General features: G+C 39.5%; 1 protein-coding gene across 2 annotated transcripts; it reads left to right on the forward strand.

Annotated features, from left to right (window-relative positions):
* Positions 1 to 37,834: 37,834 nt before the first annotated feature.
* Positions 37,835 to 59,961, forward strand: Calb1 (calbindin 1). Of its 2 annotated transcripts, XM_038348063.1 has the most exons (11): positions 37,835 to 37,913; positions 38,391 to 38,467; positions 41,933 to 42,007; positions 51,219 to 51,302; positions 51,409 to 51,465; positions 54,822 to 54,899; positions 56,898 to 56,953; positions 57,044 to 57,083; positions 57,207 to 57,260; positions 59,438 to 59,509; positions 59,848 to 59,961. In XM_038348063.1, the coding sequence occupies exons 1-11, from the start codon at positions 37,835 to 37,837 to the stop codon at positions 59,959 to 59,961; spliced, it is 786 nt and encodes a 261-aa protein (XP_038203991.1). The 2 variants fall into 2 exon arrangements, with proteins under 2 accessions (XP_038203991.1, XP_038203992.1); XM_038348064.1 differs by lacking the exon at positions 41,933 to 42,007.
* The last annotated feature ends 987 nt before the right edge of the window (positions 59,962 to 60,948 follow it).

A 60,948-nucleotide genomic window follows, 5' to 3' on the forward strand; every position in this document is an offset into this window, starting at 1 on the left:
ATTCAGAAAGCTCTATGCACGATCGTCCCGTCTCTCTGACGCTAAGTGTGAGTGGACATCCCCATTCCGGATGCTACCACTATAAAGCATGATGCCTCCATTCACCCAGTCAGGGATGATCACATGACAGAGCAGCCAGCGAGAAATAAACAGCGGTGTGTAAGATCACTAAGGTTTGTCAACAACACAACCCAGTCTAGCCTGGTTACTACATACTACTTAATTACTGGATTCTATTTCAGATATTCTTAAAATATTATCTCAAAAGACACTTAGTGAGTAGCTACGCTCTATTTGGTAAATCAATAAATCATTTAGAACAGGTGCCCATGATGGAGTTTATAACAAAATTAGGAAAGTCACAATTATTATCAATAATAATGGCAAGTGCAATAAACTTTGACATATATAGCAGACATGACAATATATACAATAGACAAGACAAATATATACCATGACAATCTGAAGAACATTGACAAGATTAGAGTATGTTCATCTTAACTAGGAACAAATCATTTATTTGTATTTACGTCTTCTTGCTTCCGGTTACCTAGAATGTGCAGCACTGTGGAAAAGAACACCCACAACTTAAGCAATTCTAAGGTAAAGTGAATGAAGAAGCAAGCAGTAACAGCCCAGCCACCAGCCACTGTCATGGCAAATACAGTAGTCAGGCCACACCCATCTGGAGAAGTCAGGTAGCATCTGCTTCTGGTCCTGATTTTAATGGCATTTGGAGGGCACAGCCAAATGCCTTCTTGTCATTTCCTCAAGCAAAACACTGAGATAAGAGTTTCCAACTCAATCCATCACTTAGGAAAGTAAATAAGAAAGTAAGAAAAGTGGACGAGGAAAGAAATCAACTGCTTGATGTACACACAATAGTAAAAATTAATCAATTAACTAATTAATTAATTAAAAATACTTCATCACTTTGTAAGAATTCAGGAGAACCTAGTGCATGACTTAGCAGCCTGCCTGTTTTACACCTGCAGAACAAGGTTCTTTCATGTCTGAAAACTTGTATTAAAGGATCTGACAACAAATTTTAGTTCCTGTTAGATATGGCTAAGATCATCATGCCAACAGGGGTTACAGAGAAGAGCATGACGAATTATACATTAGATAAACATGTTAAAAATCAGAAGTCATTCATTATCTCCCTTTTCATTTGCACCCAGATGGTCTTGTCTAACTATATATTTTATTTTGACCATGCAGTACAGAATGCAGTCTTATAGACTTTATTATAAAATTTTATTTAGTTTTTTTCATTCACAAGCATAAATATATTTTATATCCTGCAATCTCTGCATAATATTTATCCAATTAGGAAGACAATTGGATAGGATCCTAGCATTCCAGAAGGGATATTAAATTTTTAGCAATATATCCCTACAGTTCCAGCGATTCCACCAGAGCCCCCCTGCTCACGTGATTTTAATTAAGGAGACTAATTGTGTTAAAACAACGTCAAGTCATTTTTACTGAGCCTTAGAAACCACCAAGCACTCTCTAGAACTGTCACAACGTCAGTGTTCAGGGTGTAATCTACAGTTGTCACAACGTCAGTGTTCAGGGTGTAATCTACAGTTGTCATTTCTTCAGTGTCCAGGGTGTAATCTACAGTTGTCATTTCTTCAATGTCCAGGGTGTACGGTGTAATCTACAGTTGTCATTTCTTCAGTGTCCAGGGTGTAATCTACAGTTGTCATTTCTTCAGTGTCCAGGGTGTAATCTACAGTTGTCATTTCCTCAGTGTTCAGTTGTAATCTACAGTTGTCATTCCTAGAAGCCATTTCCAGCAGGGGAATGTAAGCTAAGACCTCTTTGTTGGGAGCATTTCTCAAAGATGTGATTCTTCTTGTAATGACATATTCAATTACTTGTAACCATTTGTGCAAGAAGGGTAGGTCAATTTTAACATCAACCAGAAAAGTCAAATTTATGATCTATTAATCTATAGAGAGCTGAAGCAAGAATTTTTCTCAAGGTGGCATGAGCTGTTCCTTTCAGCACGCGCACACACACACACACACACACACACACACACACACACACCACACCTTCACAACCCCAAAGGGTCATGAGCAAGCCCTCCATCGTCTGGGTCACACAAGCACAGTGCCTCAGGTAAAGCTCTGATGTGCAGGTCACAGGAGCACTTTCAGCTTGAAGTTTTACTCCAAGACAGAAATCATCTTTGTTAACCACTGGTACAAATTAGCAGCTGACTAATGTGTCCCCATCGGTTTCACCACCTGAGACGTCACAAGTAGTTTGATGTTATTGGCACTTCCATGCAGGCACTATATATAACCATACCCTAATATTTCCTGAAAGCCTTCCTTGAGTATCTCAAAGCTCCTGAAAATAGTTTGCTTCCTGGTGTTGTGCTTCCTACAGGCTCTATGCCCAGAACTTCCTCAATATCATTGACATTTTTATATTGCACATAGATGTAGTTACCCTGGTGGCATCGGTTATGTATGGGTTTTCATCAGCTACAACAGACCCTGACTGTTTTTAAACTCCTTTATCAACTTATGCATAAGGTTCTCAGATATTTCTTCAATATTCTAAGCTAGTATTCCTAGTTGAAATTAAATTTGCTGATTTATTATTTCCTGATAGGACATATAATTCTTTCTATCTTCAATATAAATATTCTTTTATAAGCACTTCGTTGACTTAATGTTTCTAGAGCAAAGTGTAGTAGTTCATGCATGTAATTCTAGTACTCTGGACGTCAAGGGAAGAGGCTTGCACGGTTCCTCCGTGGACCCACAGTGAGACAACCTAGGCCATTGTTGGGTATAGTCAAAGACCATGTCTCAAAACAATGAGCAAAAACATATTTCCAATGCTAAGAAAGTATTTGCAGCTACTACTTAGCCTAATCTCACAATGATATTACTCAGTTTTAATTCAAAAATAGGACTCAATTTTCCCTCCCTCTCCCTCTCTACTCTCTCTCCTCTCTCTCTCTCTCTCTCTCTCTCCTCTCTCTCTCTCTCTCTCTCTCTCATTTTCCAAGATGGGGCTTCTCTGTGTAGCTCTGACTATCTTGGAACTCACTTTGTCGGCCAGGCTGGCCAGGAACTCACAAAGATCCTCCTGCTTCTGCCTATACCACTGAGTGCTGAAATTAAAGACATGTTCCACCACCACCCAGCTGTTCTATTTTCTAAAAGTTAGGTCTTTTTCTCAAATCCTTAAGTTTCCTGTTGGAAAAGTTTTCTAATTATCAATCATATTTCTTAATATTATTGTTTGCATAGTAGTTTTTTTAGGTTGCTGCTTGAGGATGAAGATACATTTCACATATAGAATAACCTTCAATTTTAGAAAGAAATGCGCTCTCTTTCCCCATGCACTCCTCTCAGTCTATCCTTTGTTTTACTCTGTTTGATAAGATGTACCAGAAATCACTCATCTCTGTCTCCGTGAAAGAAAACAATGGGTATACAATTATTTGGGCAGCTGAAACTCAGACTATTGAGGCTATGGACACTAGAATTCTAACATTCCATATAGAAAGCAAGCTCTGGATTTTCTACAGAACTGTTCAATTTTTACATGTCTGAGAATTCAGGCTACATTAAAATGCTTTTCAGTCCAAACAAAACAAGTCAGGACCGCATTTGCAGCATGACTGGCTTGTGATGACGTGGGCTTTCCTATCAGAGTAATTCAGATCCTTGTCTAACTGCCCTAAATCTAACTAACCTCAGATTTGGCTAAGAGCCTGATCTGAGAAGTTCCCAAATAAATCAGTTTTGCATGGCCATTATCCAACAATAACAATGTTTGTCATTCAAAGAAATAGTGAACCAATGGGTTCGTACAGCGACGTCCACAGGGCATTAATCACCATCATCAGTAGCTAGTGAAATGTTTTAATGTGCTAAAGGAATTTTAATAAGGAATAGTATTTCAATTGTGTTCTCTATAACCTGCCTCACGACTGAATACAGTAATGATTAACATGGTCTTCTTCCACCGAAACCAATTATTTTTCATCGCAGATTGGCAACAACTTGAAGAACGCTTTATAAAAAGTCCTATCCAGTAGATTTTACAAACTCATTTCCATGGATAAAGAATATCAGATATCTCTGTTCCATAAAAATTAGTTTATAAAGACTTAGCCCCCTTGAAATTATTTTCTAGTGACTCAAACTGACACATAAAATATTGAGTCATAATGAGCTTTATGCAAGGTCCTCAAACTCATTTGTAATTTAACATAGAAATATAGAAAGTTACTATGACTCAGAGAGTAAAAATCAAAAGAAAGACCACATAATGAAGCTTAGAGAACAAAAGGTAAGTAAAGAAAACTATAGAGGGTAGAATATGGTAACTATTTCAGAAAGACAGATGAGATTAGATGGTACACGCATCCATAACACACACACACACACACACACACACACAGACACACAGACTCGTAGGTGTTAGGAAGTCCTATTTCCTCCTAGCTAACAATATCATGTCTTAAGTTCATAACACATCATATATCATTAAGCTCAAGTCTCAAGAGAAGCACAGTGATTTGGGGTAATGACTGATCAAATATCATCTCATATAATACTCTCCTGGGTTCTACTGAGAGGCATCAGAGAAATGCATGGAACCTCCTTAAACTGTATTAAAATTTTATGTGGTGTAATGTTTTCTAAGGTCAAAACATCATTTCCACAACACCCAATTAATTTAAAAGTATTTTAAGAAATGAGCTTGGGGCTGGAAAGGTATATCAGCTGATAAAGTCCTTGCCTTATGTGCATGAAGCCCTGGTTTCTGTACCTAGCACTATATTAAACAAGTGTGATGGTTCACATCTACAACTTCAGCATCTGGGGGGGGGTGCCTAAGGCAGGAGAATTATAATTTAAAGGTCATCTTTGGCTATGCAATGAAATATGACGTTAACTTCCAATAAAGGTGAGAGAGAAGGGAGCCAAGGAGGGAGTGGGGAGAGAGAGATGAAGGAAGAAACAAATGAACGTGATTAGTATTTCTGACTGGAAATCTAAAATAACAAGACATTATTAAAAAGTAATTATATTCGGGCAAGCTCTTTGTAATTGTTACGCCAGGTTCTCATTAAGTATGCAGTAAGGAGTTATAGTTATTCAATAAAGTCATTACAAAGTTTCTGTGATATGGTAGGAAAACTTATGGATTTAGGAAATAGACAGATCTATGTGTTTTAAGACCTGTGACTAGTTAACTGCCCTGAAAGAAGGAAGTAAACATTCTAAGACTTTTTTTCTCCTCAACTGCTAAAGATAATCAAGAGTTATGAACTCACAGTAACTGTCAATCAGGGTTTCAGAGATGGTCTGATGATCCAGTCATGCTTTGTACCTAGTACAAACTCAGTGAGTTGTCTTCCTTCTTCTCTATCAAATAAATGTTCTTCTAAGAGCCTAAGATATCCATACGATTCATTCCTAGAAACTGTGAAGGCCAAAGGCAAGATGTCTCAGCAATAATCATTAAAATAAGAAGACCCCAGAGTTCTTTCAGCTGTGCTAAATAAAACCAATAAAAGATGCCCTTTATGTGGTAAGTGTGAAATATGTTTTAAAAGAAAAATAAAAGTCTGACTGAAGCTAAGAAGTGAACTTTATCTCACAAACACAAGTCAGAGGGAAGGGGAGAGAACAACTTGGAGGGTAGTGTTGAATTAATGCCATTAATGGAATTATGAAGTCAAGAGAGGACTTGTCTATGACACACTAATATAGAGTCTTCGGGGTAAATATTGAGGAGTCGTATAGCTGACCATGTGGTAGGACTAGCTTTCCTATTTGGGAGCCTCGTTACTGATTTGCCCTGTGGCTGGACTAATCACACTTCCCCCAGCAATGAATAAGGGCTCCTTTTCGTCCACCTCTTCAGCAGCTTTTGTTTTCATTGGCTTATGTGTTTTCTTCATGGCTATCATTCCTGGAAAATGGTTAGTGACGCTGAAGATCTTTTCACGTATTGAATGGCCATTCTGGCTTCATCTTTTGGTAATCATTTCATTAGACCATGTGTTGACTGGGTTGATGTTTAGCTTTTTGAATTATGTGTACATTCTAGATGTTAGTCCTATGTCAAGTGTTTGGCTAGGAAAGATTTCCTTCCATTCTTTAGCAGTCTCTTCCCTTGGTTGTTTCCTGTGCTGTGTAGAAGCTTCTAGTTTCATGAAGTCCTACTTGTCCATGACAGAGCTGTCTCCTGAGTGCTGTAGCACTGTTCACATTGTCAAGCTATGGAGCCTACCTTGGTGTCCACTAACAGAGGCATGCATAAGAAAATGGGGATTGTGTTCGCAGTGAAACTTTCTTTGGCCATAAAGAAGAGTTAAGTTACATTGTTTGCAAAAACAACAAATAGACACAATCCCATTAACAAATTAAGTCAGTCTCAGAAAAGCAAATACCACAATTCTCCTCACTTGTGTGTGTCCTAGACTTTACAGAAGCCTAACACCACATCTTTACAAACAACGTGAGAAGCGGAAGGAGAAGTTCCAGGAAAGCAGCTGCCATCTTCAGACTAGAGCCTTCTGCGAAGCTAACTGATAAAAATGAGCATTTAAAAAGCTGCAGGTCCAGAACCTGCTACAATTTATCTCTGAAAGGCACTAGGGCCAGATAACAGATGTACTGGTAACACCAGTACCCCGGGCCATTTCATGTGTGACGCACACCAGTACCCCGGGCCATTTCATGGATGACGCACACCAGTACCCCGGGCCATTTCATGTGTGACGCAGGCAATGAAGCTGAGCATTGCCGCCTGGACCATCCACAAATAAACAGCTACACGAGGTGTTTCATCTCAAGTGTTTTTTAAAAACCAAAATGTAAGACGGTAAAAGATTTTTACTTTGTTGAACAGATCAAATCACTTCTCCGAAAAGGACTGGTACAATAAAAAGCTGTTGTTACAAAGTCGCTTCTCAAACCAAAGCCCAGAGTGTCTGTGGCCAGCAGGGAGGTCAGCCTGCAGTTAGTATTGGCATAAGGTGTCCGTGTCAAAAACATGGGTTTGAGAGCGAAAGGCAGAGGTTGTGCAAACTTCACTGGGTTTAGTACTTGCTTTTTGTTTTGTTCTATTCTATAAAAAATGATAAGCTTTAGAAAACAAAATCTCAATAGTGAGTAAAATAATTAAAAAGGATCGAAACCATGAACATAGGATTTTTCACGTATTTCCCCCCTGAATCTGATACAAAACGGAGAGACATCATGGACTCCAACACCCGAGCAGGACACAGCAAGCTTGATACCTCTCTGCAGAGGAGACTGGTACCACAGAGGTCTCTCCGTCATCCAAGCACACTCAAGACTTCAGGACAATTCACAGAAGGAAGCAAACGCTGAAGGGGAGCAGCCCAATTCACAGTGTTCTTAAAATAAGGCCGATGTTATTCCTAGAGATAAGCCAAAGACCCATATAGAATCTCTGCAAAGAAACTGGGAAAGATTGCTGAAGGCTCTCAAAGGGCTTCCTAACTGAAGTGTGTAGCATGCCTGATTGCTTTTCTCTTTTATCAGTCCTTCTCATTTCAAGTGTTTGGATAGGAATGTGCTATACATTTTCCCCCACTCCCCTTCCACCCTCCCCCTTGCCCTCCGTGCTCCCAATTTACTCAGGAGTTCTTATCTGTTTCGCCCCTTCCAAGGTGGATCCATGTATGTCTCTCAACAGAAAAATCTCAGATATCCAAAAGATACTTAAGGAAATGCTCAACATCCTTAATCATCAAAGAAATGCAAATCAAAACAACTCTGAGATACCATCTTACACCAGTCAGAATAGCCAAGATTAAAAACTCTGATTACAGCTCATGCTGGAGAGGATGTGGAACAAGAAAACACTCCCCCATTGCTGGTGGGAGTGCAAACTTGTACAGCTGCTATGAAAATCAGTATGATTGTTTCTCAGAAAATTGGGAATCCATCTACCTCAAGACCCAGCATTTCCACTGTTTGGCATATACCCAAAGGATGCACAATCATATTACAAGGACTTTTGCTCAACCATGTTCATAGCAACATTATTCGTAATAGCCAGACCTCCTCAACTGAAGAATGGATAAGGAAAATATGGTACATTTACACAATGGAGTACTACTCAGTGGGGAAAAAATGACATTTTGAATTTGCAGGCAAATGGGAGGGACTAGAAAAAGTCATCCTGAGTGAGGTAACCCAGACCCAGAAAGACAATATAATATGCACTGACTCATAAGTAGATAATAGACATAAAGCAAAGGACACCCAGTCTACAGGACACACCCCAGAGAACCTAGGTAACAAAGATTAAGATTGCATCGTCTTTCTATTTCTCCTCCCCCAGACCCTCCTGTCCCCCTCCCTGATATCCTTCAAGTTCGTTAAGTCAGGGTTCTTGAAAGTCATACTCAACATAGTGTAAGACGTCAGATTTACATGCCCACGCACACACACACACGCACACATGCATGCACAACCTCAAATACATGCTTAAAATATTGAAATCAAAGGATGACCAAGAAAAGAAACAGTAAGGGGAACTTTGTTCTAGTGGACACCAAGATTGATCTCAGGTTACAGTGATTCAAAATGCATGTCACTGGTATAGATAAAAATAAGATAAAAACCCATAAATATAAATATAAAAATTTTCCTGTTATAAACATGGCATCTCGAGGCGATGGGGAAAGAATAGCTTAAACATAACTATCTGGTCATTTAGAAGAAACAAGTTGTGTGTACTGTGCCCAAAAATCAGATATATTAATATTTACAGTTCCAACATAAAAATCACTTTTATAAGAAACACTACAATTTTATACTGCAAAAAGCCAAGCGACTATTTCTTAAATAAAAATAAATCAGCAAACTATAATCAGAAAATAGACAAAGGTAAAGAACAATTTATGAAATAAAAATATGTTCACTAATTATTATAAAGCTAAAGTAAGACAGTTATTCTATTATCTATCAATCGCCAAAGTTTTTAAAAGTTGTTTGGGGTGAACTGTTTTACTTTGGTTTGGTTTTTGAGAAAGGATCTTCTGTAGCCCAGGCTGTCCTTCTACTGATAGCGGCTAAAGATGACCTTGAACTTCCGCTCCTCCTTCCCCCTCTGAGATCAGGGATCGCTGGAGCGCATAAGCGTGCCTCGTTTGTATGATGCTGAGGCAAAGTCCAGGGCCCTGTGAATCCCAGGCAAGCAGTCTATCAACTGAGCTATATCCGCAGTCCAGTTCAGAAATTTTAAGAAGTAACCTGCTAATAAAGATACAAGAAAATAAACCCTGGTATGCTTTTATAAAAATAAAGTATGAAAATTCTCAGTAATGTCTTTCAGACTTACAGAGTGTCAAGGCCAGTGATTTTATTTTTTCTAATAACACACTTAATAAGATAATGGCACACACACGAAGACGTTTACTGAAGCATCCCAGCACGGAATGTTAATATGCAATGTCTTCGTGGAAAAGCATTACATTTGGTCTCTGAAAATCAAGTACTGGTGTTATACGCCCTAAATGCTCTTCAGTCATAATTACTAGCATGTTAATTGCACACAAGAAGGCGTTCCCCAGTGGCATTTCTGCAATATGCAAATCATGGTGTAACCACATTCACTTTGCCTCCTCTCCTCTCTCACCTTCCATTTTCTTCTCCCCTACCTGGTTCTTTCCTGCTTTCCTAGTAGTCGACTTCTATTCCTTTCTTTCTCTTCTTTGTTTTCATTTTCAGTTTAAGACAGAGTTTCTCTGTAGCTTTGGAGCCTGTCCTGTAGACCAGATTGTCCTGGAACTCACAGAGATTCTCCTGCCTCTGTTTCCGAGTGCTGGGATTAAAGGCATGCAACAGCATTGCCAGGCTATTTCATGTTATTTTTATGAGAGTACATACTATAATGGTGATTCTGAGTATGGCTTATTTTACTAACTATAACCTCCGGTTTCACCCATTTTCATGCAAATAATCTAATCTCATTCCTTTTATAAATAAATAATATCCCATTAGGTTTGTCTACCATATTTTCTTTACTCCTTTACCAGTTGGCTGTCATCTAGGCTGATTCTATGACTTAGCTCTTATGAATATCAAGTATAACGCTGAAGATGGGCATATTTCTTTTGTGTACAAACTTCATTTCCTTGAGATAAACCTGGAAGTAATATAGCTAGCACTCTTCTGCATTACCATGCTGAAATCCTCAAACTAAGTAAAATACACATCTGTATTCAAACTATGATTAAATGTACATTCATAAACAGAATTTAAAAATCAAGATAAACATTATAAAACAAAAAGAGTAAAGAGCCTATGGGGTGAAATTATAGTAAACTTTAAATTTGGGGTTTAAATTTTTATTGACTTGAATTATCCAGAAACTATCTTCCATTTGAAACAAACAAAAAAAATGAGTAAAGAATCTCAAGCTTGAGCATTTGGGCCAAAGTTGTTTTGGCTCCTATTTTTAAGTTCATGTTTTTTGATAAAATCGTTGGTCTTAATAAATCCTCATATTATCTACATGCAGCCATACAGTAGGAAAGGGTTTGCTTTGTTGTTGTGGGGTTTTGTTTTTATTTCTTGTTTTCTGCTTTTTTTTCTTACACAAAGCAATTTCTTGACAGGAAATAACTTGAGAAATCCTGTTCACAGACGGCGACCATGGTAACTCCCCCCACCCCCGCCTTTGAGTGTTGTCACCGGGGATGGAGGTGACATCCTCAATCTGCCCAATCTTCATCTTTGAGTGAGCAAGAGCTCTGAGTGCTGACTGGGCACCCGGTCGAGGGGTCTAGGTCCTGTTTCCTCCTGTGGCCCCGAGTTTGACATGCTGGGCCGTTCCTTGCATCTTTGGGCTCCTGCATTCTGGGCTGCTGCATTCTGGGTAGCCGACATGGCGGCTTATGGAGAGGTCTCATCTCAGTCAGCCTTTCTTTCTCCTTCCATGGTCATTCTTCAGATGGCTTCCTTGCCAGAAAGATGGGTTACATGGACAAAGGTGTCACTGAAGGATGCAAGGATGTGGCAGACACCAAATGTATTCTCTCCTTCTGTTGGGAGCAGTGAGACACCAGATCCTGAATTTCTTGTAATCCCCTGATCTGAGTGCCTACAGCTGCTCTGGGCATGAGACCTTCAGGAGTTCCTGATGGCAGGAGAGTGGTTTCTGGTGGGTTTGGCTGGGGCGTGGCTATCTCTATATAATCTGCCCCTGAACACAATAAAGGGGGCATTCCTGGGGAATTCAAGGATGACCCCTGTCGTTGTCTTTCTGTCTTTGTGTATTTTAACCTCCTGCCCCTTGCCCGAAGCTGGCAAACTGGGTGCCAGCACACCGAACGCAGACACGGGGGCACGGTGGGCGGCAATTGGATGTCTCCAACGAGATTTAGGCATCCTTCAGCCACTGGAGGTCCAAGGCTGATGACTTGCTCATCCATCTTCTTCTCCTTCCAAGTGTCATTTCTGATGTTTCCTCCAGACTCCTGCACCAAAGGAGGCTTATCTTTTAGACTTCAGGAATACAGTTGTTACTTGAAGGAGTAAAGTACTTTTTTGTATTAAATCCAAAGTTTTAACGACTTTTGAGAAACAATGCCGCTCACAGAACAATGCCAACAACTCCAAGATCCCTGGCAATGCTTAGCAAAGATACTAAATACACAGAATTTTTAAAAGTCAAGGTTATTTTTCCTTCCTTTTTGAAGGTTGATGAAGAAGAAAACTCAGAAGAAATTAAAATAAGATTGGTGATCGTGTCTTGTACAGTGATTGGTTGTAGCGTTAAACATTTCAACTAATTTGGATGCACCAATGTGTTTGCTTATTTATACTTTCTAGCTAGCTAGGTGGTCATTTATAAGCTCAAGTCGAGTTTTCATCACATTGACAAAAGATGGTAGGTGTCTTCTTTCTCTAAAAGATACTAGCTTGAGTAAAAAGAATATGATTTTTTTATTATTTTTATTATGGTTTTACGAGACAGATTTTTTTTTGTAGCTTTGGAGCTTATCCTGGAACTAACTCTTATAGATTAGGCTGGCCTCAAACTCACAGAGATCGCCTGCCTCTACCTCCTAAGCACTGGGATTAAAGGTGTGCACCACCACCACCTGGCAGGAACACGGTATTTACCACCTGGATATGTTGTCTTTGAAAGTCTGCTCAAAACTGCCATTATCAAAACACTAAACCATTTTCACTGCACAGTTGCATATGGTGAGATTATAGCTAAACAAAGCACATAGAATATCTTTGAGACACAAAGGGACACCTGTGACACTGTTTGTCTTACCCAAGACACAGCGTGAGCCTAAGAAATCCAATTAACCAACCAAGTGAATCTTTCAATGGGTGTCCTCTGCCTAGTAGTGAAAGTCCACTTTATGTTCCAAACATGTACTTACTCCTCTAGGTGCAGTCATTCCGTAAGTATGTAGTATGTACAGTTTGAAAAGTTTATAGTTGTGTAATTACCATTGAAGTGAATCACAAGTTTCATCACAGTGGGCTCGCAAGCAAGGTTTGTGTGGAAAATATAGAGAATGTTTATTCAAAACACATTCTCCAATAGCTAATACACAGGATAATATATTTTATGTAGAAGCTGTAGGACCACAAATTCATTTTACATGATAAACAAGTTGTATAAACAAATTATTGATTCATGCCTTCCCTCTGTTTAGTAAACTAATTTGGGAAAGTGAACCAAAGTTTTAATATAAGTTTTATAAGCAATATTCCAAACACCTACCTCTGCTGCATACCCATAGGGCCTACTTATCATTCTGCTCTAACAGAGCAGTGGAAGCCAACTGGACTACATCGGAGGCTAAAGAAGTGATTTGGTTGTAAAAAGTGATGGAGCACCTGAGTGCACCTTTGCTGTCAAATTTCCTTAGCTTGGGTTGGTGTCTACTCACCTCACAGGGCACAGTTGCGCTGGGTGTTGCACAGGGCTAGAACGCCCAGTAAACCTTAGGTTAAGTCATTAATGATGAAGGTGACAGCGTAACCAGGAAGGAATGCCAACTGGAGCACATGCTCCTTCCCATTTAAGTCATGCAGCAGCTAAGTTAAACCCTACTTCCCTCGTGTTACAAGTGAGGTCACAAACATAAAAAAACTGGCATCATTTTTCCAAAGTCACAAAGGTAATAAACATTGACCAGGGCATTAAGTCAGCTTCTAGCCCCAAGCCAGGCTTCTCCCTCCTTACCATGCTATCCCCCACAATATTCAGCCTGTCCCTTAAGCATAGATGCTTTAGGCAATATGGATTTGCTTTATCTTTGGGCCCATTTTGATGTTCCATATGAATAACTCTATTTTAAAAACTAGACAGTGGAACCCAGACTCCTTGCTAACTAGAATCAGACCAGAATCTAAAATATGAATGCAAAGTATCTTTCTAATTCTCTATGGTGACAAAAGAAATATCAGAATAAAACCCCATTTTTGATGTCAAGTGGTTATTTCAGATTCAGAATAGCGAGGGTGAGCTGGGCAGGACTGCATGGCAGCAACAGACCACTTCCTCAGCAGGAAAGAACACAGTGCCATGCACATTTAACTCTCATTTCTATCTTTCATAAGGAACTAAAAGAAAGACTGGACTAACTTTGACCTTTGGGAGCATCCGTAACTTCCTAAATAAAGTCTCTCCATATTGAGTTGGTTTTTGCTTTGTTTTGGTTTTCACCCCTCAATGTGTAAAGGAGGGGAGTTTGAATGACTGGTTTAACCTCATGGATCTCTTCTGGATCCCAATCGGTTCCATCTACCCAGGCCCTCAGTGCCCTGGTAGTATTTCTGAACCTGGTCACAAGGAAAGTTTCCTCTACTCGGGGTGAAATCAGCACACTGGCTGGTTTTGAATTTGAAAGAAGACACAGTATTCCATGCTACCCCAGCTTCCTGTGGTCTCCAGTATTCTCCCTGGTATTCAACAATGAAAACAATCTCAGTTTTCCCACATCTACAAAATCTCAGGTTGAGACATCCACCTGCTGACTTGCACTGCAGATAAGAAGGGTCGCTTGCATGGAGCATAAACAGCCAGGATCAAAGATGGTAGTCTACCAAATAATCTTCTCAACAAGTGTTAAACTTGAATTATTTTTCACAAACATTTTTTGCCCTAAATTACTGTACCACAACCATGAAATTGCAACAAGTATTGTAAAATTTGCAAAACCTAATCATTTCTACACAGTGGGGTGAGAATCCAGTTTTTGCCATGGAAAACCTTATCTGTTTGTTTCTTCTCTCTAGTGGAGTAAGAACAAGCAGAAAGAAGCTTAGATTTTATTTACAAGGAAAATTGAATTTTAGATGAAGGTCATTAAATGCTGAAATATGCATAAAGGTCAAAAAAGAACAAAGTTGGGCTTTGAGTAGAAAACAGAATTTCTGTCTTGTGGAAAGATTCGGTTAACACTCAAGGACATCAACTCCTATAAATCTGAAAGTTCTTAGTCTCCATCAACCTGTGGAAAACAAGAGCCACTTTTCCCTGCAGGCAAGGAAAGCAAGATGGCAGGATAAGATAACTGAGAAATTTCCTAGAATTTAGGTGTCGTGGAAATCAAAACTCAGGCATCAGATCCAAATTTTTCCACAGTTTACACTAAAATGGTATACAAAATGCAAAATGAAAAATAGCAAAGGAAACATTGGGGTGCTTTAGTTTGAGGAGTCTGAGTGGGGAAGGAGAGCCAATGGCACTGAAATCTCAAAGAAGTGCAATTGTAGAAAGCATTAACACTGCCTGTCTGCATTCACCTCCTCACTGAACGGCTCTATTATGGCTCCTTTGGAGCTGTAAGAGCCACCTCTCACCTCTTCTCTCCGCTTTCCGGGTCCCCCTAGGTAACCCAGGTCTCGCACAGATTCGGGATCTGATACCAAGAATAAGGAACATATAAGCTCCAGGCTTAAAGATACACAAGTATCAAATTTTCACATCAAGTTTAAGCCAAGAGAGTTAATTTTGTCCCAGATTTTATACAAATTAAACGGGTGGCCGATGTCCGTTCTAACTCTCACCCAGAGTCAGTTCTGTCTTCTGTGTCTAACCTTGTCTCCCTTCTTAGCCAGCAGTTCCTGACTCTGGTCATTTCAGTTTCACCTGAGTGCCCTGGTACCAGCAGAATGTGTGTGACTCCATTTGAGTACAAATGACTATTGAAAGATTGCATCTTTAGCCATTGACCCACAAAGGGAAATGCCCCAATAATATGCAGCATATCCTTAAAAATAAAGAAACATTTCTATTTCATAAATCCCTCAGTTTGCACTTTCTGGAAACTGCAAAGGAAAGTGATTTCCCCTTCACGGTTTGCAGTTCACACCCACCAATGTTAATGAAAACAGCGCTTGCCGTCAAACATTACACCTGTCTTTATTGTTGCTGGAGCCCCCAGGGGAACTAGCCAAGAACATCAGTAGAAGAAGACGTAATGAGTAAATTTCATCTGGGCGATTCCTGCTAAGTAACAAGTTTGTGCCAGAAACTTCCAATTATGCTGCCTAGCTCCCTCATCACTCCCTCCCTCCAGTAACACAGACCTGTTTCATTTCAAGTTCACAGGGGCCAAGGGATGAACCAGCTAACCTTTTCAGGTTGTGTATTTTGGTATGTCTTTTTCCATATAAAACTTTATTGAGATGTCCCTCCTAAAATGTATTTGCTTTTGAGTCACATGCAATTGACCTGTCTCTATAATAAAACCATGTAGAATTATATATTTGTAGTTTCCAGGATTCATTCCAGGGTTGCTACTGCTTATTAAGGCTCTCCCAGCATCAGTATGCTTCTAAAATGAATGTTTTTCTCAAGGAATAATTATGACTTCTTGTATATAGACAAGCGCATAGTGGAGCTAGATTAAAATACATGTGGACAAATTTTTTATTTCATGACTGGAGTTTCAGATTGTTCTTAAAATTCTAAAGAGAGAGAAAGTGTAATATGTATGTTATGAAAGTAGAAGAGGGGATTGTGTGGAGGAAGAAAGGGAGTAGCCAGAGAAAAGGGAGTAGCCAGAGGAAAGGGAGTAGCCAGAGGAAAGGGAGTAGCCAGAGGAGGATGGGGAGGACAGGGGAAGAAAGGAACAAGTAAGAACAGCAAAGAATGGTGCATATCGAAATGAAATGAAACCCATTACTTTGTGTGCTAACCTGGAAATTTAATTTTAAAAATTCTATTTCAAAAGCCTTATGTTATAAATTAGCAGGTCCACAAATCTTGCCTAAATAAAGACAACGCCTTCTTTTTCCTGAAAACTTTCCAAAATACACAAAATTGTATTTGGGCTAAATAGTCAAGCATTTTTATGTATAGCTGATGATGGAACTCTCAGAAGGGTGAGCACAATGTGAATTGCTGGGACCTAAGCTACTGTAATGTATGTGTTCTGTGTGTACAGTAAATGACCTCTTCACCTGCACACACACCCACGTCTTGTCTTAAGGGAACTAGCAGATGGGAAGACCCCTGGTAGTGGCAGAATCTTGAGATTCGTGCCCAAGCTTGCAGTACTTCATATCCACAGTGTTCTTCACTGGAGAAGGGGCTCTGAAGCCGCTGCTGCCCGAATGCTGTAAGAACTGCAGTGTCTGCAAGTGCATGGAGATGCATGTCTGTAACCCCAGCACTCAGCAGGCCGGAGTAGGAAAGTTAGAGGCAAATTCACAGCACATAGCGTGATGCTTGCCTCAAAACCTTCAGTGTCCTAGGGGTCCCTAAATGCTGGCCCTAACCCCTTCCTGAGTCTTGATGACAGGACAACCTGACTACCAAGAATATATCTGTGAGCTGTTCTTCCTTTTGGTATTTTTTTTCTTAAATTTTGAAACTAGAAACTCTGTGTTTCTTAGCTGTTGGCTTTCTAGGTAACCTTTTCGTGAAAGGTAAAAATACATGTAGAATTTGACATTTAAAGCACCAAAGAATCCAACAATTTGGATTAATTGAGTGGTGTGGGCAACAAGAAAGCCAGATCTCTAGCTGAAGTCCGGCCAGAGTGGTAGCCTAACAAAACAGGAAAACTGCCTCCAACCCTACACAGCAGAGACGGCTATGGCCGCGCCCCAAGCCTCCCGGCAAAAGCACAAATAGAATGCTTTCTCCTGGTTGTCACAGGTCTCCCTTCTGCTGGAGTGTTGGAGAACGTGGAGCCAGAAGGCAGGGTTCCCACCCGTATTTGACAACAACTACCATCCATAGCGGTGTCCGAGGAGCACCGGCAGCTTCCCGGCCCCAGCCTGCCTCCCGCGCCCCAACCTGAGCAGTGTCAGAACAGGATAATTGGAGGTCTGAATTCCAAAGCACACGCAGTAATACCAAGGCCTTCTGCTCTGTTGGTTTCCATGGAAGCTGGAGTGAAGACCTGTGCTTCCCCCGCCCCCCGTTAGAACGGTAATGAAGTGGCATGCGTCTTCGTTCTCCGGCACCATGTCAGAGGAACCCTGCTACATCATAGGATTTAAATAAGGCTGATAGACTCATTAAGCTCAAGAGCCAATTCATAGATATCCAAGGATTTTTGCAAGCCTCTCGTTTATTAGTAGCATGAAGCCAGGCACATGGGAGTATGTACAGCGCCGAATGGGAACGCTCTACAAAGTACAGCATTCATTCAGGGAGTAGTCTACAGCATACCACCGAACTGCAATTCCCAAAGTTAGACATTTATTCCTGTTTAACTCCTGCCACATATCCCACCACCAACATGATCGAATGGCGCGAGATTCCCAGGTCTACGAGCTTACCGTGTTCCCTCTCGCCTGTGTGCTTTGGTGTGTGGCGTTTCCTCCAATGCCATGAACACTCCCATTTTCACTGTTTCCAGAGTCATCTTCGTAACTCCCCTGCATCTTCACGCCTGCTTTCATACTGCTTTCATTAGTTGGTGTACGCTCGCGTTCTCGCCTAATCTTTTAAAGGCATATGTCATGTTGTGCTGAGATTCTTGTCTACGCCTGAGTCTGGAGTCAAGGAGAAATCCCTAGCAAAGGGCTCCTTAACCTTTTCCCACGACTAACCCTTTTCCCCAGCTTATGAAATGAAATGGAGGCACAAATCACTTCTGATCAGAAATCATAAAGATGTTTATTTAAGCATTTCTTTATAATTCTGTCATTCATTTAAAATGACATGGAATTTGCATAGTCGTGAGACAGATGTGTTTGCTGATCTCTACATACATAAGAATTAGTTCTTAGCTAAAAATTTAGTACAAGGAGGTAGAACATCTTTATAGTTTTCCTGAATGGATTGATACTTTATTTTTAGAACTATAAATGCTGAGGATGTCATTTTGCACATACACATATACACACATGTGCTAATACATACATATGCATAGTACAGAATGGCAGAAGTATGTTTCGGGCTATCTCAGTAGTTGCTGAAAATTCTGTCATAATCCAAAACCAAAGTTCACTTAAGGTTTTCTTTTTCGTGAAGCTCAACTCAGGTGCCGCGACAAGTGTTTCTTTTTGTTGTTGTTGTTTTGTTTTGTTTTTAATTATTTGTTTTTTTTACTTTCTGTGCATTGGTATTTTGCAAGAGTGTCAGATCCCCTGGAGGTAGAGTTACCAGCAGTTGTAAGCTGCCATGTGCGTGCTGAGAAGCGAACCCAGGTCCTCTGGAAGAACCGCCGGTGCTCTTAACCGCTGGGCTATCTCTCCAGCCCCGCTGTGACAAGTTTTAACAAACATTCTAATACAATACAACACAAAGACATACTGATTTGATATACTTGCTTTCCATAATTGAATCATTTTGTTTCTATAAGAGCACAAAATAATATACACAGTGAACCCACTACAATTTATAATATGCATGGTCTCGAGTCTGGGCTAAGGCAGGTCCTATTGGTGTTGTTTGGCAATATGCATAGTGCAAAATGCACAAGTCGTGTGCTCAGAACTGAAGCTGAGATGAAGTCATGAGCTGCCACTCAGGTATAGACTGTCAAAAACACTTCAGCTTTGTTATGTAATCGGAATTAATTTTACATCCTTGCATATGCAGAAACTTTCTATGGTTGCAAAATTTTTCATAAGCCCCACGTTCAGTCATGGTGTCATAGTTTGAAAGCTGTGCCCCTGGAAAACAGTGCATGGTTGGTACTATGTCTTGAATTTACATTTGCGGGGTAACACATAGGGACCTTGGACAGTGTCGAAGAGAAACATTTCTAATTATGCAAGTGGGATATGCCAGAAGATATGACTCACTTATGGAAAAGTCAGCTTGTCTACAACTTCATTAGTATAAATGTCTTTCATCAAGTTAAAAAACGGATCTGACTACATACATTCGCATATATAGGCATTCATGCGCTTATTGAACACGTATCTATCAGTAGGTAAAGCTTGGTCTACTTACATTCAAATAATAAACAGTGTTCGCTGTAACAATATAATCATCATGTTTTTGTTCATTTAAATTCCCCTGGCACCGTATGTCTCTGTGTGGAGTGCAGAGTCTAATTCTAATTGAGTCTCATTATCCTCTGAGGTCGCTGTTTAGGGTTCATCATTTGTCTCCCTAGGTACATCTGCTTAAAGAGAAAAGACTTGAAAATGGAATTTCCTTAGAATTAAAAGTATATTATAAAATCTTTCACCCTGATTCAATTCTGAACATACAAAATCTCTATTATTCCAAAAACAAAATAGAGAAGAATCCAATTTTCAAATCTTCCCTGATGAACAGGAAAGAAAATCTTTAAATAGAAAAAGGAAGTTGCTTTTTTAAAAGATTCATTCTATTTGGTGGGGAGTAGAGGACGGGGAACAGGTGCCTGTGAAGGCCAGAGAAGGCACCAGATCTCCGGGAACTGGAGTTGGAGGGTACCAGGAATTGAGCTCAAGTTCTGTACAAGAGAGTGCATGCTCTTAACCATAGATCCATCTCTCCAGCCCAAGAGGAAACATGCTTAATATTTCTGTGAGATAATGCACATATTCCCCAGGAAGATGAGTCAGTCAACACTCTGCATATGCCACAGACTAAACTGCCCAATGAAGCAGCCATCAGAGTTCAGACAATCACATCCCATGATATTCAGAATAATGGAACTGCCTGAGGGTGCTTCTCCCGATGATGGTGTGTGTGTGACTGCGCCTGAGAAGGCTGAAAGGACCTTATCAAGATCAACAAATTGCTCTGCACTTTATGCTGTGTGTGACGTCATAGACACACAACGCTCATTCAGAAAAGTGCCTCTGGTTAATGAATCATAACATAACATGAATGAAATCACCATTATCTAATAATCAACACCAATTAAATCACAATGGAATTTTGCTATTATGCAAAGCATGGGAATCATTTTATCAGTCCCTTTCAGTTCAGGCATATATATATATATATATATATATATATATATATATATATGTAGAGAGAGAGAGAGAGAGAGAGAGAGAGAGAACCCTAAAATCACAGAGACTTATTCTTACTTAGGAAGGCCCAGCCTTAGCTTGGCTTATTTCCAACCAGTTTTTCTAACTTAAATTATCCCATTTCTCTTAATTACACTTTGCCTATATTTTTTAATCTTTCTTTATTTTATATATCTTTCTTTCCTTCTTATTCTGTAGCTGGCTGTGTGGTTGATGGCTGATCCCATCACCCTACTCTCCTCCTTTTCTTGTTCCTCTAGCCTAGATTTCTCCTTCTGTTTATCCTCTCTGCCCACCAGCCCTGCCTATTTCTCTCTCCTACCTAGCTATTTTTGGCCATTCAGCTCTTTATTATACCAATCAGGTGTTTTAGGCAGTCAAAGTAACACAGCTTTATAGACTTAACCAAATGCAACATAACAAAATGCAACCCATCTTTGCATAATAAACAAATATTCCACAGCATAAATGAGCATTGTAACACACCTTAAACAGATATTCCACAACACTGGTATTCAAAAATCATTTCTTTCTGATAAAAATGACCAAACCAAAAAGGAAAAAAAACTACTTGTGATATCCTCAAAACTAATAAAATCCTTAAGAATAAATTAAATCAGAAAGATAAAGATTTACATACTGAAAATAATAAACCATTGATGAAAGGCACAAGTGAATGGTTGATACTCCAGGGTAATGAACGGAAAAAGCAACATTATTTAAATGTCAAGCCCATCTAAAGAAAACACAACTCTTATCAAATCCAATGATACTTCAGGATAATGAACAGGAGAAAGCAAAATTGTTTAAATGTCAAGACCACCTAAAGAAAACACAGCTCTTATTAAATCCAATAGTATTTTTCTTTTTTTCTTCTTCTTTTTTCTTCTTTGTGGTTTTTTCAAGACAGGGTTTCTCTGTAGCTTTGGAGCCTGTCCTGAAACTAGCTCTTGTAGACCAGACTGGCCTAGAACTCAGAGATTTGCCTGCTTCTGCCTCCCTAGTGCTGGGATTAAAGACATGCACTACCATCACCGAGCCCAATAGTATTTTTCACAGATATGTATATATAAAGACAAATGCCTAGCTTCACCTGGAGCCGCAGAAGAGCTTGATTAGTCAAAGCAATCTTGATAAGAAAACAGTTGAAAGCATCAGGTTTCAAATTCTTCAAAGCTATAGTAATTAAAACAGAACAGCACGGGCATCAAATAGACAGACATACAGACACAGCAGAACAGAGAGCTCAGAAAAAAAAAAAAAACTCGAGCATATGTTATCAGCTGATGCAGGCTACAGCATAGGTACAACTCAGCAATAAATTACATATTTCATGTTTTCATTTCTACCAAGTTTCCAGAAAACTGAACTTGACAGAGACCAAAAGAAGTCAGTAGATTCTAGAGCAGAAAGCATCCAGCCTGTTCTGCACGGAATCTTCCAGGCCATCCAGAGCTCCCTAGTTAGATTGTGTTACAAACACGCAAAAACTAAATAAGTTAAAATCAAAATAAAACAAAAAATTGTAATTTAAAATTATTGTTCAATTTGGTTTACATGCTTAAATCATCATGGTAAGTTTTTAAATATATTCAGGTCTGGAGCGCATTCTTTGGGATTCTGATAGAATTTCCCTAGTGTCTAAGCACCAGGAGGTTGCTGGAGCTTTCTGATTAATTATGATGCACAGCTGTGGTGTCAGGGCCTGCAGCAAGCAAGCACCCTTCTGCAAAGCCCTGCTGACATGGAGTGCTAATTTCACCACCCCTGCTCTCTCATCTATTAGGCTATTAATTGAACATTCATGGTGTTCCAAACATCGTGTTTCTCAATAAGGAGAAGAAAAAAAATTCGAGATCTTATTTCTGTCCTCATGGACTGAGGAACAGAGAGAAGAACGACCTGAGAATCATAACTGTGTGGTAAAGTCTATAATGGAAGCAATTACAAAGTTTGTGTGGAGACCAAAAAAGGACGAATCCATCCGAGCAACAAAGAAAGGTCAAGGAAAGCTTAAGACATGGCAGTTCTTAATCCCAAAAGATTAGTGGGGAGGAAATGGCATTCAAAAATACTCAGAATGGAAAATGCTTGGGAAAAAAACAAATAATTCAGTACAGCTGCAAAATTGGGCAAAGAAATTAAAAACAAAATTTAAAAAGAGCACTATGGGTCTGGAAGAGGTTAAGAGCAATGACTGCTCTTCCAGAAGAAGAGCTTCCAAATGGCAGATTGCAATCATTTGTAACTGCCCTTCCCAGGATCCATCCGTGTCTTATGGCCTTTGTGGGCACCGGGCACACACGTGGTATATAGACATACATGAAGCAAAACACCCTAACACACAAAATAAAGCATTAAAAGTAACAAAAACAAGGCAACAGACAAAAACATTGGGAGACTAGCGTTTTAACTCAGTGGTACGGCACCTGCCTAACATGTACGGAACGCTGGGTTCCACTTCTCAGCGCCAAGGACTGGGGGTAGAGTCCTGGCGTGGGATTGGGAAAATGGATAGCAAAGGTAAATTTGCAAAGAACTTCAGACGTCGTGATTGGAGGCCACTGAATGGTGCAAACACAGTCACACGTTTCATTTCAGAGGAGCACAGGAAACATTTCAACAAAGCTCACAGGGAACTCCTCTGCCGCTTAAGGTGAGAATGTGAGAGAAAAATCTTAATAACGTTCCATTAAGCGAAGATTTCTTAGATACCAAAACACCAAAAATATGGTTTACAGAAGAAAAACGTTGATGAAGTGGGCTTCGCTGTGATTTTAAAATTTAGACCAGGGGAAAATCCAGTTATATATCCAAGGACATATAGTCAGAACACTAGCTAGATAAAATGTCATACTCAGTTTTTTAAAAAAAACAATTTATAAAGATCTTTAGCACGCACTTTACCAAAAGAGAAACCCAAACAAGGAGTAAGCACACAGAGTCCAGCTGGGGGCTCAGTGGTAGAGCGCTTTGCCAAGCATGTACTAGACCATTATAGACCATTAGATCCTGGCTTCCGCCTCTCTCTCTCTCTCTCTCTCTCTCTCTCTCTCTCTCTCTCTCTCTCTCTCTCTCTCTCTCTCTCTCTCTCTCTCTTTCTCTAACACACACACACACACACACACACACAAACACACACTCCAAAAAATTTAAAACAACCACAGAAGAAAGAAATTCAGCGTATGGACAGAGGGCACCTGGAGAAATGAAAATGAACACATTCCCATTCCCAAGGTAAGATCTTCACGGAAATGACTGATGTTTGAAAAGTTGCTGCCAATAGGGAGATATTAAAAATCCCTCCTACATGCCCTGCTGTGGCTATGTAAAATGGTACGACCACTTTGTAAAGAAATCTGGCAGTTCCTTCACACATAAATGTATTTCTTTCAGTTGAGTTAGCCAATCAATATCTGCATACGCTCTCAAGATATGTGAACATATATGTATACTTTTTTAACTAATTTGCTATTTGATGTTTTTTTCACATAGGTATGTAATGCATTCTGGTGACTCTGGCTCCTCCATCCTCGCTTACCTGCTCCCTACCCATTAAACTCATTATATCCTCGTCATTTCTTTACCTATGCTTGTGTCCTTTTTGTTCTGTGACCCACTGAGTTTAGCAAATGTCATGTGTGAGCCCACAGCTATGGATCTGGGTGGGCTCACCATTGGGTACACACCTAAAAACAAGGACTGTCGGGGGAGGACGCTTGTTCATTTCCCAGCCACCCAAGATATTCACAAAAATGCAATAAGTGGCCCTCAAAATGGGTGGTAACTAAGATCCATTTAATTAGACTTAAGGCCCCCTCAACAGGAGGGAAATCATGCCTGCCACTGAGAAGCTAAGTCGCTTCCCAGAGCTAGTGCAGTCATGGACTTTAGAAAAGAATCTACTTCCACCACTTTGCTAGACCAGCATCATTTCTTACTACATTCTAAACCTTACCCTTATGTCCGCAGATAGTATGGCAGATAGTATGCACCCCGCTTCAAAGGAGCCACTCTTCACAGCAAACGGAGACCATTACAGAAAACCACAGTGCAGAGATCAATGGATCATGGGGAGCCCAGCCCCAGTGGGGACAGCTACAGCACAGTGCCTGCATTCCTGACTCAGGGAATATCACAGAAGGCTATCAACTTGAGAATGGGGACAAGATTTGGGAAGGGATTGAAGGGACAGTGCCTGAGAGGGGCTGTAGAGAGGAAAGAGAGTTGGAAAATGATGTAATTCTATTTCAGCTAACAACATATTTAAAAAAATCAATTACCCATCCAGCAAAATGTGAAGTATTGAGTAGAAGCACATGGATGTGGGGACAGGGTGTGGAATACAATGAGTTGTTTGGGATGTGGCTTCTCTAGGTTTAGGATCCTGATTATTCTCAGCCATCCTTCCACACTGTTACCATTTTTAATTGTCTTGTACAATTGCTTTGAATAAATTGTTTTGTATTTTCACTTGGTCCTCTTTCTCGCTACCCTTCTCTGTTCTCCATGGCTACTAAATTTAGATCTCGGAAAAGCAGAAGTAGGAGAAGGACTAAGTTTAGACCTTTCATTACAATGTCTTAAATCTGAATTTTTACACATCCTGCACCACATTTTACATATTGGGATGACACGTGGTGATGAACACCTGCAGTGCTAACAGTCAGGAGGTAGAGATATCAAAACCATGAGAAGGCCCTGTCTGAAAAGGCCAAGACTACTGCACCTTTAGTTTAAGTCAGGCACTTGTGCAACAATAGAGACAAAGACAAACTCGGTCACCTCACAAAACCTCCACTCTGATAGACAAAAAAAAAAAATCAGAACTAGACCAATGGACATTTTATGATATGATAATTACACAGTGTCTTGTCTGGGCATGTAGAAAGATTATGTAACAGCAGAAAAACTCAATAAGAACTTCTTGAAGAAACGATGTTTGACCCTCCTCCTGAATGGTGATCAAAAGTTCACAAAGGCGTCCCAGGAAGGTGACTCTTTGTGCAAAGGCACTGTGAGCAAAGGGGAACCAAAAGGCTGTGGTAGAGGTACTGCACAGAAACATCTGAGAAGATGTGCATCTAGAAGGAACACAGACACCAGACTTTGAAAAATACATACCCCCGCATATTATCAAATCCTACCATATGTTTAAAGTGGTAATTTGGGGATTTAGGCTTGCCGTGCAGTGGGAGAACACTTGTTTACTACACAGAAGGCCATGGTTCCAACCCAGTACCACAGAAGCAAAAACAAATGGTTAATATTTCCATTCATTTCGTGTTTTGGTGAGGGCTTTCCATGAGACCTGTTTCATTTGCACTTACCAAAATGACAACTATAAATTCAAAGATATTAACATGTAGTAAATTTCTTTGAGCCAGGTATTAATTTGCCACCAGATTCAAAGAAAAATGTACTAAACTTCCCACTGCTATTGGCTGACTTTAATTCATGAACTTAATTGTTTTTAGTTCAGCCCCTTAAATCACTTAGTGAACAACTGGATGTTCCGATTGAGGGGTCAGGCAAGGAAGACAGAGATAAAGGAAGTAGTTAAAAATACACCAGTTCAGAAATACTATCTCTTAGTAAGATGTTAGAGAGAAGCTGACAAGACAGACAGCTGTGTGAGTATTGCCCCAACAAGGCAAGGACCAAGGAGGGGCCACAAGATATCCTAAAGAAAGATAAATATGATGTTGCTGTTAGATATCACAGGGACAGTGTTGGAAATGATATTAAATGAAATGATATTAAAATATGTATATGAATTTAGGCATAAGGACTTAATTTCTATTGCTCATGAAAATGAGTAACCAACCACTGGAAAATCTTTAGATTTTATTGTTTTATTGCATTTTGTATCATTTGTGAATGCACATATGCCAAGGCACATCAGAAGACAGCTTTCGGAGTCAGTTCCTGATATGGGGTTCCCCTTTTGTATGCTGTGAATACCATTGGTTAATAAGGGGACTAAACTAAATGCTGGGAGAAAGAAGGCAGAGTCAAGGAGAAGCCATGTATCCCTGCTGGAGACAGACACCAGAACTTTACCTGGTAAGCCACAGCCTCGTGGCAATACACAGATTAATGGAGACTGGTTAATTTAATATATGAGTTAGCCAGAAATACACTTAAGCTATTGGCCAAACAGTATTTCAAAAAATATGGTTTCTGTGTGATTATTTTGGGGCTGAGCAGTTGGGAAGAAACAAACGGCCTCCTGCTACAGGTTCTCTTCCTCCAACTCCAGCTGAATCCTGAGAATCAAATCCAGTCCGTCAGGCTTGCAGAGCAGGTGCTTTACCAGAGGAGCCCTAGCTCACCAATCCCACACTGACCGAAGTTAAAAGGAATCAACAGATTTCCTCATGTTTAAAATGCAGCTGATGGCCGGGCGGTGGTGGCGCACGCCTTTAATCCCAGCACTCGGGAGGCAGAGGCAGGCGGATCTCTGAGTTCGAGGCCAGCCTGGTCTACAAGAGCTAGTTCCAGGACAGGCTCTAGAAACTACAGGGAAACCCTGTCTCGAAAAACCAAAAAAAAAAAAAAAATGCAGCTGATTATCACATATTGACCTGATAATTACAGAATATTAACTGTTAGATTCATCATTTCAGAAATATTAAAATGTGGGGAAAAACACAGAGTGCAGAATTGATGGGAATTTGTATTCTCATCTGTAGCTGTATTTGCAAAAGCCTCTGAATATAATTATAGAAAATAAGTCCCTCGTTTTGAAATCTTGTTCTCTGAAATAGAGAGAAATTTTGTGTTCTGTTTTTTAAATGGTGAATATACTATTATTGCCTGATGGTGCAAGTCCTTATTAGACCACCATGGCTAAAAGTTAGAATTCAACAACGCTAATCACAGAAAGTTTACAAAGTCATAGAAATTGAACAGTGCTCAATTTACTCACCCCTGTGTCAAAGAAGAAAGAAAGAAAGAAATTAAAGACTTCCTAGAATTCAATGAAAAGGAATGCACAACATACCCAAACCTATGGTCAAGATGGGGGAAGGACAGAGAGGGGGAACAAGGAAAGATATATCTTGATTCAGTGAGCCATTATGGGGTTATAAAGAAACATGGCACCAAGGAAATTACCAGGAATACACAAGGATGACCCCAGCTAAGACTCTAAGAAATAGTGGAGAGGATACCTGAATTAGCCTTCCCTGTAACCATATTAGTAATACCTTAATTGTCATCATAGATCCTTCATCCATCAACTGATGGAAACAGATGCAGAGATCCACAGCTAGCACAGGGCTGAGCTCCCAGAGTCGAGTTGAAAAGAGGGAGGAGCAATAATATGAGCAAAGGGGTCAAGACCATGATGGGGAAACTCACAGAAACAGCTGACCAGAGATAGTGGGAGCTCATTGACTCTGGACTGATAGCTGGGGAACCTGCATAGACCCAAACTAGGCCCTCTGAATGTGGGTAACCAGTTGTGTAGCTGGGGCAGTCTGTGGTATCACTGAAAGAGGGACCAAGATTTATCCTTAGTACCTGAACTTGCCTTTTGGAGCCTATCTTCTTTGGAGGAATACCTTGCTCAGCCTAGATATGGGGGGGAGGGCCTTGGTTCTGCCTCAAAGTGATGTGTCAGGCTTTGTTGACTCCCCATGGGAAGTCTTCCCCTCTCTGAGGAGTGGGTGGAAGGTGGCAGGATTGAGAGGAGGGGAGGGAGAGGGAACTGGGATTGGTATGTAAAATTAGAAAAGATTGTTTTGAAATAAATAGAAAGAAAGAAAGAAAGAAGGAAGAAAGGAAGAAAGAAAGAAAGAAAGAAAGAAGGAAAGAAAGAAAGAAAGAAAGAAAGAAAGAAAGAAAGAAAGAAAGAAAGAAAGAAAAGAAGGAAGGAAGGAAGGAAGAAATGTCTCAGATGTTGAAGTCACATACTTTATAGACAATGGTAGTTTGATTCCCAGCACCCATGTCAGATGGAACACAATCACCTTTCACTCGAGCTCCAATGGATAGACACCTTTTTCTTGCCACTGTCAGCAATGCATTCACATGCACAAAGTCACACACACACATGCACACACACACACACACACACACACACACTAAAAATAAAAATAAAATCTTGAAAAATAAAATAGATAAAATCAAACTTTACCTCTCAAGTCTATAGCCTATACGTCTTACTAGAAATCTGTTGTACAAATTCATGATATTTATTCCAAAATGGACCAGAACAAATAATCACAAAATTATGAAATTAAAAAGATGGGAAGGGACACAGAGTTGTGATGTCAAAGCACCTCAAAGTCAGTATTCTTTTTAAAGCTCTCGTGCCTGCCAGAAGTGTAGCCTTCATTACTACACTCTTCCTGCTAAGATTCAAGCCAATAAGGACAGAAACACTCTGTCTTATTCCCCATTGTACCTTCTGGATGATATATTGTGATCAATAAATGTGCTTGAATGAATGAGTGTCCCTGAAGGCTTTCTGTGAGGAAATATACTACTCATATGCAAGTATCTATCTTCATGGAGAGCTATGAACTTGAGAAGTCTGTTTAAACAGCAGCAAAAGATGCCTCCAGTGAACAAAAGCTGTCTTCCAATAAGATCAGCTCCCTCTTGTTGGGTAAGCCCTGCAGATATATGAAAACAGACTCTCCAAGCCAAACTTTGCTATCTATATCCAGAACTTCCCATATACTATTGTTCCCAGGCAATTTCACTCGGTCAGAAATGTTAGCACCCTGGAAGAAACATACTTCCCCCCACACCTAGGTAGCAAAGGCATAGAGTCCTCTTACTAAAACATCTATATAAACATTTCAGCTCTTAGGCAAGGGGTTGTAAGACTTTTCAGCAAACACAAGCTGCTAGTATAGTGAATCTCTCACCTTAAAGGCTTGATTAATCTATTAAAAATCCTATGTGTGTCAGGATAGATATGAAGCACTTATTTTCATTTCAGATTAAATTGATTAGACATCCATTAAGAAGGGGTGACAGGGACATTCCTGCCAGTCATTCCATTTAGATGCAGAGAGAGTAACACGACTTTTAAAAATGTTAAATTTGAACCTGGTAGCTTTTTTGTACATTCTTTGTTTGCAAGTGATTTTTTCTTTTCCAGCTTTTATTTTGTAGTCCATCATTTTTATTATAGTCCAAATAAAGGAAATCAATCACAAAAAAAATCCTATGTGTGTGATCATCTCATTAGATGCTGAAAACCTTTTGACAAAATCCAATACCCCATCATGGTAATGGTAAAGGTCTTAGAGGGATTAGAGATACAAGAAGCATATCTAAATATAATAAAAACAATATACAGCAAGCAAACAGCCAACATCAAATTAAATGGAAAGAAAGTCAGAGCAATTTTACTAAAATTAGAAATAAGACAAAACTGTCTACTCTCTCCATATCTATTCAATATAGTACTTGAAGTTCTAGCTAAAATAATGCAACAATTGAAGGAGATCAAGGGGATACAAATTGGAAAGGAAGAAGTCAAAGTATTCTTATTTTCAAATTATATGACAGTATACATAAACAACCCAAAAAAATCTACCAGAGAACTCCTACAGCTTATAAATACCTCCAGCAAAGCTGGACACAAGATCAACTCAAAAAAGTCTGTATCCCTTTTATGTACAAATGATAAACAGCCTGAGAAAGAAATCAGGGAAATTACATCCTTTACAATTGCCACAAGTAGTATAAAATATCTTGGGCTAGGTCTATCCAAAGAAGTGAAAGAGCTACATGACAAGAACTTCAAGTCTTTAAAGAAAGAAATTGAAGAAGATATCAGAAGATGGAAGGATCTCCCATGCTCTTGGATTGGTAGGATCAACATAGTAAAAGTGACCATCTTATCAAAAGCAATCTACAGATTCAATGCAATCCCCATCAAAATTCCAACACAATTCTTTACAGACCTTGAAAGAATAAGACTCAACTTTATATGGAAAAACAAAAACAAGTAAAAGAAAGCCAGGTAACTAAAACAATCCTGTGCAATAAAAAAAAAATTGCCAGAGGTACCACCATCTCTGATCTTTGGTTCTACTACAGAGCTATAGTAATAAAAACAGCAAGGTACTGGCATAGAAACAAACCGGTGGATAAATGGAATTAAATTGAAGACTTGGACATAAATCCACACACCTTTGGACACCTGATTTTCCACAAAGGAGTAAACGGAAAAAAGAAAGTATCTTCAACAAACAATGCTGGCATAACTGAATGTCAACAAGTAGAAGAATGCAAATAGATTCATATCTAACCCAGTGCACAAAACTCAAATCCAAGTGGATCAAAGACCTCAACATAACTCCTCCGCACTGAACCTAATAGAAGAGAAAGTGGGAAGTAGCCTTGAACACATGGGCACAGGCGACCACTTTCTAAATATGACAAAAGCAGCACAAACTTTAAGAGCAACAACGAATTAATGAGACCTCCTGAAACTGAGACGCTTCTGTGAGGCAAAGGACACAGTCAATAAAACAAAAAGACAGCCTACAGAATGGGAAAAGATCTTCACCAACCCCATATCAAACAGTTCTGATCTCCAGAATATATAAAGAACTCAAGAAACACCCAATAATCCAATTTTAAAATTGGGTACAGATCTAAACAGAGAATTCTCAACAGAAGAATATCAAATGGCTGAAAGAAACTTATGAAATTATTCAATATCCTTAACCATCAGGGAAATGCAAATCAAAACCACTCTGAGATGCCATCTTACAGGTGTCAGAATGGCTAAGATAAAAAACACAAACAACAGCTTACGTTGGAGAGATTGTGGAGCAAGGGGAACACTCCTCCATTGCTAGTAGGAGTGAAAACTTGTACAACCACTTTGGAATTCAATATAGTGGTTTCCAACAAAATTGGCAATGATCTACCTCAAGATCCAGATATACCACCCTTGGGCATATACCCAAAGGAATCTCAATTACATCACATGGCCACTTGCTCAACTATGTTCATAGCAGGTTTATTTCTAGTAGCCAGAACCTGCAAACAACCTAGATGTTCCTCAACCAAACTGGAAAATGTGGTACATGAATGACATCATAAAATTTTCAGGCAAATGAATGGATCTAGAAAAAAATCATACTGAATGAGGTAACCCAGATCCAGAAAGACAAAAAAATGGAATATACTCACTCATAAGTGATATTAGCTGTTAAGTACAGGATAACCATGCTACATTCCACAGATGCAGAGAGGCTAGTTTAGAAAGAGGACACAAGGGGGGATGTAGCATGAATAATAAAAACCCAGAGACAGATAATGGGATTCAACCTGAAGATCAGAGAAGCAAAGCAGCCAGCCACTAGAAAACTCTTACCTCTATGAAATCTTTAGACTGAAAGAGAGCGAGCCCCTGTCTCATCCCACTTTATAGTCCTCTCTAGTGCTGAGATTAAAGGCGTGAACCATCACACCAGGCCTCTAAGGCTAACCAATGTGGTGGCTAGGATTAAAGGTATGTGCCACCATTGCCAGGCCTGCATGGCTGACTAGTGTCTATTTTGTATTCCGGTCTTCAGACAAGCTTTATTTATTAAAAAATACAAATGAAATATCACTACAGGGGGCACCTGGATATTCTGTGAGTGGTCTGAGGGCAGGTGGGGATGGGAGCATGAGCAATCAGGTGGGGAGCATGGAGGGAGAGGGTACTGAAAGAGATGACTGGAAAGGGGTGTATATCAGGATCAGATAAAAACCTGGTGCAAGAGAAACTTCCAGGAATCTACAAAGATAACCCCAGCTAAGACTCCTATCAGTAATGGATACATATCCTGAACTGGCCATCTCCTATGGCCAGGTAAGACTTTCAGTGGAGGGACTGGGAATCCAACCAAGACACATAACCTTCCACCTACATTCTGTCCTGCCTATGGGATGTGCTGGGATAAGGGTGGCACAGAGACTGTGAGAGTGGCCAACCAAGGACTGTCCAGCCTGAAACCCATGCCATGGGAATGAGCTCACCCCACCCCTTAAACTTCCTGTAGTTCCAGGACTCCAAAACTGGATGGCCCAGAGATCTAAGATAGAACCAAACATGGTTGGAGAAAAAATGACAATGGAATGATTCCTAACTATATTCTGCTATATTCATGGATTGGGATCTACTCAAACTTTCATCAGATGATGTGGGACTCCCTTATGTATGCTGTGAATACCATTGGTTAATAAAGAAACTGCTTTGGGTCTGTTGATAGGGCAGAATTTAGGTAGGCGGGGTGGGGGGAACTGTTGTTGGGGTTTCTTTCCTGCCCAGTTCCCACAGTTGTTAAGTACTAAAGAAATCACACAGAGGTCTACATTGACTATATACTGATTCGCCCATTAGCTCAGGCTTCTTATTAACTCTTGTAACTTATATTAGCCCATTATTCTTGTCTGTGTTAGCCACATGGCTTGGTACCTTTTTCAGCAAGGCAGTCGCATCTTGCTTCTTCTGTGGCGGGCTCACAACTGCAGAGGAATGGGCTTCTCTCTTCCCAGAATTCTCCTGTTCTCTTTGACCCACCTCTACTTCCTGACTAGTTACCCCACCTATACTTCCTGCCTGGCTACTGGCCAGTGTTTATTTAAAATATAATTGACAAAATGCAAACCATTCTCCCAGAAAACTAAACTGAATGCTGGGAGAAAGAAGGGCAAAGTGAGAGAGAAGCCATGTAGCCCCTCAGGAAACAAACACCGGAACTTTAGCCAGTAAGTACAGCCACGTGGTGATACACAGATTAATAGAAATGAATTAAATTGATATGTAAGAGTTAGCTACAATAAGAAGCTAGAGCTAAAATGTTGATCTCTGTGAGTTTTTCCTGGTTCATATGTTTTTTGGGTGGGTGAAGGGGGAGGGAATGAGAGTTTGGGGAGGGAGGGGCACAGTTGAGGAAATTGTAATGATCCAGGAAGCTGTTCCTGCTCAAGTTCCTGGGGGTGACTGATGTTTTGGAACTTGGTAAGTCACATGATCTTGGAAGTGGAAGGAGTTAATTTTGGAGGAGTTGCTGCACCCCCTTCATAAGGTTGTGACACCCCTCCCCCCAAGCTTCATGTTTCTTAATTCATTTTGGTTTTTTAAAATCTGTACAATAAAAGCAACTTTTCTGTCAAATAAAAAATGAGAAACGCAAAAAAAGAAGCTAGAGCTAATGGGACAAGCAGTGACATAATTAATAGAGTTTCTGTGTGATTATTTCAGGAATGAGCAGCCGAGAACCAACAAGCGGCCTCCCTACAACAATCAGTGAGGGTTCGTTCAGTAACAGATGGAAGCAGAAGCAGAGGCCCACAGCCAAGCATTGGGCTGAGGTTGAGTAATCCTGCTGAAGAGAGGGAGGAAGAATTGTACTGGCCAGAGGGGTAAAAGACATGATAAGAAAACCCAAAGAAGAACTAACCTGGGCTCATAGGAGTTCACAGAGTCTGAACCGACAACCAGGGAGACTATGTAGAACTGACCTAGGCACTCTGCATATCTGTTATTGTTCTGTTGCTTGGTCTACTTATGGGACTCCTAACAATGGGAGCAGCAGCTGCCCCTAATCCTTTAGCTGGCTCTTGAGAACCTATTCCTCATACTGGGTTGCCTTACCCAGCCTTAACACAAGGGGAGGTGTTGAGTCTTACCACAACTTGATATGACATGCTTTGCTGATATCCATGGGAGGCCTCCCCGTTTCTGAACAGAAACAAGGAGGGGATGAGAGGTAGGAGAGTAGGAGGAATTGGAAAGTGAGATGGGGTGTAAAATAAATAATTTAATTTTAAAAGATCCTATGTGTGGACAGGTTCATAGGGGAGTGTGATGGAGTCCTTCCTCCATGTACTGGAATCCATGGGAAAATATCTGAGAGTTTTCTTTTCTGAATGTTTCTTTTCTGAGAGTTTTCATTCAACCTGGAAGGTTTTGGATCTTCCATATGCATTGTAATTAGAACTGACGATAGAGGCCTGAGTCTGCCTGGAGAAGCAATAATTCAGCAACATGAAATGCAAAAGAGTTTGATTGTGCTGAAGATTGTTTTTTCTACCTTTATGACATGTGGGATCATGAACCCGTTCACCTTGATGCTGGGTAATGAGGCCTATAAAACAAGTCATAAAAGTGCTTTGATATGCGTTTGGAAAGTTTAATCTTATGGAACAATCTCATTACTCAATGAGTGTGTACTTCTCCCAGCATCCTAGAAAGTGAGAGGTTCCTGAACATTGGAAAAGTGATGCCCTCCCTACCCTGGTTAATGTACTGAAAACTTCAGGGGGCAGAAGGCAGAAATAGTTCTTCAGTTATTTCAGATCTGTAGAACTGAAACACACTGTCTTTAGTGCTCTTAAGATGAAATCAATTTTGAAATAGCCCCAAAATATGTCTAAAAAGAGATGGATTTGAAATGAGAATCTAGAACCAACAGTACTTTAAAAGAGAAAGATGTTTTATGAAGTTACATTTCTTCTGCTTAAAAAGAAATTTTAAGAAAACTAACATGACTTCAGAAAACCAAAATGTAAATTTAAGGAATTGAAGACAATAATATTCAAAGATGATGAGTATCCCATGCTTGCTGCTTGTTAATTTTAACTGATACAAATTTTAAGAATTAACCTAAAAATGCTCATTAAAGTTAAATTTTATTTTATCTATGCTTTTGAACTAACAATAGCACCTCGTAAACAGAAACTATGTACATCTGAAATAAATATCTGCAGATGTTTGCCATAGTGGAACACTAGAAAAGATGGAATGTCTACAATTAGAATAAATCAATAAAAAATTAGCCAACCCTTTAGAAGTATAGGTTAGACACTGGTGATAACGCTGGAGCGGTGCCCTTCCATTAGTATTTAGACAGAAGATGATATACAGAATATAGAATCTTTTCTCTAAAAGCAAATAACCAAAACATCATATGTATATATTTTTGTATCTGTGTAAGCTTGGAATTTTTAATGCTGATGACCTCAGAACAGCACTAAGCACGAACTTAAAGGGACTTCAGATCTCTATATAAGTGTCCCCCAAAATAATTCAGCATGAAAGAAATGGAATGCATTTCCTTATCCCACAACTCCATGCAATTTTTGTATTTCTTTCCCACTTATTTCTCAGCAAGCCACGGCAGATAAGTATTCCAACATGGATTATGAAGCCTCATAGTGACAAGTAAAAAAAATTTTTTTCATATAATGAGTTCAGAAAAGTGATCATTATATAATATTTTAACTTCCTAAAATTGTCTTTTAATACTTACAATTTAATATAAAATTATTTTTTAAAAAGTTTAAATATTTAAAAATTTAAGTAAACTTATACTATAACCTGTGAAGATTTTGTTTTATCTTTTCAGGTAAAATATTAGTTATGATTATGAAAATAGTAAAACATTGTTCTCTTTTCTTTGTCCAGGCCATGTTTGTTTAATTAGTTAACTTGTGATATTTCTCTTTGTCTTTAAGGGTAATCAAAGTCTAAACATTACTGGCTCTATCAGAATAAGGAAGAGTCCTAATGAGTCTCAAGTCATTCCACACTGATTTTTCTGTCAACTTCAAAGTCTATCTTCCACATCAGCCCAAGTTTACATAGAACATCAATAAATACAAATGAGCTATTTTAGTAATTTTCTAGGAATGAAAATCAACTTGTTTGAGCCATTGGTGTTTCATTTTGACTGTTCCTCCTTAGACCCCAAAGTGTCTACCTCGGAGTAGGCTTTTCTGTGTGAGGATATGACTTGGGTAAATTGAGTTTCCGTTTTCCCTGGAAATTAGAAGGTTTGTGCACAAAAGTAACTTTTATGCATTGCATCAAAATACCCGGTCACATTTGGGTATGTGACTACATCACCCAAAGATTAAACTCAATGCTTTTTATTTTATTACTTCCAGGATCTAGCAGAGTACTTGACATAAAAGGTACTAAGTTTATTGAATAAATAAAAGCAACTGGGCATGTATACAACCCTTTAATGTAGAAGAATATAAAGTTGCTAACCTCTTAGAGTTTAGCTTGCCTCTTACATATGTGAGAATCTGATCAAGTGAAGAAAGTAAAAAGAATTTATGTTCATGGGAACTGTAAAGTATTATGACGACAAGACCTGTGTGGAGAAGCCAAAGGAAATTCTCCTAGTCTTGAGATGATGGTTTTGAATGATTTCATGAAGTCTCACAATTCCACCCCTGGAGAGATTCACAGTCTCAGATACACAAATGTGGACGGCTTCACATCCGATTACACAGTTGAAAAAATGTGGAGCTTGGTAAGCTTGTTTTGAAAGTTTCTACCGCACTTTTTTTGCTTTAGCATTCTTGTAACCAGACACTTTGAGACACATTTTTAGCAGACAATAAGGTCTCGAAAGATTGACGTCTAGACAACCAGATGTACTAATGTAGATAATAACCCGAATACAGCATATGTTATATTAAAAATGCCAAATGTAACATGTAACTGCATAGTTTTCTCCACCCGTACTGATTTCCAGTTTCTGAAAATTCTTAAGAGAAGCGCAGTGAACGGAGCTCTTTCTGAGTCACTGGTTTACCTGGTGACCAGGAGTCACATTTCCTTCTGTTTGTACTTTGTAAGATTCAAGGGAGAAGCTAATGGTATTGCTAAAATCGCTTCCTTCCTAACATCTTAAATTTTTATGAGCTAATTCTATTGCATTTCAATGATTCTACTTCAAGCTTGAAAAAGCAACAGAATTAAAAGCAGCATAATCCTGCATTCTCCGGTCTGTAAGGACAGCTCACATCTTAAACAGCCACGTGACGGTCTTCATTAGCACAAGATGAGGCACTGTTGAGGCTATCCAGCCCATTGTATACATTAATCAAACTAAACTAACACCTGGCAGTCTGATGCTGTCCAAACAAATACTGGACTGCCTGGATAAACAATAAGCAACCATAATCACCACCAACGTAGTTTACATCCCCCCCATCAGCTTTCCCTTCCATCTGAAAATCAAACCAGGCAAGGGGGACTGAGTCTCCCTGGACCAGGGGACTCTGAGGAGAAAGGAGTCTAAACAAGGGATCCCCGCCACCTGCTGCTTCCTTGACTCCAAAACTCCAGCTCCATCTATTCCCAGGGAAGAGAGAAATCTGAAGGGGAGGGGGAAAGGTTGGCGAGAGCAAGAGGCGGGAGCTAGGAAAGGGAGGCAGGAGGAGGCGTGGCCCGGCCTGGGGCCGGCGGGATAAATACGGAGAACTGGGTGCGGGGTGCAGAGAACTCCGGAGGACGCCCGAACGGAGCAGCACCGCGGACAGCGCCCGCCGCGCAGCGTCCAGCTCAGCCTGCGCTGCCCTCTCGCCCTGAGGTTCCCGCTCAGCACTCTGATACTTGCCCCTGCACCATGGCAGAATCCCACCTGCAATCATCCCTGATCACAGCCTCACAGTTTTTCGAGATCTGGCTTCATTTCGATGCTGACGGTGATTATTTTCTTTTTAACCCCTTCAAGACCCATTCCCATTCCTTCCTTCTCTGCCCTTTCGCTCCACTGATCCTCTTCGTCTCAACCGTCCTTTCTTCTTCCATCACCCTGCCTCATCTTGTCTTTCCACCCGTGGCTGACGACCCATCAGCCTAGAAGTTTGCATTGCTTGTACGGCACCCCCACGCTGTAAGCGTTCACCTTTCTAGGAACAGCAATGGTAGGACAGAGAGCAAAAATTGGGAAACCCTGTCCCCAAAAGTTTCAAAGGCTCCCCCCAGCATCCCCACTCTCCTCCTTTGCCCTCAATGTGGTTGAAGTTTGACACTTTGTCAGGGGAGCGCTACAGCAGCTGTACCCATTGCTGATTAATCAGGGCTCAGGCTACATAGCTTCCCAGGACAGCTATCCTGGAAAGGACCAAGAAGAAACTTAAACAGACATCTGATACCTGGGTGCCTCTTTGTCTTTGCAGGAAGTGGTTACCTGGAAGGGAAGGAGCTGCAGAACTTGATCCAGGAGCTTCTGCAGGCGCGAAAGAAGGCTGGATTGGTAGGCTTGGGCTTGTGAAAGACCCTTCACTCCTAAAACATACCTATTCTTGTCTTTGATGAAAGAGGTTTGGTGGGTGAAAGTCAAGACTTACTAAGAAAGGCCAGAAAGAACCTCTTTCCAAATTGCGTCAGGAGGAAAAGTGTGTGTGTGTGTGTGTGTGTGTGTGTGTGTGTGTGCGCGCGCGCGTGCGCGCGCGCAGGGTAAAAGGAGTCTAAAAAAAATCCCTGTTGTCTTAAATTGGACATATATAGTCTATATCCGTCTTTTCCTTAATAGGTCTTAAAAGAGAACATTGATGTATGAGACCTTTTATCAGATGTGCATCTGTATCGCTGAGTTGGTTGGGTGATTTCTGACTTCTCTTTCCTAGACACTAAGTTGGGGGTAGAAATACATTTCTGCCCCTTTGTGGCCAAGAGCAGATCTGCAGTTTCTAGTGCCAATTTTTGCTGCGATGTCGGTGTAGCTGAGGGGATGGGGGTTGAAGAAACAGCTTGCCTTCACCCTTATCCCTGAGAAAAGATAACCAACTTGTAACATAAGTGTGAGTGAGAATTTGGCAAGAAACATTATTTTTGTTGGAGAGAAACTCCAAAATCAGGAAAGCAATAAAACAAAGCATTTTAAGAATTCAATGTATTGTAGAAAGAAAAAAATTCTGTTGAGAAACTATTAGAAATGATTTTTAAAAAGCTATAGTTCTGACTTAAACTATTGGTTAGACAAATGATAATTATTGGTTATAAATTAATTCCTTTGGGCCAAATGTATTTGTTGGGAAAGGATGATGTCAGCATAAAAAATAAAATGTATCCAGCCAGCTTTTAAGCATATGAGATGTTTGTAAAAAGGAGAACAGGTTGAGAAATTTACAGGTCCATTGACATTTATGTAAGACCGCCTTTCAGAAAGCAATGTTGGATTTGGAGTAGTTAAATATTAATGTTCTTCATCTCTTAGACTACGATTACAAATAAATTTTTACATTGAAGATGATATCCATATCATTCCTAGATATCATGTATCATGCCACCATTTTCAATGCTGGGGGTGTGATGTACTAACAGGGCTGTTTGCTGCTCTGTTATTCTTCTGTCTATGGTGAAACTTGTATAATAGGCACCCTTATACAACATATCAAAAGGAAATCCCACAAGGTTGTAATGTACTCTAATGTAAGCAGACTATGAAGTCGCTAAAATCTTGCCAGACTGACTTTAAACCGGATCATGCTCTGGGGAGTCTTTGGCTCAAGTTTAATACAGTATAATCTAAAAGTGTAATAGAACTAGATCCAATAAAGATGTCTTCTATGCACTTTGCCCATTTCCACCATGTGCGTTACCATGCAAATAAACCCATGTAATGCTAGCACTGTGGGCCTCTGGGCTTTAGCTGATGAGACGAAAGTAATTTCCTTCCTCACTTAAAATAGAGTAAACACATATGGAAAGTTTTATTTCTCATAGAAATTATAATTGCAACCTTGGATGGTGCTTCTAACAGCTAAATGAACATATTTCAATTATCCAGAAGTAACTTTAGTATTACTAGAGATTTACTTCCATCCTATAAATACAAATATTCATGAGCTCTGTGTTTTCTGTAGATTTTTTCCTCCTCATTTTAACACTTCTACTTTTTGTGTGTGTGTGAATATATATATGTATGTATATGTATATGTATATGTATATATATATTTAAAAATATAAAAACAAAGAACAAAGCAGAGTTTGGGTGATATATATAGAGTTTAAACTTATTTATTTTTTCTGCTGCCTAATTTTCTTTTGATCTGTAAGAAACTTTAATCATATTATAATTTGATAAGACTCATCTTTTGCAAAAGAATATGTCATATCAAGTTGCTTAATACCTTGATATCTGAGTATTTTTATGGATTATGTAATAGACTGGTTGGATAACTAAAAACTCTAAATTAAGATCTAGATTAAGAATTCATATATAGGGCACATTTCATTTATACTAGTGATCTGCTGCCATAAACCTACTTTTATATATTTCTTTTCTTTTAAAAAACACATGTGCTGACCTGATAACCCAGACTTCTTCTCATATCCTGACTTATTGAGACAAAGAGAAGCATTTATTTGGTTTATCATAATAATGTGAAATTTCACGTCTCCACTAAGTGACTATGATAGCCCAGGAGACCATTTCTGAGCTCACTCTCCTGCTTAAACAAGGTCTCATCTTGCATTTACTCTCATCTTCATGAGTCTTCAGTTTTCGGTACTGATTATACATGTTCCTCGCTGCTTAAAACACATATTACAACCCATTTGCTACCCAGCAACTTCCCAAGCTACATATCAAGTCTGCTCCTAGAACCAGTAATGTCATATCATTTTAATATTTAATAATACAGCTTTGGTTTTGTTCACTTAGAGGTCTATGAAAATCTGGAACTGCTGTCCCCTTGCTTGACACTACTGAGCCAGACACTTTCACTTTCTTGTAGTTGCTTCTGCAACAGAATTTGATAGATGCAAATTGAAAATTACCCCCAGTAGAAGGGTTCTTTCAGGACCACAGTGTAATTAAATTAATTTATTGTTGCTTACTACTTTAGTTCTATTACATATTTACAATTATTTCTAAAGGTTAAGTGCTGGTCTTAACGCTTTAGAGTTTCACTGTGTCCCAGATCGTACTAGACCAGCTATCTACCATAAACTTGTGTGGCTGACACTGTCTGTTACAGTGAAAATTGAGACCTTAATTTGCTTTCCCAAAGAGATGGAATAGGGTATTAGTAACAACTGGCCTATTTTGAAGAGACAAGTTCATGTAACAGAGACACTTTAACTGGGCTTTGCTTAAGACCCAAGGGTTAAAAGCTAAAATAGCTTACAACTCATAACTTTCTAATGTGTCAATATGTAAAGAGATTTAAAAAGGAAAGTCAAAAGGAAAGGTACAAAAGCCTTGAGGAAAGGGGAAATAAGGGCAGCTTAGAAAATTGTTTCCTAGGTCCTGGGAGCGGCAAAGTTCAGACACGTATAATTTGTGGCCTAAAATATGGTCTTCAGTATTGCCCAGCTCCTAGTGAAACACAAATTTGTTAGATCATTTTCTTCTCTCATGCTTCTCTCCCAACATTTAATTTTCTAATTGTATGTGATGAACAAACATCTATTTCAATCCCAAAAGATTCATTGCCCACAAACAGGATCCCTCTACATATACATATTTCTCTTGTCCAAGTCAAATGCCTAGTCCACCTCCCATAGACAAGATACTGTGTTAAAAATAAAGAGTTGTTATACGACAGGACTATGCAGAAAAATGAAATAAGGCCTTCCATAAAGCAAACTTTTTAAAGTATATTAACAGCTATTCTATCTCAATTTTCATTTTTCTTTGCAGTGAATTATCAACATCATTACAAGAACAGTTTTTCACAAACATCTTACCTGATTTTTTTTTAATTTATTTTAGGAGTTATCACCTGAGATGAAAACCTTTGTGGATCAGTACGGGCAGAGAGATGATGGAAAAATAGGAATCGTAGAGGTAAGAAACCTAAGCGCTTGTCTGATTTAATGAATGAACATCAACTTTGCAATTTATAGAGTCATTAAGTCAAGTGTAACTCACACATAAAGACATTTGATGTCAACATCCTATCTTCTCTTTAAACACACCAAATTAAGATGGCAGAAACTTGAGAAGAAGCTGAAGAGTTTAATGCAGTCCCAGTCCTAGATTAAAAGCATTATAAGAAGACCGAGAAGAGAAACACTGTCCCTCTCCCAGTCCTGTCGCTGACATTAGCAGAACAAGAAAATCCCATCTTCTGGATGAGCACTCCCCACCCCACGCCTCCTCAGCACAGTAGCCGAGTACCCAATTAATTTGTTAACGTTGGGCAGGGTAAACTTTCTGTAATGTTTTAAAACCGAATGTTTTCAGTACTTTGAGGGTGACATGGCAAAAGGCTGCATCCTGGTTTCTGGAATTCTAATTCATATTGGCAGATGTGCCCTATCAAAAGCACAAGGACTTTCCTACCGTGAGTGAACACTTCACGGTCTGGTACAGGTACACATTTGAAGACGTTAAAGCAGTGAATGGCAAATCTTGCCTTTTGACAGTGACTTCTCCTCTTTAAGGCATTGAATTATGTCTATAAATCAAGGAAAGGAAATCAATTATTTATCCATCTATAGTCTCTACTTGCAAAATAGTTTGCTGCTTCCCTTATTTCTGTTAGTGATACCTCAGCTCTGTGTAGCTCCGTCACCTATTAAAATCTTGGTAGAAAGCTTTATCTAGAAACATGAATAAGAACATACTTTAAAATATGAAATATCACAGTCATAATTATGTTCATAAAGCCTTTTCAGTCTCTTCAGTTGTGACGTGCCTTGGCCTTCAAAAGTTTGTGATAGTTCACTTTTTATTTAGAAAATTAACCTGGTTTCCAAATAGTTGATCTTATTAGGACACTTGTGGTGCCAGTGTGAAATACACAGATTTTAAACACCTACTACAGACAGAGTGAGGGGGACAGACTATTATTATCTTTGTAATTAAATCTTCTCCCTGGAGCATATGCTTCCCCCTTTTGCCTGTGCACAGCTCATTACTGTATAAATAGATAACTGTCATTGAACTTACAGCTGATATAGAGGCCGACTAATCAAGACAAGAATAATAAAATTATGCTTAGGAATGTAAGTGAAATGAGATAAATAATTACTCAAAACTAGTTTGAAAGTTAATATGAGTGATTCTTCTAAACTGGCAATTTCAGAATTTGGAGTGCTTTATAATTCTAGTTGAAGGAAGATTACCATCTTACATTTAGCAATTTCACCTTGAAGCTTTCCAATGGACTTGGTTATTTATTATAAGTCACTTATTGGGTGTTGTAAGGTTATGTAGTAAAAGAATGGGGTCTATCCACAAAGTGTTACATTTTTAAATAGGTAGAATAGATGAATGCAGATTATGCTATATGAGATACAGTCCTACCCTTTCAGAAATAACGTTTCAACTTTCATGTGGATGAGAAGTTATCACTCAGAAGATGTACTGTCTTAAGATACAGTGAAATGCAGTCTCCACAAGTTTGAGATAAGAACTGTTAGGCAGGAAGGGATTTGTATGCATTTAAAAAAAATGGAAGCAAAAGAAGATGAATAAAGAGAAAGAGAATAGTAAACCTGCCAAACAACATAGCCTCATGACACTGTGCACCATACAGTTGTGAGCCCTTATCAGTTATTAGCCAAGATTTTGAAGAAGGCAGCTGAAAGAGATTCTCTAAAGAGAAGAGCATTTTAAAACGGAAGAATAGGAAGGAGATTACTGCAGTGGTTCCTAATGCATGTCCAGGGTAGCTAAGTAAGAGATGAGAAAAGATGTCTTTAGGTACACCTGGGGGAAAAAAAGTAAAATGTTGCAGAAAACAGGGAGACCATGGGGAATGTGTGCACTCACCGTTTGCCCTCTAGTATCACCAGAAGGTTGTGCTAAATGCAATTTATGCCATACCCAATTTGATACGTGATCTTACCTGCTGAGAAATCCTGCATATCGCATGGTGCTCCAATGTAAAAAGCCTAGTGGGCTAAGAAAGAGCACAAACCCCCATGCTTCCCAAGTACATCATAATCTCCTAAGCCAGTACACGCTGCCTTAGTGTTCACAGAAAGGGGCTGAATTGACTTGTATGTTGTACTCTTTTAATAGTTAGACCCCAGGGCTCATTGAAGTCTAATCAAAGGAAACTAATAAGCATGCAGTAATCTGCTTCCCTGTGGGAACTACCCAACTGAATTAAAAGAAAGCAAATTCAGTACCTAATTTTCAATATTCTAACCTGATACAATAAACTGACACTTTCTATCACATATATTTTTACCTACACATATTCCTAGGAAAAAAATGTTGATATGTCTAATATCCTGAATGCGTTAATTTAATCACCTTAATAGATTTTTAAAATTCGCATGAAGATGGCTCAGAAATAACAAGACTGTTAATATGAACTCCAAAGTGGAGCATTGATGATTTGAGATAACTTAATGAATACCATGGCAATCAGAAATGTTCTAAATTTGTTCAGGCTAATATAGTTCTACTGTAAAGAAGGTCCATTAAAATAGTTAAGGAGGGAGACTGAATGGCTTAGCAGGTCATGGAATTTCTTTCTCTAAGTCTCACGTGAAGAACACACAGATGCCTCCTGCTAGATGCCAAATCCTGAAGCTTTCCCTCTGCTCCATTGGGCAATGTGTAGGAACCTATTAGCCTCTCTAGACTTATCGTTCTATCTGTCCAGGTCAGTGAGTGCACAAAAAAAAAGAATAGATCTAAAAGCTATTTTAACCTAAAAACTGTAACAACAGTCGAAGGGAAGCAGACACTTCTCTGGCCATCTCCTGTCTTCCACAGTGGGATTTAAGTGTGCACATTTAGCCTAGGAGAAGGTTATTGGTGGAGGACAGAATACTTATCTATTTTAGAACTGGAGAAACTGATTACTGGGAAAATAGGGTTTGAAATTTTGTTCTGGACAGACTTTTTAAAATGAGTACATAGAAACACTGTTTTGAGTAAAGGGTGCTGATGGTAAGGGATCAATGTCTCAAAATCAAAACTATTAGACCATCTTGACTTCAAAACTGCCTCAAACTACAAGTTACATAGAAACAGTGTCAGGACATGTGCATCCTGGACTATGAGCAAGCATGACTATGTTCCAACTTCATGTTTCCAATGTGAGCATAAGCATCAAATGAGACAATCCCTGTCAAACAAACAGACCACGGTAAAAACCTAGTATGCATATTTGGCATTGTCACCAAATACAGAAATGAGTTACTGAAAATCCTACTCTATTGTTCTAAATGCCAAAACCTTCTTTCTCCTTCTTACATAATTTATTAAATTCAAGTTATGAAACTCAAATACTTTTAAGTTCATGACTATTTACCTTCCACATCCCCTGGATTTGCTTCTCATTGGCGGGAAAAATGTTCCTTCAGCTTCCAAATGTAAAAAGAAATCTTTGTCTTACATGCTTAGGAAAGGTGGCATGTCCCATGGTTGCTTTAAATGTGATAAATTCCGTTCTCGTGCATGTTAACATGTCTGTTGTAGCTATTTGTCTCTCTGTGGAGTCACCCTCCATGGGTACTCCTCTGACACATAGCATTTGGCTTTATTTTTGTACGTATCTTTTGCTTAGAAATTAAGGGGAAAGATCTTTTGAAATGATCTGTCTTCCTGTAAGAGTCTGACTGGGAGTAACTATGAATCACCAGCAATCAACATAGTGGCCTACAATTCACCAGCCAGATAAGGCATGGCTAGGATTTCAACTCTTTCTAAAGCATAAGGCAGGGGTCCCATATTATATTAGGGAGGGAAAGGAAACGGCAAAGAACACAAGTGAGACTCCTTTAGGGTTGAGTTCCCTGGAAGCAGACCTGAGTTTCTTTAGGGAGTGCTTGAGTACCACTTGCTACAGAAGTAAAGACAGCACCTGGCCTGAGGGGTTCTGCGCCCCTCAATGGAGGCTTTCTCTGTAATGAGCTCTGAAGTAGGGGTGCTACTTCAGAAATCCCAAGTTTTGACCAAAAGGATAGGGCTTTGTGTGGTTTAACCATAAGCTGGCAGTCTCCTTGGAGGCCTAGGCATCTTCAGCCCAGTTCCTCTGAGGGACAGCTGAGTGCACAACAATATTTCAGGAAGCAGGAGCGGTTGCAGATAGCATCTCCCAAGGTCCACCCAGCCTCTATCCACAGCTCAGGCTGAATCATGTCTCATGTCCAAGGGAACTTCCCTGGATTTACAGCTGATGCTAGACAAACAGTTAGTATCACTCATTGCAACAGGAAAATATTTATTGATGCAGTTGCTAGGCAAAGAAACAGTCGAGAAAATCTTCAATGACACAGCTAAGTAGAAAGAAGCTCATTTCTCCACTGTCAGTGCCAAGCAACCAGTCCCATAAGTAAAGACCTAAAGAGTTCTGTCTGTACTCACAGCTGTCTGTCTTGCCTTCTGTTCCCCCCTTGTTTCATTCCATTATTTTTCTGCAATTCACATTAAAGATTGGTGACATCAAGAAAGGGAAATCAGGTGAGCCAATGACTAAAAAATTACCAACAATCCTAAAGCAGGACTAGGAATTTCTGTGAACATCAGTAACTTAGCAAATCTAAGAATAAAACAGTCCTACCAAGCATCTTCTGGGAAAGACCTTTGGCACATCCTAGACCTTCCTTGTCTTAATTGCTACAGATGGAGAATCTCCACATCCATGTGAATAATGATTTGAATAATCATTTGAATAATGGTTACTGTGCATTGGCAAAAGGATCAACAGACAACACAGGACCACGATATTGTAGAATTCACCTTGAAGTCTTTCTATTTGCCCCAGGCACACATCAGCCAAACACATACATTGCTTTTGAAATGGCTATTTTTGTCCCACAATGATATTTTATGTCAGTAAAGTTCATTTATATTTTAAATAAGATAGTACTATAATGAATACCTTAACAGTTTAATTAGATTTAAAGAGAACATTTTGCATATAAATAAAATCAATATTTTTATAATTGAGATCAAAACAGTATGCACAAAAAAATATGTGTCTATACTATCCATAAAGGACAGTGGCGGTGGTGGTGCCGAACTTTAATCCCAGTACTCGGGAGGCAGAGACAGGTGGGTCTCTGAGTTGAAGTCGGCCTGGTCTACAGAGTGAATTCCAAGATAGCCTGAGCTACACAGAGAAATTTTGTATTGAAAAAAAAAAAACCAAAAAGGAGGAGTATGAGACCATGACTCTCTTTATATTTGACATTCTAAAAATCTCTGGTCGTTACGTGAGTCACATAAACTTTGCAAAACCAAGATGGGCAAATTCTCCTAATCTTGCATCTAAACATTACTTACAAGTATATTCTTCTACTTCTACTTTTAAATAGTTGGTGGATTCTCAGAAGTATTCTTTTTTAAGAGAAATCATTATTTCTTAGTTTAAGGCAACAGATATTTTATAAAATTCAAGTAACATAGAAAAGGATGTAAGTAAAGGTTGTTGACTCTATAGCCTGTCAATGAAGTATTTCTAATTTTAAAAGAAATCACAAGCATGTGTTCTAGGTACCCAATATGCTGAGTTCCATTGCCTCTGGATGGGCAAATCATGAAGACTGGAAACTCTCTGAGCTCCTGAAATGGCCTGGGAGAGATCCACTCTAAACATTAAAAGTTGCGTACCAATAAGCAAAGGAAGAGTTGAGATTGGCTATTCCAGTTCTAAACAGGTGCTTGCATTATCCACAGCTGTGACATTTCACAAACAGACTTTCAGAGTGACACTAAACCTTCTAACATATAACGCTACCATCAAGTTCTGTAGGCCAACTTGTCTCATCACTGACGTGCTTCCTTGTTCTTTATGACCTAGAATTTCTATTTTGTTACTTCATCCTCATATCTCTCCTGGATAAGTCTTTCCTCCCTCCGCTCCTCACATCCTCTGAAGCCCTAAAAGAATCATTCTCCAGAATGCCTTCACTATTGAACATTGGTCTTTAGGAGCAGGACTGTTTCTCCTCTCTTTGGAGACACTCTCTGTAACCAGTTCTCTCTCCTTTCTTCTCTTCCCCCTTAGCTTTAAGGGAGACCTGCTGTCTGGGCCTAACTTACGATTCTTTAATAATGAAAATCATTTACAGTATCTTTCTACTAGGGGCCCACATACAGATGATGCAAAGGAAAGAAAAACTCATGGAGAAGATGAATTCTAGATTTCATTGAATATAAACAGACATGGCTTCTCACAGCCAACAGTAGCAATCACCAATAAATGCTTCCTTTGCATTCCAAGAGAGAAGGAGCAACCAAGTCATCCTCCTACTGTAATCAAGGAGCGTGATGTGGACTTAATTTGTTTTGAGACAAGGTTTCTCTGTGTAGCTTTGGAGCCTGTCCTAGAACTCATTCTGTAGACCAGGCTGGCCTTGAATTCCTAGAGATCTACTTGCCTCTGCCTCCCAAGAGCTGGGATTAAAAGTGTGTGCCGCCAATGCTTAGCTTTTTGCAGACTTAATTTATTAAGTCATCAAATTTAATTGAGTTCCAGAGTCTCCAAGTCACTAGGGCAGATCACTCAGTCTCAACATCATCAAACATCAAAGTTTGTGCTTTGAATTATATTGAACTGTATTATTTCTGAAAGGTAGAATTTTATGGGTAAAGCAATCAATTATGCAGATCAGATAAGACTTGAATGTAGTACTAAGATACCTGAAATACACATATATTATAATATATATACATAATATATGTAATTGCACACTACAGTAATATAAGTGTATTTATAAACTAAAACCTGACTTAATTTCTAAAATCACTGGCAAGTACTAAAGCCCTATTTTCATATTTTAGGTTCATTATCATCTACCCACACTAGTGGCATTAGTTTTTAGTTGTTTTCTGACTGGATCCTACTAAATATTCTAGTAAAGTTTATTTATTTTATCTTTCACCTTGTTGTAACCTCCATATGTAAGGACTATGGACAGAACTATTGTGAGGTATTTTTTCCAAAAATCTGAAAACAGAACACTTTAAAGCACATGTTGCACCACTATAAGGAACATGAGGTAGCTTGCACATAGAGTGAAGTGATGGTTTACATTAAACTCCAAACTTCGATGGGACCAAAAGGTTAGAAAACTTTTAAGGAGGTGATTTAGTTGAGCATTTCAGACACCTTCTGACCTTAATGTTAATTTTAACCCCGGCTTCTTAAACCAGAGATAGCGACCTACATGGGTCACCATCAATATGGTAACAGTACAAGGTTTCTGAGAATACAAGAAACAACAATTAATTCAAAATTAAGAGCGTAATGACCCCAAGGTGTTCCTGGGAGCACCCACCTTGCACAACTGCAGCTTTGGTGCTGACCACACGTGTTCAGCTGGCACTGCCCATGCGTCTCACCAGGCAACACTGGCAAGCATTGTCAGGCACACACACCCCCATAGGACTGCCACGTGCTTTGAATTCTTGTCTTTTCTGCTCTTAGAGAAGCTCAATAGTTTAATTACGGAAATCAGAGACTCCTGATACTTTCCTACTGTCGTTCCTCAGCACATAACAAATTTATTACGTCTTTGTATAATATTGCAGTATTTAATTTTAAAGTTTTCTGTTAGAGTTGTCAAATTGAACTTCACAAAAATTTGTTAAGTTAATTCTAGTTTGGGATAAGAACAATGTTTTCAATAATTTCTTTAATGATGTAAAAACATAGTTGTGCCATTTTGTATTTCATATTTATGTGAAATGCTGTTCACAGTAGTGACAATTTTACCGTACTTCTTGGAATTGTCACAGATGGATCAGTTCTAAAAGACTGAAGATGGTCTGCACCCTGCAGTATCAAACATCCAGCCAAGATTTAATCTTTATGTAAAAACATTTTAGTTCATCTTTAATAAATGATAAAATTATATAAAAGAATTACTTTAAACTAAATTGTTATGTCTTCTTATCAGTAAATGTTTGCTTGCAAATTTACATTATGAATCCCTGCGGTCATGTAAAAGTTTTTCAGGAGAAAAGGGGCTATATGTGGGAGAAATTTAAGTAGCTGTTTTAGACAGGTTTAAAGTCTATGTAACAGGGATAAGGGTCCGTGTCTGTGCTTCAGGGAATTTATCCACTGCTAAAAAGGAGTCAAATGTTGCATATGAAGATTTACTCTTCAGTGGTGAAGAGTCCGTCATTCCAACAGCACACAGTTTGAGCCAGGGACATTCATTTCTCCTTCACCTCCTTCTCCTAGTGACGATGATACTAAGGGCCGGGGCAGCTGGGGAAGTTGTCAGGGACCACAGCTCATTAGCAGCAGAGCCAGAAATAGAAGTCACGTTGGCAGTGGAGCCATCAATCCAGCTCCCTCCTTCTCCACATGCAATAGATTATATTAGTCTTAAAATGGGATCTGTGGCTCTTTATTCCTCAAAAGAGGGAAGGAGGAAGAGAGAGGTGGAGAGAGAGGGATGGAGAGGTGTTGAACTTACAGAATGAGATCTCAGGAGAAATGTCACAGAATCAAGCAGTGAAAAACAGAAATTGCCCTGAGCCCCGGATTCAAGCAGCACATGTACTCTGATAGAGACCACAATTTAAGAGTGTCCCTCTTTCTGTCTAGTTCCCCCATTTATGGTGGTGTGCCTTTCTATTCTACCTCTTTCTATTGTTCTGCCGTTGCCTTTGGTCCGCCTTCATTGTGTTTCTCTCCCGAATCAAATATGTATAATTTTTTTCTTCTTTCCTTTCACCTATATACATGTTTCTTACAATTTCTCATTTCCCATGAAATCCAGAGCCATAGTGTGTGCCACCCTGTGCACGCTGAAAGAACCGAGACCTGCTCAGTGGTAAAGAACGTACGCAGCAGAAGGAAAGGGGTCCGCCACAGCCATCTCTTCCCTTGGGCAGCCAGGTCTTCAGGGCGTAGGTATTGGAACATGCCTGGGCATTTTCGCCTCAAAAGCAAAGCATTAGAAAGGAAAGGTGAAATACATCTGCCTAGTCTATTAGACAGCTGACATTTATCAGCTCCTACTTTCTCAGTCAATATCACTGCTCAAAGAACACATTAAGGTGAGGCTGAAGCAGCAGGTGATGGCCCAACCTCTTTCCAGGCTCCTCATCTCTGTTTTCCCATCTTTTCCAGCTGGCTCATGTCTTACCCACAGAAGAGAATTTCCTGCTGCTCTTCCGATGCCAGCAACTGAAGTCCTGTGAGGAATTCATGAAGGTAAAAAATCCCACGCCCTGGAAGACAGGTGCTGAAAGTCAGGAAGTCGATAGGCTCCATAGACTGATTTATTTAACCCTCATTTTCTGTCTCCACTTTTCTGCAGACTTGGAGAAAGTATGACACTGACCACAGCGGCTTCATAGAAACTGAGGAACTCAAGGTAAGTGACTCAACGCTGAGGCTAATCATACTCCTTCCAGATGCAGCCATGAACTGCTAAGGGATTCATAGCTTTTAAAAAAAAAAACCTCCCACCAAAGAAACTTATGCTGAGCAGTGCCGATTTGCGCCCACTCTTCACATCATTACCGAAACACCAGATCGAAAGACAGACTTCAAGTGCTTCTTGAGATTCTGCAGGAAATTAGCATTCTCTGTGGTGTTCCTAAATGGTTACATAAGACAGATGGGTGGTAAGACATACATACACACAGAGACAGACAGAGGTAGATAGCTACGCCCACCAAATAGGCGACCACTCTCCAGCGAAATCTGAAATTTTATTTTATACATCGAATGCCTAGATTTTTCTTTGCAAAAGCAAACGTCAGAAACATGTGTTGTACCTTATGCATATTTATTTCATCTTTGCATATATTATAGGAAACAAGCATTGCTCTAGGGAAGAAAAAAAACTAACTAAAAGTCGAGACCTACCAAAGACCATGCAGAAACAAGACAGAGGGCTGTGAGGTTTAATCCCAGACCCATCCAGATCCAAGGCCTTAGACATAGCATATGACCTGCTGACTCTTGACACCATAAATTGCACAGCTAGACTGTAGAAAACTGACATTATGAAAATAAATCTACCAGTTCATATCTCACAGAAGTCATGAGGAAGTCGTGTTGAAGAGGAATATAAGGAAAAGGACTCTGAATCAAATACAACCTCAGGACAAATTGCCATGTTATTCTACTACATTTCATCTTTATTATTATTATTTTTTTTTTTTGGTTTTTCGAGACAGGGTTTCTCTGCAGCTTTGGAGCCTGTCCTGGAGCTAGCTCTTGTAGACCAGGCTGGCCTCGAACTCACAGAGATCCGCCTGCCTCTGCCTCCCGAGTGCTGGGATTAAAGACGTGCACCACCACCACCACCGCCCAGCTACATTTCATCTTTAAAGCAGGGGCAGTGATACTGTGGAGTCTAAGATACGACCCAGTGGTCAACCAAGTGCACAGCATAACAAATGTATAACACTCAACTCAGCAGTGGGAACCAGTCGTCCACCCCGTTTCCTCTAGCCAACCAGAAGGCCTCTTAGTCAGAAAGGACCTATTTCCTCTAAATTCAGAATACAGAGTGATTGAATGGAAGCAAGGGCTAGCGTGATGGCTCCGTAGGTTAAGGCAACCACTAGCAAGCCTGACAACTTGGGTTTGCTTCTCTGGACCCCACATGACGGCAGGAGAATTGTTCCCTGGTCTGCACATGTGTGCCCTGTCATCTATGCACCCTCACGCTGTCACCCATGCATGCACACAAAACGATTTTTTTCAATTTTTGAAAGGGAAGCTTAAGTTAATATTTGTTCAACACCTGAATGTGTGCTTCCTATGTCACAGACACAGCACTGAGTTTGAAATGCATCTCGGCATTTGTTCTTCAGAAAATCTGCAAGGCAGTTTACTATGACTCCTAATATAGAGAGACAGGAGTTCAGAATGCCAGGGGAACTTTTTACAATTACACGCCTGCCTAGGAAGAGAACCTAGGCTTGGCCGTAGAGTGTCTGCTAATATCAATAGCCTATTTTTTTCGATAGCACTACAGCACTGTGTGCCTCAAGTTTCACTAGCTGTGAGCTGCTTCTGCAGCTGCTTTGTAGGGAAATGGATGTGTTGCTTTCCTAATCATAATTCAACATGGTTTAAGGACAGAACTTTGGAGATTGGACTGCTCCGTGTGTGCCACTGTGAAATGGCCGGAACAGACTCAGCAGCAGCCAACACTTTTGATGTTGAGGAACTTTTGAAGTTCCTCAAAACAATGTCTTTCAGAAACTGCTCTGCTTCTAGATCCCGCAAGGTGACAGGGAAGCTGTTATGGTTTTGCTCTTTTAGACAAAAAGAATGCTTTTTAAAAACTCATCCAGTATGTAATGAAAACCTTAGCTCACTTCAGTACTGACCTCAAAATATCCCCTGAGTCTCTCTCTTTGTTCTAAATTCTATTCTCAGAAAGGAAATTCTAAATAGAAGTCCTCCTCCCTGGAGAATTTTGAAGATAAGTTGGCATTCTTTTTTAATGGATCTTTCAAGAAAGCTAATTTTAAGGAAAGAAAGCTAATTTTAAGATCCATAATAGAGTAAAACATCGCTTGCTCTCAGGCACGACTTTGAATCCTAGTGTCCCAAGGTTTCTCCACGGCTATTTTTGTGACCACCATTTCAGTGTCTGATGAGGCTTTTTAACCCAATTAATCTCTGACAAAAAGGAAAACTCAGAAGGCTCAAAAATAAAACTCACCCCCACCAGATAACTTTGAGTTTTCTATGCTTCACTTTGGATCTAAAGCAGAGTGGTCAACGTGGAAATAAATGTATCAAGCCAAGAAAGGGGCTTTTCCTTGAAAACTGTAAAGCCAGGTCCCCCTGACAGAGCAAGTTCTCTTTCAAGAAGGAGACAGAGCACTGTCAAAGGCTCCAAAGGAGCACGGCCCTCCAGGACTCTGGGCACGGACTCTGCTCAGCTTCCATAGCTGCATTAATTCATTTCCTGAAGAAATCAAAGAGTTACAAATGCACAACAGTGGAGAAAATGAAAAGCAGTTACAGCCCTCGGTATTCACACCGGCATTTACATGGCAAGGCTTTGTAAAGCTTTCATCTCCGTGAAACAAAAATCAAACTCACTCCCCAGTTCCAACTGCTGAGTTAATAATCATCGTTTTCACCCTTCCCACATTTAATTTCTGCCTTAGTATGAGTCAAGGATTCGATATTGCCAACTGGTGTAGTTTGTACCGTCAGCAGAAGCATTTGAGCAAAGATCCTATAGATCCTGAGATGCAGAAAGCTAGCCACCATCTGGAAAACGCATAGCACTCGCAGCAAACTAATAGGGAAACACAGCCTGGGATGCAGCAGGAAATGTATTTTAAATTGTAGCTATATTTCCATCTAGCTTGCTGAACATTGTTCACACAAGCTAGAGAGGTACAGTCGGGGGCTTTATACTTGTAACAAGAAGAGCACATGAATACCGGTGAAGAGGGGCATCCATTGGGCTGATTAAGTTTTAATTCAGATCCTTTCACATCACACAAACCACATCCTCCTTTAGTTGTAGTCACAAGAGCACAACACAGCTCTGACTGGGACAAATTGGGTCTCAGTAAGAGGCAGGTATTGTGCCTGGCAAAGGTAGTTTCATTATGGGGATGCCACAAGGTTCACCAGACTAACCAAATCCTTTCCTCACCTGGCTCTGCCATAGAGGTGTTTGCTCTGTTGCAGACTCCGTATCATCAATGACATGAAAATTTTTGAGTGTTCTTTTTTTCTCAACAGAACTTTCTAAAGGACCTCCTAGAGAAAGCAAACAAGACCGTGGATGACACAAAACTGGCTGAGTACACAGACCTCATGGTAAGACTGAACTAGAAAAGGTTTGGCCAAAGAGCTCATTGAACACATTGTGTTCTTGTTAAGTCTTGCTACCCAGGATGGAATAAAAAAAAAAAATCACGGCTTGCACATCACATCACCACAGATGAGCATTTCTTATAACGCTGCATCACATTTACCCCTCAAAAAAAAAAAGACTTTTCTTTAAATGCCAGAGTGTTCATATCACTAAGTTATACAGTTTATACACATTATACTTATACCTAGAACACAAATGGCATCACCCTTTGCTCATAGGAATTCTGAACTTGTTGTTTTACCATGGTTTAAGAAACCTAGCCAGGTGGTGGTGGCGCACGCCTTTAAACCAAGCACTTGGGAGGCAGAGGCAGGCAGATCTCTGTGAGTTTGAGGGCAACATGGTCTACAAGAGCTAGTTCCAGGATGGGCTCCAAAGCCACAGAAAAACCCTGTCTCAAAAAAAAAATAAAAATAAATTAAAAATTAAAAAAATAAAAAACCTTAGACTTTTCTAGAGTCTAATGAAAACTGCTAACTATTTTATTCATTAAATTGCTTAAAGTGAGTTTCTTCTCCTTTGATTTTTATTACTTAGGGATATATTATCAGTGCTATGAATGAAATCCAAAGCACCTTAATCCTGATGTTTTGATAACTGTATAGACAAGATTTGTTATAAAATATGAACAATATAGCCACAAAACTTCTTTACACAAAAGTGCCTAACGCAAATTAATTAACGAGGTTCTAGACAAAGTAAATGTCCATACTTTGTCTCAAGTAGGTCATTTGTGAATCTTAACACATTATAGGATTGACATTATAGGATAGCAAGCAATATATATGCTTGTATTTTCTCTACATAGCATACAGTTATTGTGAGTTCTTACCCTGTGGGTTAAGTAAGCACATCATTAAACATTACTTCTATGCTGTGTTGGATTCTGAGGTACTCTGAGGGACAATCTTCTGAGTTCCTGTTCTAGTCAGGAGCACTGAGGTTCATGCTCCATCTCTGCACTCCTTGGTACAGCTCCAGCAGCAGCAGCTGCAGCAGCAAGCCGGTAGGATGCTCTTGCAGTATCCTGAAGGCAAGGCCTAACTTCTCTTTGGCCCTTTCTTTGAGAAGCGAACAATAACCCACATTTATCAATTTTCTAGTTTGTCTCAATCTTAAGGGATTCTATTTAAAGTAAAGCTGCCTTTCCAGGTAGGAGTCTGAAGCCGCTTTTCATAAATGATTCAGATGGGAGCTTCCCCCTGTTGGACTGGCCCAGTAGATCTGATTAAATGTCATAAACCAGTTCCAATCCAGGAAACAAATTAATCAAGAACTAATTAAAATTTGAATATATAGGTGAAGAAACATTTCCCTATGGACACAATACTCTGTGATCTAGTTGTCCAGTATCTTGGTAGACAGTGCAACAATATTAGGTCAATTACGGTCAATGGATTGCAAAATGTTGTGTCAGTAAAGAGCCCTCAACACTGATGTACTTCTAACACAGATACTTAGACCTTCTCAAACCATAGAGTGTTCTTTCTTTTTCCCTTGGAAACACCTTTCTAAACCTTTATGCACTGACTATACCATAGCCCTTTCCATATATACATGAAATTTGTCATATTTAGTGTTAGCATTACCTTCACTCTGGCACTATTTACTGCTTTCTAAAAGTGTGAACGCTTCCTATGTGAGTATTTATGTATGAGCACACCTCAGGATGTGATATGCAAGTGCACTACCGAGTTAGGAGGTATCGTTAAGTTTCCCAATGGAAAATTAAACAATTTGAAATGATTCAAAAGAACTTAGACTTGTTATCCACTGCTTTTGTTGAATTTTTTTTGCTTTAAAAATGAAACAGGCTTAGAATGTAATTTAGTGTTCAAGCGCTCACGCTGCATGCTCTCAAAGTGTTTGAATTTTGAATGCTTGTCCCTTCCTTCAGTAATTCATAACTCAATGGCCCAAACGTTGGTAATGTCTTTCAGCTAAAACTCTTTGATTCAAATAATGATGGGAAGCTGGAGCTGACAGAGATGGCCAGGTGAGTTTTGGGATTGCGTAGGTGGTAGTAGAATAAACAGGTCCTCCTCTAAAATTCCAACCGACTAATATAATGTTTTTCTCCCAAAAGGTTACTACCAGTGCAGGAGAATTTCCTTCTTAAGTTCCAGGTAACTGGCTTTTCTCTACAATAAATAGTGTTTTTCTTAAAAAGTCAAAAGGTGGGAGATTTGTCAAGAAAACAAGCTGAAATACAGATCACGTTTTAACTGAACCTCTCTCCTGTCTCCTAGGGAATCAAAATGTGTGGGAAAGAGTTCAATAAGGCTTTTGAGTTATATGATCAGGTAAAAGTAATTTTTTTCCTTTTTTTCTTTTAAAAATATTTATAAAAGTAATTTGACATGAAATCTATCCTCTTAAGATTACATATATTAATATTACATTTCCTTCAGGGAAAGCCTTAGTGCCTTATGTGATATATGGTTTACAACTCTCTTCCCCCAGGCTGTAGGTCACATTTCACTCTGAATGGTTCTTGCAGATTTTATGCTGAGTTCCACTATCTCCCTGTTGTCTGTGCCCTGGGCTCATAACCCACAAGCTGTATGCTAAGACTAATGTCATAGAGTTTCACCTCTTTTATATTAGGCATAGTTTCTGTTTTTGTTGTCTGGTTTTGGTTTTAGTTTTAACACAGGATCCCATGCTGGCTGGCCTGGAACTCACTATATGAACCAGACTGGCCTTGCACTCATAGAGATCTATTGCTTATACCTGCCAAGAGCTAAGACTGAAGATGTGTTCCGCCACACCTGCCTCTAGGAGTTTTGTATCTTCTTAACTGAAATGTTTGCATTGAGTTAAGTTTTGCCCATATGAAAGACAGGAAGCCAGCTCCTCTCCCTTTTCCAGATGGATACACAGTTTCCCCATACGTTTTGTTGAGGAGAATATCCTTGTCCTTATAGTCAGCTTCCTAATGAAAGGTCAGCTGATTCTCTGCACGTGGACCAATTCCAGAGCTCTCCTGCTCCATCAGTCTACAAGCCAGTGTCTAAGTAATCACCACACTGTTTTAGCTACGGTAACTGTGGACCAGTTGGAGCTCTCCTGTTCCATTAGTTTATAAACCAGCATCTAAGTAACTACCACACTGCCTTAGCTACTGTAACGAAGTACTATATTTTGAAATCAGAAACTGCCGCCTTTTTCGTATTTGTGTGTTCGTTTGCTCGTTTGTTTGGGGGAGGAAAAGCTATGCCACAGCCTGTCTTGGCCCCTGAGCCATCAACACCTCCATTTTCATCCTTTTTTTTTCCGATTTAGGTCTTGTGTGGTTGTCTATGAATTTTAGTTGTGTCTTGCCTATTTTATCTTAAAATACCCTGGTGTTTGGGAAGGGATCACATTGATCGTTAGAACTAAATAGTATGAACACTTTAACAGTAAGAATTAAGTCAGCCAACCAGCAGAAACAGGTGCTTCTCCATCGGCTTATGCCTCTGATCTCTCTCATCAGCATTTTACAGCTGCCAGTGCACATGAGTTTCTACTTCCGTTGCTGAGGTTACACTTAAGCAGTTTATTCTACTTTTAGTATATTGCAAAAGAGATTTTATTTTCCTTTCATATAGTTTATTGTTAATATATAGAAACAGAACTGATTTTTAAATGTAGCTTTTTGTATTTTATGCCTATACTTAATTTACACAATAATGCCACCATGTTTTTATCTTGAAAGTTTTCTATATTTAAAAATCATATTACTACTTCTTCCTTCTCAATGTTTTTCTGGTCTATAGTTTCACCCATGAGGAGAACCTGGAAAGTACCAAAAGAAAATAAAAGCCCCAAACTAAAAAGAAATCATGACCAACAAATTACCAACCGATTCATTCATTCCACAGAAAACCTGTTATGTCATATCTCACATCACATGACCTTATTCAGATGCTATCCTAAGACCTCTCCACTGTGAAATTCTGAAATCAGAGCCAAATCCTCGGAGCCACCAACTTGCTTGGAAACGGGAGCCAAGAATGGCATTCCCTGGAAGAGTTGAATGGACATTAAGTAAGGGAAAACATTCCACAGAAGTTTCCCACATTTAAAAAGGGAGGACCTCATGTGTGAGAAAAAGTTGCTTATGAGTTCGCTCATTCATGCCTTGGCTTCTAATTTCTCTGTACCTGGACTTAGGTTCTATATAATGTGCCTGCTGGTATGACAAGAAGCCAGCCACATCTCCCGTAGGCCACAATGTTCTCCTCTGCCACAGGAATGTGTCTAGTTTCATTTACTTATTCCAACTGAAAAAGCTTCTAACATAAAGTAAAATATCAAATACAAAAGTGCTTTGAAAATTTCGACCTATTTCGCTAGTATAGGTGCTCACCTGTTTTGCAACTGTGGTAGAGCCATGTTAAGGGCCAGGTGCACGCAGTTAGAACCCTCCCCGAGACGGATTTTCTGAGGACCACAGTTACTTCTAACGTATACCATCTTATTTCTCCTCCCTCAGGACGGCAACGGATACATAGATGAAAATGAGCTGGATGCTTTACTGAAGGATCTGTGTGAGAAGAACAAACAGGTAATTCAGTTGTCATGTAATTTATTTCCTAAGCAGACTTTAGGGAAGTACCCAGAAACAACCACACATTTGTTGTGGGAATCTACTCAAAGACTTTGCAGAGAAGTGGGAGCAGACATTAATTCTTAACTCAAACTGAGTCCAGCCCAAATCAGTAAGTTGTGACAAACAGATCTGGGCTAATAACAACCTGGTGGTTATTCGCATTTATAAAAAAAATTACCCCAATCTTTTCTTAATGTTGATGTCACAAGCAGGTTCTCACATTTTATCACTGGCCGGTGGTTAACTAACTTCCATATTTCATTGGACTGCAATACTATCTGTGCTCTATACAGGAACTGGATGTTAATAATATTACTACATACAAGAAGAACATAATGGCCTTGTCGGATGGAGGGAAGCTCTACCGAACAGATCTTGCTCTTATTCTCTCTGCTGGGGACAACTAGAGTTGGTGGCCACAACCACTTGCTAGTGATACATTGTATCTAAAAACATAACTGTGCGCTATAAAGGAGTAGGCTGTATTTTTTTCTTTTATATCTGTAAATCCTACTGCATAGAGAGAATTATCCAGGATGCGTGGCACATTCTTTTCTGCTTGTTTCTATACTGTTTGTAATGTACAGTTTTTGTAACCAGATAATTGAAAAGAAGGAAGTCCATGCTTATGCCAGTTGGTACAATCAATTAAGAAATGAATCTAAAGTGGTTTCGCTTTCATAACTGCAGCTGAACATTTGGATTTCCCTAAAAATTCTACCAGCATTCTTGACAAAAAGAATTGTAGTGTTGGGTGTGCAAACGCACAACTGTCACCGAGTAGAACAATAACATAACAAGCCAAGCATTTTTATTTTAGAAGATCGTAGGACTGTCCCACCAAGCACTTCTATGTTGTTTCCATCTAGTGGAGGGGAGGTGCTTCTGCATCTGAAGCACCAAACCTCAATCAACAGTTAGTTAATTATGGCTTTATTATAAAACATTCTCCCTAGAGATTTAGTTTACTGATCAGTGACAATGTCTACTGCTTGAATAGAAACCACACTATTGATTCAAGTTGGCTTGGTGACAAGGGAAGGGAGCCAGATGACACAGAAATCTGTCTGATTCTATGTCTATATTTCCAAGAAGTCTACTGCCAGAGAATATGACTTTAGCCCATTTTCTAAATTATTTTCATGTGTTTCCAGATGACAATTATTCTAGTAAACTGCTGTTTTATGTCATATTCGCTGTGTACTCTCTGATTAAATTCAATGTACTGAGTATCCTGGTGTCTAGTTTGCATACTTCCTGAATTTTCTATGTAGAAATGTTCACCACCACCAAGGGTATCTATTGGCTCTGAAAATATTACTTTTAGCTATAACTACTCTATTTTTACTATGTAATTGATTTTAATGCAACCTAATTATTGAATGTTATTTCGT

This window comes from Arvicola amphibius, chromosome 11 (assembly GCF_903992535.2).
Source record: "Arvicola amphibius chromosome 11, mArvAmp1.2, whole genome shotgun sequence".
Taxonomy (NCBI): Eukaryota; Metazoa; Chordata; class Mammalia; order Rodentia; family Cricetidae; genus Arvicola; species Arvicola amphibius.

What these genes read in the sequence shown, in the direction of transcription:
- Calb1 (XM_038348063.1), top strand. Translation starts at nt 37,835, where the DNA reads ATGGCAGAATCCCACCTGCAATCATCCCTGATCACAGCCTCACAGTTT. An exon ending in GAAAAATAGGAATCGTAGAG is followed by an intron (nt 42,008 to 51,218) that starts GTAAGAAACCTA and finishes CATCTTTTCCAG; the next exon opens with CTGGCTCATGTCTTACCCAC. An exon ending in GAGCTGACAGAGATGGCCAG is followed by an intron (nt 56,954 to 57,043) that starts GTGAGTTTTGGG and finishes TTCTCCCAAAAG; the next exon opens with GTTACTACCAGTGCAGGAGA.